The sequence below is a fragment of the Lupinus angustifolius genome, chromosome LG03 (genome assembly GCF_001865875.1).
Source record: "Lupinus angustifolius cultivar Tanjil chromosome LG03, LupAngTanjil_v1.0, whole genome shotgun sequence".
NCBI classification, from domain to species: Eukaryota; Viridiplantae; Streptophyta; class Magnoliopsida; order Fabales; family Fabaceae; genus Lupinus; species Lupinus angustifolius.
The window spans coordinates 28,221,931-28,294,019 of record NC_032011.1 but is presented as its reverse complement, the minus strand read 5'-3'; the positions used below and the strand labels follow the sequence as shown (position 1 = coordinate 28,294,019).

Genomic DNA, 72,089 nt, shown 5'->3' with positions numbered 1-72,089 from the left:
TAATTGCTAAAAAGTCATAAAAAAGTTTGTTAATTGTTAGTAATATTAAAATGATTTTTTATCTATTTTTTGTTGTTACTATTATCCATATAAAAAATAATTTTTATTTTATTTTATTTTATTTATGTCATTGAGTTTCTGAGATATATTTAAAAAGGTGTAAAAAATTATTTACTAAAGAATTATGGTTGAGTTGCATAAATTAATACAAATATAAACAAAAGAGAGAAAAATAACAAACCTATTAGGGTTGTGATCCTATGCGGATGAGGATTACCTATGTTGCACACATGTAGAGGCTAAAGTGGTTGACTTGGACGTTCGTTACTTGTCGGTCAATGGTTGGCTGGAGAGGATGGATGCATTGGTCTCACAGTGGATTTGACTATACTGGATCATTACAAAAGGAGTATTGATTCCGTGTGGTGGTGCGTATGAGCTGACGTTTGCACCCTCAGATGAATGGAGGAGATCTGCGGGTGTGCAGTCCTGACAATAAGCACGACCGCAATGGGAATAAATGCTTGGTAGAGGCCTCGCTTCAGTGTGCACACATCTATGCGTGCAAGTGTAGACCTGCACACGTGTCAAGTGCTGATTGGCTCTAGTTTCTAGTCAACAGAAGCAACATGATGAAGACCTGTCTAGTGGCTTGTGGAACGGGTGCACGGTTCTTCCAGTGGTTTCGCTTACACTGGATCAGAGCGAATTTCAATTCTCCCTCTCCCTCTTCTCTCTATGTGTGTGCAAAAAAAAATTATTTAAAAATTTCTACATTTTTTGGAAAAAGTCCTTTAATAACCCTTTCATAAACCCTCTATTTATATTGCTTTTTAACCATAACTTAACCCTAGTAAATTGCTAACAAACATAATCTCCACTAACCTACAATCCCATAATAGTAGGCACCCACCAAGTCAAATTTGACTTGGTGTTTTATTATTTTTTAATTCTTTCTCTTTTCACTTAATAAATGATATTAATAAAAGACATTTTAAATTGGTTTATGTATTTATTTATTTTTATATATCCAAATTAATTCACAAAAAATAAATAAAAATATTTTTGAATATGTCTAAATTATTTTAAAATTATATTTTCGAAAAACTAAAATACAAAATTATTTTATTGTTTATTTGAAATTTAAAAGGGACATTTAGTATATGTCACTTATCTTATTTATTTTATAAATTCGAATTTAATTATAAAATTTAATAAAAATCTTTTTAATTATCTTTTATTTATTTTATAATAAAATTCGAAAAAATAAAAAATAAAAAAAAATTATTTTGTTTGCTTTTATTCCCTCTTTCTTATAGAAAAAAGATATGGGCTCGGAAAAGGATGTGGGTTTCTAGGTCCTAGTTTTTTTTTGTTGTTATTTTTATTTTCTGAAAAATCATTTTTTGTGAATTATTTAATTTAGTTTTGCATTTTGGTTAACCTAATCACTTAGATTTATAAACTTCATTTGTTTATTACTATTTTGTTTTGTTATATTTTTTATTTTTTATTTTGAAAATGAAGCTCGTAAAAGGATATTCTTACTAACTTAAATTTAATTAATTTAATAATTTTAAAAATAATTATAAAAATTTCATAAAAATATTTTATTATTTTTATTCATTAAAAATTCTGAAAAATACCAAAATAAATAAAAATGAAGTTAATATATTATTTTAATTTAAAAAGTGTTTAGACTTTTTTTGGGCCGGACAAAAAATGGGTTCACAACATCAATCTTTTATGACCCAATACAAAGGACTTCCATTTAACTTTTTAGTTAAATGTCCTTCCACACATATTGTTTTTGCATGGATAAAAATCCATTTCCGAATTAAGTACTTAAGTTTAAGATATAAATGAAGAAAATTGGAAAATTTAGATTTTGAAATACACTTCTCAAATGATTGAAAAGTCTTATACTTTTATTCTCCTCTTCTGGAACTCAAATAACAAACCAACTCTAAACTCATCCGTATGTATATATTATGGTAGATAAGAGAACATCAATTTCATTCTTATTTGGGTCTCATACATTATTTTATAATTTATTATAATTCCCTATAAAATAAGAACAATATATATTTTTTTCTCACAACATTTATTTTTCGCCTACAACATCTACCTCTCTCTTACCTTCTTTTAGCTATGAACAACCAAGAATTGTTATGATTTAAGAACAAAGATTAGAAAATAAGGGCGGCATAGTAAAAAATAGAATAAGAATATTCTTATTCCGTTGAGAACAACATTAACCACACCACCTAACTATTACCCAAATCATCTATGAGCCGTTTTGTTTTCTTTCCAGTATTGTTATAGGTTTATCAGAAGAAAAAATTAATCAATTTCCTCTCATTCAGGAATTTTAATCAATTTCTTCACATTCACAAGAAAATCTAATCAATCTCCTCACATTCACAAGAAAAACTAATCAATTTCCTCTCATTCACAAGAAAATTTAATCAACTTCCTCTCATTCATATAATTAATTGCTATAATTAGACGTATATATAGTATACCATACATTCTGTCTTCCTAATGTACAGCTTGGAATCAATGTCATATTTGAAAGATAAAATAAAAAACACAAAAACTAAAAATAAACTTGTGTCCTACCTTTGATGGAATAAACTAAAAATGGAATTAATGTCATATTTAAAATAAACTTTCATGGGCAGTATCATGGATGTATTCATGTCCTACCTTATGTTCTAAGTCACCTTATCTTCTAAGTCAGTTAAAAAATTTCATTAAATTAAAATTAAAAATTAAACGAAACATAAAATTAATATTTTAATATTATTTCATGAAATTTAATTAACTCAAAATTATTCCACCCAGAATCCTTCATAGAGTATTATTAGAAAGAAAGAATTGAAATATAAACAGAAAGGAATGGAAACCTCATATTGGTTGGTATGTGGGACCCCCTTAACATGCGGGGTACCTTTAATTTGTACACCTGGCTCTGACTACGAAATCATGCATTATTTATCATTATAAAAAGAACCCATATGGCTCTTCATGTTCACCACCCTCATATCTTTCTCCTTCAAGTTTCAGTTTGTTATATAGATTTCTCTCTCCTTTCCTTTCTCTCTTAAATTTGGAAGAGAGAGAGAGAGGAGTGTGAGAGAGAGAAAGAAAAGAAAGAAAGGAAAATAGAGAGAAACATGGCTGTTTCTTGTGCTTCATTAAGGGTGGTTGCCTTCCTTGGCCTTATTTATGCAGCCCTTATGTCAGTGGCTTCATCACAATCTCCTGTTCCGGCCCCTTCACCCACAAGTGATGGTAATTCTTCTCTTCTTTCATTGCGAACCCACCATGTTCTTTATCTCATAGACTACCATCAATGTTGTTTTATTTGTTAGAGATAAAGATCGTTTTTAACTTCCATTCTGTATTGTAGACCAATTAGGATGAGGAATGAAACATCATTTAAATCTTTATTCATTTGTTAGGTTAATTAGGGGTTATGGACAACACCTCCTTCTTTTTTTATATGAAGACATTTTGTGTTATTTATGATGTTTAAAATGGGAATATATCTTATCTAATATGCATTGTCTTACTTGTTATGATTAATTAGTTAAATATTTAATTATAATTATTTTTTTAATCAATCACGATAAATAGTAAATAAAATAACACATTTTTGTACAAGATGAGATACGGATCTTGGACAAACATTAAAAATTCATAACCAACTTGTTATGCATCCATATTATGCCTTTCTATCAGTATTGTTCATTTATTGGAGGGTGGCAAGTGAATGTTTGGTAATAAATTTTACTTCACAATTTGCAGGTACAACACTTGACCAAGCGATTGCATGTGTTCTAATGCTGCTTGCTTTGGTGGTGACCTATATCATTCACTAAAACCACCATTATGGGACTCTCCTCATTCATTTGTAAATTGATTTTGAGGGCTATAGAGCCTTTTCAAGACAGGGAGAGGCATTCTTGTAACAAGTATTGAGGAGGATGTTTTAATTATTGTACAAAAAAATTCTTTTTTTAATTTTATTATTCTTTGTCCAATGATACACTCTCATTCTGGCTTTATTATCAGTTGCTCTTATTGATTGTGCTTTGTTTCTTTAATTCAGGCAGAAGAAAATAATGAATCATAACTCCATGTGACTCTTTCTTATTGTGAGATAGAGAATAATTTTGAAAATTCAAAGTAATCTATTAATCGAAGAAGAAGACTTCCTTAACAAATTAGATAATGAAAACCAATGCCCTTTCAATTCACACAACAATTAATTCTCTGCTGGTAAAAGAATATCTTTGCCAAAAACTGAAAAGAGCCAATGATAACCATTAACCACACTTGTTAAAATTAGTAGACTTTTGACAAAAAAAACAAGCTCATGTAAGAAAACGCCATTTTTCCACTTTTGATCTGGGTTTCGAGAAAATTCAAGTAGACTTAGGGTTCTTGCGAGTTGGTTTTAGATGGCAAAAAATGAAGGGAGGAATTTGGGAGTTATGAAATACATTTGTAAGATGAATTTCATGTTTTCTTCTTCCCCTCTAAACATCAACTCGCTAACGGTCCCTTAGATGATGTTTTTATGGTATTCTCTAATTTTTATCAAATCATACTCCCTTCTTTTGTTTGGTTTTAAAGCAAATGTTACAGGTCTTCTCCAACTAATACAAAAAAGAATTGAGGAGAAAATGTTTCTCTCAAAAGTTTTTCATCGAACAGAAAGACAAGAAATAGTTCGAGACATATCATTGGCCCAAAATAAGCCATACGACTAGTCAAATTCCTTAGGGGTAGATAATTAGGGATACAATCAACACAAGGTGTTAATGGTGTCATAGATAGATCCACAATATGGCCAAAAAATTAATGATTTTATTCTTGGAAATGACAATTGTTGAGAGGGTTAGATTAGTAACATAGGGCGGAAAAAATTAACTTCTTACTTATTGAGTGAGAAAATATTTTTAGTGGTACCAAAAATAAATATGATAAAATACATATCATAAATAACTAATTAGAAAAAAGGATTGAAAAACATAAAACCAAAAACATATTAATGAATAGCACGTCTATAATATTCAAATATTAGCAAAAACTAAACATAGAAGGACCAGCAACTCAAAAATCCTTAAGAACCAAATGTTTTGCTCACCTAAAATAGATCTTCAATGCTAAACTCAGATTACTGAAGTCTAAAGCGATTTCAACATACCAAGACTTCTAAACTCAGATTACTACTAGTTCATTGATTATGAATAAAATTCCGGATTTGCTAACAATTTTATTGATTATCAAAGAAGTGGGAGTTGTTTTCTTTTTTTAGTTTTCTAATTAGAAGTTGAGGTGCATATGTATAAAATTCCATCCCAAGTTTTATGTTTTCATTTGTGTGGAATCAAATATTTCATACCAACTTGGGCCTTGCTTTGTTGGGCCAGTACTAATATGAGAACTTTGACACATAGATTACTGCGCAAATGGTTGTAGGGCTGCTTTCCTTGCAGCCTAAAAGTATTAGACCTTTTATGCCAGTCCTACACAAATGGATCAATTGTGGGCCTCAATTACATTACCTGAGTGGTGAGCAGTCTAATTAAAGTCATTCAATTAACAAACTAGTGAAAACAATGATATACTTTGGTATAACCAATTGTATATCCTCAATCTATTGCTAAAGAATTAATCTCTTCCGGATATTTGACGCCCCCAACTAATAAATGTCGCTCACAGAAATTGAACCTTAATCTTTTAATCTATCTGAGATTCTAAGGATCTAGCAAGACCTTACACATCTAGATTAACGACATGTGTTAGTGATATAATTCAACTTTTTACTAATGAATATATTGAGTAAGTTATATATTATAATAAATTTATAATTATTTATTTGCAACATGTAAGTCAAATATTGTTATCCTACAATAGTTAACCATGTCACAAATAATTAAAAAGTTCAACGTACAAATCCTTGATGTGTTATCATAAAAATAAATATGGGAAAAAATTACATGCAATCTATTCTTGATGTAAGATACAGTTTGACTAGTTCTAACCAATATTTTTCTAATTTAAGAATTTAAGAATGAATGATTGCCCTTCTCTGATCCTTCCTATCCAACTTAAAAGTAGATAGCTAACGTGTTCCGCTTTTTTTTAACAGGGTGATCTCGTAGTTCCTATGGGGTGGAGACGACGAGGTCGGTCAATGGATTTTATTTCCTTTTGCCGCATTCACTAAATTTTCTATTAAACCAGTTAATACAAAATGATATGGATGAGTATGGTATTGAGGATATAGATGTTGGTCTCTCACCTCGATGACCGAAATTATAACAAAACACAGAAAAGGGCCTAGAACTTTCCACGAAATAGGGCAAGTCCATCGGTATAATGTACTAAATATCTCAAAAAAGCCTCATTGAACATAAAGTACTAGCTAAGATTTTTTTTCATTAATTCCTTTACGCCTAGCCCAAAAAATCTAAGCTACTCCACTGACAACTCTTTTATATACCTTTAGGGAAAATTGTAATGTTCTTACTACATATATTTTTGGGAGTTTAATATTTATATATGGTAATATAAAGATTTTTATATTATCAATGTATCAATGAATATTCATGTATTAACTATTAAATAAAAGTATTTCATATGAATGGACAAACTCTGTAAAAAAAATATTTCAGACTCTATATATAGCTAGTTGAAAAACTTTTCATGATGTTTTGGTACCTCTATCAATTTCAAAGTGTCGACCAAAAGTTGAAAACAGCTATGCTGATTGAGTCAAGTGGTGATTGGAGTACAATGTCTATATCAATCAGAAAGATATTACCTATATTAAAAGTTATTTACTTTCAATCCCAAACTAATTAGAATATTACTTTTTATATTTAAAATTTTTATTTTATTCATTTAGTAAAATATTATTAACTTAAGATAAGAAAAAACACGATTCGGGACATGTCATACATGTCCATGTCAACGACACAATAACTTGACGTGAGGAATGTCGAAAAGTTTTTAACTTTTCCTTTCCTATTACTGTTTGGAGCCTTTTGACTCCACCTTTATAGGTGTTTAGATTAAGATATAAAAAGCAAAACAACCACGTAATAAGAAATTGCAACATATAATTAGCCTCATCATATTGACCTATGTCTAAACGCTTCTTTTGATTTTTCATTGGATGCATGATTCAAACACACTTCAAAACTCGTGCTTGTATGATATTTTTTTTAAAAGAATTGTGTATTAGGATATGATAGACATTACCAGACAACAACAAAACAAGCCTCCTTTGTCCAACTTTTTCTTATCATTCTCTCATTTATTTTCTTCAGCTGCTTTTAATTTTCGGTAAACTTTATTTGTCATGTTCCTTTTATGATCTTGAAAGGGACATGAAGGATTTAGGAATGACCAAGGCATTTGGAGACAAATAAATTAAACTTTTGCTTAAATCATGCAACTTTTTTAATGAACACCGGGCACTAATATTTGTGTGGTGGTAGTGCCTTTTATTTATGTGTAGCCGATAAACAAATACCGGTTAAAGTTTATCATGGTGTAAACTTGCGAATGATGTTTATGCTAATGAAGTGTTGTAAATGGATAATCTTGGGGAAGGTCAACATGAAAAACTTAAAACGTATTTTAATAAATTTTCATTCTAGTTCTATTAACGGAAAGTAGTACATGATCTCATACATATTTCCCCTACAATGACACTTTCACCTTTTTCTAATTTGTTAAGGAAGAGGAAATATTTTTTTTTTTATTACTGGTGGCACAAATTGGTAGTAAATTGGACACCTATTTTTTTTTTGTAGTACTAAGGGTGTTTTTCAATCAATGGTTAGAAAGTAATACATTTTCACCAATGTAAATTTTGTTTTAATAAACAAAGTATTTTTCATACATTTGGTAGAGATTGAACTACTAACTTCAAACTTATTGACATATGTTGGACATTTTATTCATATGGATATAACTGTCAATAGTCATATATAAAACAAATAATGCATACCATAGAATTAGACAATAACAAGATTCAAAACAAATAATAGATAGTTAAGTTTATTAAGTATGATGAAAAATGTTCAAGTTTTATCATGTGTATATGAAAATTATTAATAGGAATAGATTAATTTATAGATACCTTGGTCTACACCAAATAAAATGATGTGGGACAACATGTGATGACTTTCACTGACATAGTCCGATTAGCTTGGCATATTTATGATTGTTTTATGTTGGTTTATATTGTAACAAAATTTTAATGGTTTAATTAATTGTATATTTCTATTGAGATTAAAGTATAAAACATACATTGTTCAACAATGTTTTCAATTTATTTATGACAATTTGTACATAAAATTTTGATTATTAATTGTTTAATTAGGTACTTATATGATGATAACATTTTAAATTTGAGATATAAAATTATTAAATAATAGTAAATAATATCATTAAGTGTTCTATTCAAGTCAACCGACCCAATTATAGTGACTTAATAGTTTGACTACTGATTTATCGACTGATTAACTGTATTGACTCCTTGATGAGTTCGAGTAATAATACTTATTTATTTAATTAAATATTTTTGAATCACTTACTCAAAAATAATAAATGAGTCGAATTTTCTTATTTTAGCTTTTCATTATGACGCTTTCTACTGCCTGTACCAAAAAGAGTGGGATAGTACCCCATTTACTGTGGAAAAACTCACTAATTTACTGATGAAGATTAAAAGTTTAAAAAAGAGAAAACAGTAAATGATATCACTTATATTCATTCGTGTGCCTCGCTTGTTGCTACGATGCTAAGCATTAACAAGCCCCACGCTATTTATCAATGCGTTGATACAATGCAAATATAGGAACCTGCAGGTGGCCATTTTCAGAGATTTCACATGCCAGCATTGACACTCAAAGCAAGCACATAAATGTATGTGTAAATTAAATATGAATAAAAGATTGTGCCTTTTACAAACCGGCAACCACCAAAGAAAATTGTCCAATTTCTCCAATCTTCATAAGCATGGGCATAAAATGGAGCCCACTTGGCAATTTCATGTCAAATAGTGCTAAAGACATTATATTGTATATATTTAATAGAGAAATTAAGGTGTGCTCGTAGCTTTAGTTGTTGAGAAGGAGTTAAGAAGAAAGAAAGAAGTGATAAAGATAATGAGGTGAAAGAAAGAATGAAAAAAAGGTGAAATTGTGGGTTATTTGGTACAAGAGAAAAAATAAAAAGATATAAAGACCAAGACTTTATCTTTCTACTACATAATAAACAATTATAGTCATAGTTATATTAATAATATTTTTCATTTTAAATTAAAATTGACTTTCACTTAAAATTTTAAGAAATATTAGTGTAACAGTAAATATATAACTCTATATCAAAAAATAAATATATTGATTCAATTAAATTGTCTAAAAATAATGTTAAACTAAAATTAAAATGTTTAATTAAAAAAATTGGTTAGTATTTTAACGTGAATTATCTTAATGATGATAAAAACATGAAGAAAAAAATTATGTTAGGGTGATTGGCAAGGTTGCATAGGTAGCTGTGTTTTATAGATAAATAATGAATATGATAATAGTTAGTTGGTGGTGAAAGAAAGAAGGGACAAATTTGTCAAGATAGAGAAATAACACAATTGATGCTCATTATCTTCCCACAATGAAGAAGATAAGTTTTTGTGTGAGACTCCAACATTTTACATCTCTCCTCCTTATTTATCTCTTGCACCAAATGAAAGATATGATCAAACTCTCTTCTCTTTCTCTTTTTCCTTTCTACATCATCTCTACCAAAGAAAGTCCTACGGGTTTTTTTTATTTTTAGTTTATATGTGCATTATTTATGATTAGTGTACTACATCTAAATAACTTTTAAGTAAATTAATGAGATATACATGGATTTTATTCGAACAACTTAATTTTATGCTGAAAGAAAGTAGAAAGAAAGAGAGTTGAAGGAAATAAAAATAGTAAAAAATAAGATAATAAATTTATTGTTTGATATGATTGAAAATAGGAATAAAAGTAAGAAGAAAGAAAATGCAGGTTTAAACATAATATATTTAAAATAACATAAGTGCACATATTATATAAGTAAATTTCGTAACTAAATAATTATTTAAAATGACAATACATAACTATGTAGTATTACTAATTTTTAAACATTATTTTAATGTTACAAATTATATAACTAAATAATTTATTTTTAATAATATTGATTAATATTTTTAATTAATTTTAATATAACAAATTTTTTATAAAATTTAATAAAATTTATTAATATCTTATATCTTATTTTCACTAATGTATCTAAATAAAGTATACCTCATCTTTCACAATCACTTTTATATTTCTAACAAAATTACTTCTACACATTTTCGTTTTGTCTTTCTAATTTATTTATTATTTGGTTACTTTTTTGTAATTTTAAGTTATTATGTTTATTTTTTTTCACTATATTTCTATTGACAACACACAATAACTATTTACTTATGACTTTAGAAGCAACGAAAATAAAATTAAGTTAATTAATTTCACGTAAAAATGAATATAAACATATAATTTCACTATATTGTATATATTTTCATATAGATTATGGGTTTTTCAATTCATTCATGGTGGAAGGACAAATTTGGAATTCTTGATGATTTTATCTCCTTTCTTCAATTTCTTCACAAACTGTGAATAAGAACTTTTTGTATGGGACTCTTACATACTTTTCATTTCCCTACTTTTTAATGTTGGATCAAATGCAGGAAATGATATTTTTTACCCATTTTCTTTTCTTGTCTTTTCCATAAAATCAAACATAGTGTATAATCATTTATATCAAACTTAAATGGGTACCATTAACTATATCCCACTTGCTAACTATATTTGGCTCATGTATAAATGTGACTCAATTTAATTTATTGTATTTATCCATTATACATATACACAATATACCACATGAACTAATATGAGGTCATTCTTCAATTAATTTACCATCTTCACTAACCAATGTTCAAACTTGAAGCAAAGGAAGGAGAATGGGCCTGTTGGCTCGACACCTGATGGATTTAACAAGGAACTACAAATCAATGTTGGATTGGAATTTGGTTGGGTAAAAAGCCTGCAATTATTCTCCACTTTTCATGTATTGGAAAGGGTATGTATCAAAGGAATTTAAGTATAATATATTGCTCATTTAAGTAATTTTTAACTAAAAAGTTTTATTTCGGATTTTTGAACAAATGTGTATTGATTTATGTGTAATAGCTAGCCATTTGGATAGTTAAGGGTGTATTTACTTTGCTTATTTTCTGTTTTTATTTTCAACGAAACAGAAAATGACGATGAAAACATGTTTACATTGCTTTTTCATTTCATATTTTCGAAAACATGAACTTCATTTCTAGAAATTTTGAAAATGAAAAATACCATTTCCAATATTTTTAATAATGAAGAAATGACATTTTATTGAAAATTTTAAAACTTTTTTGCTCTAATCAATTTAATATCTTTTGATGTTTTAATTTTTCCATTTTTTTGAAACCCAATGGGCATTTATATTTTAGTTTCCAATTATACCCTTATTTATTACTCATCTTTTCACTATATTTTTTTATTTCTTTTATAATCTACTTTTCAATGTGCATTAAATTTGATTGTTTAATTAAATTGTAACGAATTTTTATATTATTTAATAATTTCTTAAATTATGTGTATAACCTTAAATATCATAATATGCGGAATAAAGGGAGTAAATTTTCCGATTACTCTATCCACTAATCAACAAAACCTCAAAATCAATTGATGAGTACGTCCATCATCCATACCATCATACACATTCATAATACAATTTATTTCTTTATATCTCAACATAATAATTTTTTTACCTCTCATATGGAATTGGTGAAATAATTCACCACATACATGAATATTTGATTTTGGGATGAAGATTGACATCTCTTGAAGTTATTATAACCTTAATTAAATAATAAACACTTATATTTTAGTATTTTATTTTAACTTCAATTTTTTGGAGAATATACCTACAACTGCATAATGCTCAACCTTCCCCACGTTTTTTATAGCTAATGACCAACTCCAACAATTAAAGTTTTTCAATGTATTAATAACATAAAATTTGTTGAAATCATTAGCTTGACTAATTTAGCGATTAAAATTTAAAATTGAATTAATTGCAAGGGTGTCATGGATTGAGAATGTTAGAGTGAATAATTTTAAAAATGAAAATGATAATAACAAACATGTTTTGAGGAAATGAAAACATGAAACAGAAAATTATTTTTTGAAAATGAAAATAGAAAACTAAAATAGAAAATATTTCTTGAAACCAAACACACCCTTAGCCTTTGAGTTCAATTTTTGTATTGTAGTATTCCAAAGATTAGTATTTGAGATCCCATGAGGGGGACTTTTATTTATTTTATCAAATAACTATATAATATCATATTATTAAAATATTTTAATAACTATGTATTGTTAATCTATTTTTTTTTATATATTATTATACCATCCGCTATTTATCTGTATTAGTAATTTTACTTAAGATTCAATGATGGTTAGTATGGTAAATAATGTAGAAACGTCAATATATAAACTACTTTTTTCTTATTAAAATATTTTATTAGTATTAAAATACCTGAATTTCTTACTGATTGATTAATACTATAAAGCATTATATAACAATACTATATCTAAACTCTAAAGTGAAAGCATGGGTATGATAACAAATTTAGGAGAAAATAAATAGGCAGAAACTCCTGAGCATAAGGTGAAGGCTTGAAGCAAATAAAGTCAAGTAGCAAAGATAGGGCGCGTGAGAGTGAGACTAATCATATTGCCAATTCAATTATAGCATCCATAAATAGAACAATACAATTGGAATTGAAATTGTAATCTTGCTTCCTAGCTGCGACATAATCATTCATAGGAGCGTATCACTTATTCCCTTTTCCCACTGAGATTCTTATTCTTCAATCTCTATCCATGCTCCTATAAATATATACACACGTTGAGGAGTAATATTCAAGCAATTATAAGTACTTAGAGGCTTGGTCTCATGAGACATGGCCATTATTCTACCACGCATATCACTGTGGTCACGACATAGATACTACATTCCTGCGACGCACATAATTTAAATTTCATACTACGCAAATTGCATAAGGCATATATTGCCTGTAAGATAGAGAAAATGGATTCCTTGTGTTTTTTTGCTATCTCTTTCACAATGTTATTCTCTACATGCTAAACTAGAAACAAGTTGAGATTATAATTATGAATATATTACGACTTTTCCCCAAAGAAATCCCGCTTTAAAAGCATAAGAAGGTTGTGATAGAAATATATAACTTAAGAGAAAAAGATGTATATACCAATAGTGTAAGATATTTTTATATTATCACTGCATCAATTATCATTTATTTTTAATTATTATTGACTTTTAAGTAATACAAATGAATGATGGATGATCCACTGACTATGTATAAATTTTTACATTGTCTGTGTTAGATAGCCGTTTAATTTAGTGTTTATGGAGAATAAAACCGCTTGATGACCACTTTATTAACATTAAAAATATGGTCGGTTACGCTTTCTTTATAAGGCTATATATAAAGTCTCAGATGATCAATACAATACATGCAAGCTTTCTACCTTTTTACTATCTTTCATTTTTTGAGTTATAACAATTGGTATCAGAGCTCTGCAAGGAGCCTGATATAGAGTGATAGAGTGTGTGTAAGATGTGTGAGTTCAACACAAAGAGAGGTAAGATGTCAATCTCACATAAGCTTGTGCAGGAGAATTTCCTCAGGAGCAAGGAGATGTGGAGCCTAGTGGATGAAGGGATTTCTGCTGTGACATTTGGGTCAACACTAGCAAGTGAAACTCAAAGGAAGGTCGTGGAGAAGGCCAAACTCAAAGATCTGAAGGTCAATAACTTCTTATTCCAGGGAATTTATAGAGAAATCCTGGAAACAATTCTTGACAAATGGACGTCGAAGGCAATTTGAGATTCAATGAAACAAAAGTATCAAGGATCCACAAAGGTGAAAAGGGCATAACCTCAAGCCTTAAGAATGGAGTTTGAGTTGCTTTCCATGAAAGAATGAGAGAAGGTGGACAACTTTTTGTGACGAACCTTGACTTTGGTGAACAAGATGAAGTCAAATGGTGAGACAATGGAGCAAAGTACAGTGGTTAGTAAGATACTTAGATCATTGACGGCTAAGTTCAATTATGTTGTTTGCTCAATAGAGGATTCAAATGATCTAAGTACTTTGAGCATTGATGAGTTGCATGGTAGTCTGCTGGGGCACTTTCAATATGAGTGTCCTAATTGGGAAAGAAGGAAAATTATGCTGAGTAAGAAGAAGAATAAGAGATTTTGCTAATATCCTATGAAGAACCTTATCAAACAAAGAAAGAAGAGATATGATATCTTGACTCGGGCTGCATTAATCATATGACAAGGAATAAAGAATGATTTCTGAATTTGGAAGAAGATTTCAGTAAGGCAGTAAAGCTTGGGAATGATATGAGAATGGCAGTGATAGCAAAAGGAAGTATAAGGATGCAATTGAATGACATAACCCATGTAATATCTCATGTCTACTATGTTCCTCAGCTTAAAAACAATTTATTAAGCATATGACAACTTTAAGAGAAGAGGTTAGCCATTTTAATTTAGAGCGAGACTTGCAAAGTATTTCATCCGATGAGGGGGTTGATTATGCAAACTAACATGACTTAGAATAGAATGTTTCATGTGTTAGCTTCCATTCCACCGAAAAATTCATTGTGTCTGTAAGCTGAAGTTGAATCATATAAAGAGGCTCCCATGTGACATTGTCGCTTTGGGCACTTGAATCACAAGGGACTGAGAACACTTACCTACAAGAAAATTGTGATTGGCTTACCCTATCTAAAATCTCCGAAGGAAATATGCACCACATGATTAACCGACAAGCAGCATAGAAAGTATGTACCAAGGAAGAGCTTGTGGAGAGCATCAAAGCAACTTCAGCTAGTACACTCAGATATATGTGGTTCTATCAAGCCTGCTTATAGACTTTCTCTTATTTTCCTTTCTATATGAATCCAATTGAAGAGAAAATTAGTGAAACATGTCCAAACAATTTGAATAGCAGTCCGACAGAGGCACCTGCACCTTCAAATGAGCCAAACAAATATGGAGAATTGGCTGAAGGGAGGGGTGAACGAGAAAAAAGACCACCAGGTTGGATGATAGATTATGAAACAGAAAAAGAAGTATTTGAAGAAGAAAATATGAATGTAATGATGATGATGATGACTGTGGATGATCCAGTTTCGTTTGAAAAAGCAATGAAGAACAAGAATTGGAAAGAAGCAATGTCAACAGAAATTGAAGTCATAGAAAGGAATCAAACTTGGGAACATATTGTACTGCCTAAAAGAGTCAAACCTATTGGAATTAAATGGGTATTCAAAACTAAGCTCAATGAAGATGGGGATGTAGAGAAGCTCAAAGCAAGGATAGTGGCCAAAGGGTATGCAGTACGCCATGGAGTAGACTACACTGAAGTATTTGCCCTAGTGGCAAGACTTGATACCATTCTTGTGATACTCGTAGTTGCTGCACAATTTAGTTAGGAAGTTTTCAACTTGATGTGAAGAGTGATTTTCTTCATGGAGAGCTCAAGGAGGAAATGCTCGTGCAACAACCTGAGGGATTCATAAAGAAAGGAGAAGAAGAGAAAGTCTATAAGTTGAGAAAGGCATTATATGGACTTAAACAGGTGCCTCGAGCTTAGTACAACATAATTGAAGCTTACTTTGTGTGTGAAGGTTTCGAGAAGTGTCCCACTGAGCACACACTATTCACAAAGTCGCAAGGAGATAAGATATTAATAGTAAGTCTGTATGTTGATGACTTAATCTTTAATGGAAATGATAGAACCATGTGTAATGAATTTAAAAATTCAATGATGTTGGAATTTGATATGTCTGCCTTGGAAAGGATGAGACACTTTCTCGTAATAAAAGTTAAGCAAGAATCAGATGGAATTTGCATCTACTAAAGAAGGTATACACGAGAAGTATTAGCAAGGTTTGACATGGGAGGTTGTAATGTAGTAAAGAATCCAATAGTCCATGTACGAGCCTGTCCAAGGATGTAGGTGGAGTTAGAGTTGATGAAACTCTGTTAAAGCAGGTAGTTGGAAGTCTTATACATTTAACTGTCACTAGGCCTGACTTGATGTATCGTGTTAGTCTAATAAGCAGGTTCATGTCTAGACCCACTATGTCACATTGGCTTGCAGCAAAAAGAATTTTAAGGTACATGAAAGGTACAATTGATCTTGGGATTCTTTATAAGAAATGGGAAAACAACTTGAGATTCACAGCCTTTACAAACAGTGACTATGTCGACGACTTAGACGATCAGAAGAGTACTTCTGGATTTGTGTTTATGATTGGGTCTGCTGTGGTTTCTTGGTCCTCAAAGAAACAATTAGTGGTTGCTCTTTCCACTATGAAAGTAGAGTATATAACAACATCATTGTGTGCTTGTCAGTGTGTCTCACTTAGAAGGGTGTAAAAGAAACTTGAGGTTGAAGAAAAGACATGAACTATAATTATGTGTGATAATAGCTCTACTATATAGTTATCAAAAAATTTAGTGTTAAATGGGAAAAGCAAGCATATTGATGTAAGATTCCATTTCTTAGGAGACTTGGTGATTGATGGAGTTGTTGAGCTGAGCTACTAAAACTCTCAGGATCAAATTGTAGACATCATGACAAAAGAGAAAAAGAAAGAGACAACTGTTATTCTCTCCCGAGCTAGAGACTGTCGCTTGATAAGTGTGAAATTTTGCTACATTTGCATTATATTTAACTTGCATTTTAGGACATAATTAGGACTTTAGGATTCCTTTTAGCTTTTATTTCTCTTTGTTCGGGTTGAGCGGGTGTTTTTTTGCTATGTTGTGCAACGTGGATGGATTAAAGCCAAAAAGAGTAGAGATTGGGTGCAAGAATATGAAATTCAGTGTTAGGCTATGCGAAGACCAAATGAAGGGCCAAAAGAAGTCATAGATGTTATATTATATTTCTATTTTTTAGATTTGTTTTGTTGGGCTTAACCCAATATTTTGTAATTAGGATAAATAAGGGTTCTCCCTCAAGGATGAAAACACTTTACAACTTTACACTTTACATTATAATTCTCTATTTTAGAATTTGAGATTCTCTTCTACATCATGAGTGAGTAATTCTCTTTTCTCTAGGATTGGGACTATGCCCTTTTACATTCAATAAACACTTGTTCTTACTTCTATTTCATTGAGTGTTGTGATTTGAATCATTAAACTGAGTTTTATTCTCGTGAGTTGTGTGGCCAACAAATTACACCACTTAGATACATTGGGGAAGGACTGAGAGGTGAACCCAACTATCTGACCATTCAGTTATTCAAACTAGAATCCTAATTCACGAGAGTAGTATTATTATTCTCAGGGGTTTATGGAATTCACCTTGAGTTGCTACGTAGCGATTGGATAGAAAGATCAAAGTAAAGGATTTGATTGATAACCGTACCACGAGAGTAGGTGCAACTTCAATTGAGTACAAGTGTCAGAGCTCGAGAGATGATGACACATATCAAAGAGCATTTCACCCTCACAACTTAAAGTTCATGAAAAGGAGGAAAACAAGGATTTGTGAATGTAAAGGCAGTAACCCTTACCCTGGTAACTCTCCCGAAATTAGATTTCAATCCTTTTTAATACGTTCATCACTATTCTTGTTAATTTCTCAATCGTTCTAAATTCAATTTTAATTCTTTATTTGAGTTAAGTATAAATTAATTGTTATAATTAAAGGAGTTTTCCTATCCTCGTCGGATCAATATTTTATTACTTGATGACATAATCGTGCACTTGCGATTTACCCTATTAAGGTTTTGGCACTGCTGCCGGAGACTTGGCAAAATTTCGTGTAAAATTTATTTAATTCTGAATTTATTCATTATTTTAATGTAGTGTATTACGCATTTTCCTTTTTCTTGGTACCTCTGTAGGTTGCCTATTTGGTTTATGCAAAGTTCAAATTACTACTCAGAGCCAAAAATGACTTTCTGTAGAAGAAGAAGGCAACAAAGAGAAAGAGCGAGAGAAAGACGTGTGCGTGTACAAACAATAGCTGAACGAGATGAAAAACCACTTTGCGACTATGCAGCCCATAATGCTCGTAGTTCACGTCCTGGAATAATCTGTCCAACTATTGAGGCAGAGAACTTTTCTTTGCCATCTGCTCTTATCCAAATGGTGATGCAAAACCAATTTGGAGGAGGAGCTCATGAAGATCCAAATGCCCATATCGATCAATTCTTGGAATTCTGTGAGACTGTAAGGATCCATGGGGCTTTTGAAGATGCCATTCGTTTATGTATGTTTCCATATTCTCTTAGAGACACAGCTAAGACATGGCTAAGAAATCAAGATGCTGAAGTTCAGGCAACATGCCGAACTTTAGGGGAGGATTTTCTCAACACATATTTTACTCCTTCCAAAACTATGCACTATCGGCACCTCATCCAAAACTTTAGTCAAAAGGATGGGGAGTCAATTGCTTAATGCTGGGAAAGAATAAATGAGTTGACTGAAGTTGCCCTTATCATGGTATTCCACCATAGATGTTGGTTCATAACTTCTACAGTGGGCTAGACTTTCCACCACAATAATTGTTGGACTCTTCAACAGATAGTGCCTTTATATGCAAATGAATTGATGTTGCTTCAAAGATCATAGAGAATGTAGTTTCCAATCATCATCAATGGGCGAATAAGGGAAGACACCATCCAAGAAGAGACTCTGGTGCACAATATTCAAGCAACCAGATGGAGAAGGTAATTTCCATGCTGGATAACCTTTCTTAAAGGTTTGGAAAGCTAGAAAAGTATCATGCTAATGCTATTGGGTCTACTGCAACATTGGGGGTGTGGAATAAAATGGCATGAATGTAAACAATTCATTGAACCTGTACATGGAGCTTGGGCTAATGAACAATTTGAATGATGCAATTATTATGACTATAAGGAGAGGAGTATGCAGCAATTCAATCTACCATACAGGCCGAACAATCTCAATCTTTCATGGAGGAGTAACAACACTCTAAATCATCAACACCAGGATGAGCAAGGTAATAGGAAACCTCCAACACAGTTTCCACATATACAGTCTTCTCCTAACGATCCCACTCTTATAACAATAATGGAAAGTCAAGAAAAATTATTTGCTAACCTTAATAAATTTCAAGATGATCAAATCATGATTAATAAATTTTTTGAAAATATGTTAAATGATTTGAATTCTAAGATAGAAAACCTAACCATCCATGGAAAAATGTTAGAAACACAAATTGCCCAACAAGCTAACAACTTTAATAGATGACAAATAGGGATGTTTCCAGGACAGCCAGAGAAAAATCAAAATAATGAACATTGTAAGGTTATCCGATTAAGGAGTGGGAAGGAACCAAATGATGTTCCACGAACTGAGAATTATATACAAGTGAGAGAGAAACATACTGAGACACAACTCCCCAAAGAGAAATCAAATTCTAAAAATGTGTCTAAGTATGTAGCTCCACCACCACATGTACCACCAATTGCTTCCCCCAGAGAATTGCAAAGGCAAAGTTAGAATAGAAATATGGGAAATTCTTAGATATCCTTAAAAAATTATATATCAAATTTCCCTTCAGTGAGGCACTGCAAGAAATGCTTGCGTACATGAAATTTCTTAAGGATATTATATCTAAAAAGAGAAGACTAGAGGATTGTGAAATAATTACTTTAACTGAGGAGTGCACTACTTTAATTCAAAAAAAATTGCCTCCAAAACTAAAAGGTCCTGGTAGTTTCTCTATCCCTTGCTTAATTGGTAACACTAATTTTGACTATGCTTTATGTAACTTAGGGGCAAGTGTGAACCTCATGTCTCTATTCGTGTGTAAAAAATAGGACGTGGGTGAACTAAAACCCACTATTATATCACTTCAATTAGCGAATAGGTCAGTTAAATTCCCTATAGGTATCTTGGAGGATGTTCCTATCAAAGTTGGAAAGTTTTACATTCCAACAGATTTTGTAATACTAGAGATGGAAGAAGATGCACAAATTCCAATCATACTAGGTAGACCATTTTTGGCTACCTCTGGTGCTATAATTGATGTTAAAAGTGGAAAACTTTCTCTAAGCATGGGGGATGAAAAGGTTGAATTTGATATTGCTAAATCTATTAAACAATCTTCTCTTGAGGACTCATGTTACAAGGTTAATATATGGAACCAAGTAGTGAAAGAAGTGCCTCAAGTGAAACCTGAGGATCTCTTGGAGAAAAGTATGCTGGTAGGTGTCACTTTGCATTTTGATAAGGAAGTGGCTGAGAGTAGTGATTCTATAACTGCAAGTTCAACACTCCCCTACAACCTGCATGAGGAGAGCTTGAGGGTCATACATACATATGATAATTGGGAGAAAGGGAAAACATCTAAAATGAAAGTAAAAACACTCCAACCACCATTTGGTATGAGTTCATGGGATCTTGCGTGATGCGCAATGATCAACCGTCGAGCTAATGATATTAAACGAGCGCTTCGTGGGAGTCAACCTACGCTAGAGGTACAATTTTTTAATTCATTAATTTTATTGTTTTAGTATCGGCTTTAGTGCCTCCCTGAGTTTGGAGCCTTTGTAAGGGGATATATATAGTGTTGGCAAAAAAAATCATAAACTCAAAAAAATAAAAAATTAAAAAAATTACATGGAAAAGTGCTAACACGACAATGCCTATTGGTAGTCACATTCAAATAGGATATTTGCACCTAGTCCATCTGGGACATATGAGCCATTTGAGACATTTTTATCTTCTTTTGCAGGTACTTCCACTACACTCAATGAAGTCAACCACTTATAATTGGCACATGAGTTAAGGACACTTCCTACCTAACCCGTGAGTTTTCTTTTTTCTTTCTCGTATTGTTTAGATTTTTACATTGAGGATAATGTAAATTTCTAAGCTTGAGGAGATTTTTCATTTAGATAGTCCATTCTTGTCATGCATATCATATAAATTTTAATTTTTTAGGTTGAATATCATATTATCATGCATTTCACATATGTTTCATATCTCATCTATTCTCTGCTTTGTTCTATGTTTTGTCTATCTGCTCTTTAAATGAAAAATATGCATGAATAATAATTGTTGATCTGTGACCCTCATTGAAGAAAAAAAAATTATTGATATAATAATAACATGAAAGACATTAGATTTGACAATTGTGAATTAAGTTTGGTTAAATAAAGGTATTTGTTTCATAACTTTTACTAAATGTACCAAATGTGAGAAACTAAGGTGAAACACAATAAGGGTTCTGATTTGAATTGACAATTGCATAAAACCCTTTTTTTCTTTCATGAGTGCATAATTTTCTATGATTGTACATTCTAGAACTTGATTTGTGACCATTTCAAGATTGAAGTCTGTCTGTGTACATTAAAATGATAGAGGTAATTAGGACTTTTTCTTTTGATCTTCAACCGCTTGCTATAGACATTAAAAACTCATTAGTTGTCCACTTTTGAGCCTGAACTTTAATGATTTTTCATAGCTACTCAAATGAGGGTTTGGGGTAATTTATGATGCTTGGTTGAAACAATGAGAAAGATAAAAAGGTCATGTATGATGAAAGAATCCATAAACAGGTGAAGAAGAAAATAAATAAATTTCATCCATTCTCTTTTAGAAAATCTCAAAAAAGAAAAGAAAAAAGAAATACAAAGTATACAAAAAGAGAAGAGACTGGAAAAAAATATTGTAAGGAGAAAGGTTGATTGAGAAAAGATCATATGATAAAGTAAGGTCTATTATTCAGATGTTTAAAAAGTTTAAGTAATTTGGGAAACATTTGTAAGCCTTTTGAATTATCATTTGTTTGACTATCCCATCTTAAGTCATTTACCTTGGGCCCATTACAACCAATTAAAGACCTCTTGATTTTTGCATGCATTCAAATACAGGCAGTGACAATTTGGTCTATAATCAAGCATATAGTAATTTACTTTCATGAAAATTTCTGAGCGAAACACTATGACATTTAAACACATGAGAGTGATGAGAGAAGAGTGACCCTAATTCATGCAGTTGTTAAGATTCAAAGACTTAGCTTGAAATAAATTTGTTTATGATTGTCTTATCTTGATGTCTGGATTGTTTAAAAACTAACATATGATTGCTTGTTAGTTTGGGTCATAGTTTCTATATCATCATTCGTATATGATTGTAAAAGTTAGACATAATACTTGCTTGAGGATAAGCAAAAGATAAGCTTGAGGGGATTTGATGAGTGTGAAATTATGCTATATTTGCATTGCATATAACTTGCATTTTAGCATATAATTAGGACCTTAAGATTGCTTTTAGCCTTTGTTTCTCTTTGTTCGAGTTGAGCGGGCGTTTTTTGCTATGTTGTGCAGTTTGATGGATTAAAGACAAAAAGAGTACATAATGGGTGCAAGAGGGTGGAATTCAGTGTTAGGTTTTGCGAAGACCAAATGAAGGGTCAAAAGAAGTCATAAATGTTATATTATATTCCTATTTTTTTTAGATTTGTTTTGTTGGGCTTAGCCCACTATTTTGTAATTAGGATAAATAAGGGTTCTCCCTCAAGGATGAAAACACTTTACAAAATTACACTTTACAATACAATTCTCTAGTTTAGAATTTGGGATTCTCTTCTACATCATGAGTGAGTAATTCCCTTTGTTTCTAGGATTGGGGCTATGCCCTTTTACATTTAATAAAAACTTGTTCTTACTTATATTTCATTGAGTATTGTGATTTGAATAATTAAACTGAGTTTTATTCATGTGAGTTGTCTGACCAACAAATTACACCATTTAGATACATTAGGGAAGGACCGAGAGGTGAACCAAACTATTTGACCATTCGTGAGAGTAGTATTAGGATTCTCGGGGGTGTCTTGAATTCACCTTGGGTTGCTACGAAGTGATTGGATAGAAAGGTCCAAGTAAAGAAGTTGATTGATAACCGTACAACGAGAGTAGGTGCGACTTTAATTGAGTACACATGTCGGAGCTCGAGAGAGGATGAAACATATCAAAGAGCAATTCACCCTAACAACTTAAAGTTCATGAAAAGAAGCAAAACAAGGATTTGTAAGTGTAAAGGTGGTAACCCTTATCCTGGGAACTCACCCTAAATTAGATTTCAATCATTTTTAATACTTTCATCATCTTTCTTGTTAATTTTTCAATCGTTCTAAATTCAATTTTATTTCTTTATTTGAGTTAAGTATAAATGAATTGTTGTAATTAAAGTAGTTTTACAGTTCTCGTGGGATCAATATTTTATTACTTGACGACATAATCGTGCACTTGTGATTTGCCTTATCATCGCTCAAGCAACAATTCACAGTTTTTGAAGCCAAAATCAGTATGTTCTCTCGCTTAAGCGAGAGGGTGTCGCTCAAGCGACAATTTATCTCGCCTAAGCGAGGGGGGTCACTCAAACGACAACTTCCAGTTTTGGGAGTCAAATCTTTGTGGTTCTTTAGCTTAAGTGAGGCACACAGTCATCATGCTCGCTCAAGCGAGACTAAAACGCTGATGCATTAGTTTAAGGAAGGGATTGTTAGATAGCCGTTTAATTTAGTGTTTATAGAGATTAAAATCGCTTAATGTGGTTGGGTACACTTTCTTTTTTATTTGAATAAGGCTATATATAAAGTCTCAGTTGATCAATATAATACATGCAAGCTTTCTACCTTTCTATTCTCTTTCATTTTCTGAGTTATGATAGCCAGTGTATAAATATTACATACATAACTTAATATTCTTTACATCAATATAACTTCCAATTTAATTCCTAGGGTAAAGTATAAGGAAAATGAGATTGTTCTAATTTAATCAAATATCTAAAATTTAGAGTCTCTATCAGTATAGTTGTATAATATATTTGGTAAAAATAGTTATTGCTCGAATCGTGGCCCAATCCGAGACCAAAATAAAATTATACTCCTTATTTTAGGAAAAGCCGGTTCACTGCTAATTAAATTGAATCAATAAAAATAGAACAGAAGATACAATTTTAAAATTGACTAAACAATTTTATCTTAATTTTTCCCTTTTTCTTTTTTGTTTTTATAATTTTTTCTATATACAAAAACCTACATACTATATATCCCAACTATAACCTTAGTTGTGTCACAAAAAATATTATTTTTACCAGAACAAAAACATCATTACTTTATTCTCTTATGGAGAGAGTTTTTTTAAGTTAATGAGAGATACTCTTTATTTCCAAATATATGACATTTAAGTAATTGTACAATTATTAAGAAACATTTATTTTTTTGGTACGCACAATAATTAGAAAGTTAACAAATGGTGATAATATTTTTATCTTTTAAAATTACTAAATTTGAATGAAATATCTTTTATTAGAATAGTTAACTATTATCACTCTAACAAATGTTAATTCCAATTATTAAATTAAAATAAAAAAATTGTGACAAGTAAATTAAAAAACAAATAGCTATAAACTTCAAATAATTTCCCACGCTCTAAATAATGAAAGAAACATATTAATATGATATATTGTTTTACAATGTGTTTCGAAAAACCTTTTTTATGTTGACAAATTAACTCCAGTTAATAGTTTATATTTCTCCAAGAAGCTAGTATCTTTTTTACAAGTAACGTGTATTTATGGATCGGCTACTTGTTAAATCCAAACCACAAAGTATATATCTCTCTATATATATATATATATATATATATATATATATATAAATAAGGAATAATTTGTTTAGACTCAAGTTAAGTTATACTAGTTACACTCAATCTCAATCATTCATTCACTATGCCAAATATTGTAATAAACAGCGGTCATTCAACAGTGAGATTTTGAATGATGCTGTTGAAAATGAGGCGGAAGAATATCAACAACGCATAATAAAGCAGACGCTTCAATTTATGTAACTTCAACAACACATTCTTGACAAAGCGCTATTGAACATCAGTAATGTTAGCGCTGACTTGAATGTTAATATATGCAACAACACATACTTAAGGAAGCGCTATTGAAGCTGACATAGTAACCACAATTGCTTAATTATGTGTTGTTGATGTTTTACGACTTTTTAAGCGTCCGAGATATTAATAGTGGAGTAGTTATGCGTCTCTTTGTTTGTTGAAATATTAATGATTGAATGATTACGTGTCTCTTGGTTGTTGAAATATTAATGGTTGAGTAGTTATACGTATCTACGTTTGTTGAAATATTAATGATTACTCATCTATAAATATTATGGTACACTCAATATTCTATTTCATCAGTAAGAGTATGTGTTTCTATAGGAGTATGTTCAAAATGTTAAAAGGTCTAAAGTTGTGTTTCTGTTTCAGAATTATGTCAATGAGGTGTTTAACATCTTTTGATTTGGCAAATGGACTCAGATTTCAGAAGGAAAGTGACTGTGATACAAGATTTGCGTTAGATGAAGATTTAATTTCTAAATTATTTAGTTCATTGAGTTCTTTCAACCTTTTCAGTTCATATATTCCCCTCATTAGAATCTTTTGATTTTCAAAACGGGCACAGATTTCAGAAGGAAAGTGGTTGTTATACAAGATTTGCGTGAGATGAAAATTTGTGTAGATGAGTCGAGGAAAAAAATATTTCTTTCATTTAAATCATGTCAAGGAGGTCTTTAAAAACTTTTGATTTGACAAAAGGACCGAGATTTTGAAAGGATATAAAAGGAAAATAATCAATGAATTTTTTAAAATTATTTCCTCTTCTACAAAATCATTTAGTTCATTATATTCGCATGTACCAAATTATTTAGTTCATTATAATGTCTTTTGCCTCTCTGAATGAATAATAAAACAATTATTTTGGATGTTAATTTATATTTTTTGTTAATTATTTGGATGATTATTTTCTTTAATACTTTTGTTGTTCCTTATTAATAAACACAATAAACAAAATAACAAAATGCAATGTTCAATATTTTTCCAGTTTCCTATTAATAAACACAATTACATAGTAATCAACTTCACAACAACTTCATGTTAATTAACGTAAATTCATGTTGTATAAATATTTCCCAGTTATATCAAATGTTAACTTAACAGCGCATAACTACGAATACACTGTTAATTTGGAAAATGAGTTCAGTTTAACAACGCATAATTATGATTGTGCTATCAATAAGATTCTACTCAACAACATATAATTAAGATAACACTGTCAATTAGATTCTATTCAAAAGTGCTACATCCCGGTAGCGTCGTTGATGTGTTAATGAAGATAAGTAGTAAACAACTGGATATACAGCAACAATGTCATCCTTAATATGCATTGTTGAAGTTGTCAATACAACAATGCTACTTTCAATATGCGTTGTTGAAGATGTCTATTCAACAATGTTACCTTTAATATGCGCCGTTAAATTGGTAATACAGTTTAAATATCTAAAACATGAATCGTTTCCTCTACGCTCCCAAACTTAATAAAAAGAAATCTTTATACTCTCAGCAAACCCTATACTCTCATAAACCCTCATACCCTCATAAACCCATAATCTCATAAACTGAAAAAACTTCATCAATGACTTACAAAAGTGGCGATCATGGTTCTCACAATGGTGACGAACGTACACCGACTCCACAAGACAAGCAAATCGTTGCTAAAAAACGATCTCCACGTGGAATGACTTCCATGAATTATGTGATTCGATCAAGAAGTAAGGATGTAAAAATAGAAGTTCAATGGAAATCTAAAGGTCAACCATTTAACTCGAAGGGTGGCAACGCATTGGTAGGCTACATTGGTGTTGTTCTTAGGCAGAATATGAAGCTAACATTCAATAAATGGAGTGATGTAGGGAATACCGTCAATGAGCGTATTTGGAATGAAATAACATTAAGTTTATTTTTCAGTTTTTGTGTTTTCATACAATGTACGTATATGTGTTATGTTTTCATGCAATATATGTATATGCATGTGTTTTCATGCAATATATTATATCTTCCCCAGCGTTTCCTTAAGATTGCGTTGTGGAACATTTACCTTCTTTATATTTGAATAGGAAGTTCTTCCATAGCGTTTCCTTAATGTTGTGTTGTTGATTAGGTATCATTGATAGCGTCATCTTTACTATGTGTTGTTGAATTTGTATCATTGATAGAATCATCGTCATTATGCGATGTTGAAGATATTATGAGACCTTAAAAAATTAAAATATTCCCGCAATCTCACACATTCATCAGCAATCCCAACACTCATTTACTCAGCAGCGAAATGCATTTACTCTCAAAATCGACCTCGAAAATCATTCAACCTCATCATCATTCACTCATTCAAACCAAAAAGCATTCACTCATGCAACATGAAAATTATTCAACGCCGATTTCGAAAAACCTTCACTCGTTTAACCTCAAAATCACCATTCACACATTCAACACTGAATTGAAAGTGAGTTTTTCTTATAGTTATTTGCCTTTTTAATTACATTATATTTAGCTTGTATTGAGTGATTTCACTCATTTAGCTTGTATTGAGTTGAAGTTTCCGAGTTCCGACTCATTGAGCTTACATTATGAGTTAGGGTTCCCCCATTTTTAATTACGTAATAATGCATTTGCTCTGCTTGGTGAGCTTAACTCCAAACTTTAGAGATTTATGCATCTTCGAGTTCCGACTCATTTATATTTTTTGTTCATAGAAAATGGATTGAAAATGGATGAGTGTCAATCGATTGACGAATGAGTATGAAGGCATGAGTATGAAGAAGGAGTGAAATCATTTGTTAGGTTTGTTATTAAGAATGCTGATATGTCCTTGCTTAAGATGTTGTTACTCAAATCGAATTACTCCAAATGAGTTAAAAGTTCATTTTGTGTGTCACGATATTGATCAAAGTTACACATGTTGGACAAGATATGATGAGACGATAGACGTTATGGATTGTGATGATGAGATGCATATGAAAGACAACTACACATATGCATATGAAGACGATCGTGTCGAGGAAATGGCAAACGTTGTCGAAACGAATCTTCAGGATTGTCCTAAGATGTTTCAGCGGTTGATAAGTGATGCTGAGAAAATGATGGTTGTACTAAATTCACAAGATTGATAGTGGTGTCAAGGTTGTAAAAGTTGAAATATGTTAATGGATAGACTGATAAGAGTTTCACTGACTTGCTTGTACTTTTGAAGGATATGTTGCCGGAAGATAATGTACTCCCTTCTCGAACCTATGATGCAAAACAAATGTTATGCTTCATAGGCATGGACTATACTAGGATACATGCTTGTGAAAATGATTGCATCTTATTTTTTAATGAGTATGCTTCATTAAAGTTTTGTCCTAAATGTAATGCATCAAGATATAAGAAAGAAGACTCAATTCCTGAAAAGGTTGTATGGTATTTTCCCATTAAAGCAAGATTCAAATGTATGTTTAGCAATGCCAAAGATGCAAAAAATTTGACATGGCTTGATGAAGAAAAGATTAAAGATGGCAAGATTCGGCATCTTGTAGATTCTCCTCAATGGAGAAAAATTGATCACAACTATTCTAGTTTTGGTGAAGAATCAAAAAATCTACGCCTTGTATTATCAATAGATAGAATTAACCCACATAATGTTCAAATTTACTCCCAAAGTACATGACCAGTGATGTTGGTGATATACAATCTACCTCCTTCTCTATGAATGAAGCACAAATATGTGATGTTATCTATGTTAATTTCTGGATTGTCCTCGATGTTACACATATTGAAAAAAATGTGTTTGAAAGTCTCCTTGGTACCTTACTCAATGTCTCTGGTAAGACCAAAGATGACGTGAATGCAATGTTGGACTTGGTTAATATGGGAATAAGAAAGTAATTGGGGCCGATAATGAAGGGAAAATGTACATTTCTACCTCTAGCAACTTATACTTTGTCGAGGAAGGAGAAAATGAAATTTTTGTAAATTTAATCATGGTGTTAAAGTTCTATAAGGGTACTCTTCCAACATTCAGAACATCGTATCAATAAAATGCCTCAAGTTAAAAGGTCTTAAGTCTCATGATTGTCATGTACTTATAGAGCATTTCTTGCCTATTGGAATATAGTCAATTCTAACTAAAAAAGTTCGAGGAACCATAACTAGGTTATGCTTCTTCTTCAAGGTAATTTGTAGCAAAGTGATTGACCCTAAGAAATTACCTGCATTGCAAAGATAAATTATTTTGACTTTGTGTGAGCTTGAAATGTATTTCCCACCTTCTTTTTTTGACATAATGGTTCATCTAAGCATTCATTTTGTTCAAGAGACACAACTATGTGGCCCTTCCTGTATGAGATGGATGTACTCATTTGAGCGTTATATGAAGACATTAAAAGGGTATGGAAGAACCAATCAAGACCAGATGGTTGTATTGTCGAGCGATATGTTGTTGAAGAAGCTCTTGATTTTTGTATCGGATACCTTACCGATGGTGATTTCATGGGCATTCCAAAACCTCGATATACAAAAAAATATTTGGTGAAGGTATTAATGGGAATGAAGTATTGACTATAACAAGAACCGAATTGGAGCAAGTGCACTTATATGTTTTATATAATGCCGACGAAGTTGAGCCATATGTTGGAACACACAAGGAGATGCTAAGGAAGTGTTACCAAGTAAGAATTAAAATTGGATTTCCACAGAGCATAATCGGTGTTTCATAAAGTGGCTAAAAAATTACATTGATGAGGAGTTGAATATAAATGCACATTCGATTTCCGAAAGATTGAAATGGTTAGTCAATGGTCCAAGCCTTCATGTCTTATCCTACACTGGTTACTTAATTAATAGGTTCACATTTTATACGGAAAAACAAGATGATCAAAGTAAAATGCAAGATAGAAACCCAATATATGCGAACATGTCATACTTTGGAGAGATTGAACGCATATGGGAATTGGATTATACAATATTTTGGATGCCGGTTTTTTATTGTATGTGGGTTGATAACAACAATGGCTTCCGAGTTTATGAGTTAGGGTTCATGCAAGTGGATCTTAATAGGTCAGGATATACAGAGCCATTTATTCTAGCATCACAAGCTCAACAACTATTCTATGTTAGTGACTCAAGTGATATGAAATTGTTCATTGTTCTTTTAACTAACAAAATAATCGTCAATAATATTAATGACCAAGAATATGAAGATATTGATGAAGATAAACCTTTTTTGGGACATATCAGTCACGTGAGAGCGGATCAACTACGGAGGATGATTTCTATACAAGAGATGATCATGATGAAGGACATTGGGTAAATCAATATGCTCATCCAAACAGGGATGACCCTACAACACAAAAACAATCAAAGAAAATAAAAACGTAGATGCAAGTAGTCTTTGTATAGTTATAGCTTTATTTTCATTGTTTGTAATTTGTATAATATTGTTTCTTTGTAATTTGTGTAATTTTTTATTTGTAATTATGTACTCTGTCAAAAACATAATTGGCATGATATTCATTGTTTGTACTTTTTATTGTATTGATGTTTAATAAAACAAACTTGTGACCTGTATTAATGTGTTTGTGTTGTTCAGAATGTATAAATGTCTGTGTTGTTGAGAATGTTTGTTATGCTAATAAATGCATATGCAAGTATTAATTTATACAAATCAACAGTGAATTCTAGGGGAAACCCTGACATGCGCTATTGTAAATGATAAATACATAACACTTTCTATAGAAAGCGTTGTTGTACATTATTAATACAACAACGCTATGCGTGTGATACACTATTGTATTAAGGTGTTGTTTGAGAAAATTTATAAATAATACAACAACACTTTTATGTTATTACGTTGTTAAATATATGAACTTCAACAGCGCAACAATAAGCGCTATTAGTAAGACCTATAAAATGCGTTGTTTATGTAAGACCTATATGACATCGCTTTGTGAACGATGCACTGTTGTATTGATGCACTATATGACAACGCTTTTTGTGTTTTGCACTGTGGTATATAATCAATACAACAACGTTTGTGAAGTGCTATTAATGATGATCATATACTACTGCGGTCAAACAGAAAGCGCATGAAAGCGTAGTTATACATCTAAAATAAGCGTTGTTGAACGACAACTCTAGCATAGTGATTTTCTTAAATCCAAAAGACTAAATGAGTAAAACTTTATAGTTATTTAGAATAATTGAAATTAAGTGTAACTAGTGCAACTTAACTTAAGTGTAAACGGATTCCTCATATATATATATATATATATATATATATATATTAACATGGTTAGTATGCATGCACTAAAACATTCTTTTTGAGATTATGTTAACCAGTATGTTTAAAAGAAACTACTAACATCCTCCCACTTCATCATGCTCTTTGGAGCCAACATTCCTATGGATTGCAAATTAATAAGTACATTCATTGTATTATGTTTTTGCACAAGGAAATGATTGAAGTGGAATACTTCAACCATTGAAACCAAGAGTAGCGAGATACTAGGAATCTTAAATTGTGCACATATCAAACTTCCTTTTTGTTTGTGATATTACATGTCCACATTCATGTCTCACTTAGTGTGCTAAGTCAATGAGAAACTTCACCCATTTAATAAAAATTATATAAACATAAATTAATATTTTAATATTATTTCTTGAAATTTGATTGGTTTGAAACATAAGACATGAAAATTATGGGTTCTTGTTTCCCTGGACACAACCTGTACCCAAGTTAAAAAAAATTCGGGTCATATCATTCCGCCGATTCATCTTTTATTTTGTGTACAATTAATCAAATTTAAATCCAAAAAATTAAAGAGAAAAAATATAGAGGTACGAATAGTGAATGAGTTTTATACATTATTATCTGTCATTATATCATTTACCATTTATGTTTAATTATCATTATTAATTTTTCAAAAAAATAGATAATGAATGATGTAATAAATATATATAAATCATTATGCTGATCATACATTCACATTACACTCAAAATTAAATTATTAGAGTAAAGGTTCACTAAAATTCCACCTAAACTGTAAAATATATTAAGGTTATACGAATTGGTGATTGTAACTTTGAGATTATTTATGAAATGTTAAGAAAACTATTAAGTCAATATTAAAGAATTATGTTCGACACTCCCTAATATATTAAACAGATCATTGACTATGTTTAGCACAAGTAGACTATAAGCTAAGAGCTTATAAAATTGTTTATGAGACAAGAGAGGGAAAAACTCAGAACTTATAAGCTAGTTGATAATATAAAATTGTTTAATCGGACTATCTTATAAGCTAGTTACTTTCAAGTGACTTATTAGAGGTGGACTTATTAGTTTCTTAGTCAAACACTTCAATAACAAAGGAAGACAAAGGTGAATAAAAACATGTAACTTCTCCTTAATTTAATGTCGAGAAATTATTAAAACAATAAATCGAATCAATATTTAATGAATTAGAGGTTAAAATCTCTTGCACTAAAAAAATATCAATCATAATAAGAGAAATCAAATTCTCTCAATAATCTAACTTAAATATATTTATAATACTAAGTCAAGTAAGTATTGAAAGAAAAATAAGATATATTTATTGTCTCGGAAATATAAAAAAATGTTATTCTTTCTTTACTTGGCATTATAAATATATTTTGGATAAAATTTTATGATGATAACAATTACATTAAAAGAATTATTACTTAATATTACTTTTTTCTACTTAACTCTCATTCTGAATAATTTCCAGCTCTTTTTATATGTAATTAGCAGTATACCCATACAATTTTCACGGATCGATTTGGTTGACATTGAAAAATGTATTTAATATTTATATTTAAATGAAAAATCCAAGTTTTAAGTTAAATAGAGTCATGTAATAATTTAAAAATAGAATATAAATATTATATTTGTATGAGTTGAAACAAAAAATAGACATATCAAAATGATTACAATAAATTAAACTTTAGTTTATAATATGTTCAAAATATGTGTTTTTATTTTTACTACTATATATTTATTTTATAATTTTACTTATTTTCATTTTCTAGTTATTAACTATTTTTAATTAAATTTTGTTTTAATAAATTAACATTTTGTATCTTATTTTTAGATCATTATTTTAATTTTTTATACAATTGTTTTTATTTGAAAATTATGTGTAAACATTTGATAATTTTTCTAACTTTGAATTTCTTATAAGTTACATAATTATGAAATAGATATGAAGATATTATTATGATTCAGTTCTAATAGTCATTAGTTTTTAAATCCAAATATAATCATTTCAATATTTTAAAATTTGAATAGCATAAAAATAAATTATTAACGTTTATCCGATGCAAATTTAATTTTCATAATTGCAAATGTCATAACCGTGTAATCTATAATCAAACATCAAATTTATCGAACATTATTGAATTACCATGAATTATTGATATGTGTGTTTAAGTCTATTAATTACTCATGCATACCCTTACATTTGAATTAATATACATTATTTTGATATGTATAATTAGTTGAAATTGACTTTATTGAAATTTTATTATCTCATCATTACGGAAATTAAGATACACGTGTATTACTGAAATTGAATTTATCAAAAATTATTGTCTCATCATTATTAAAATTTAATTTAAAATTTAATTTATTGAAATTGTATTTTATTTTATTGAATTAAGAAATTCGTGTATTACTTCGTTATGCATCATTAAAACCTTAATCATAATTCTACATTCTCATTTTCAGATGTTTCTCTCTAGTAACCTTAGAATAATATAAATATAAAATGATATTAATAATGTAAATAAATTTTATAATGTCAATAAATCTTATGTTAATAATTACTACATAAGTCATATATAGAATGGTATATAATTATGTAACAGAGAGAGAAAATTATATTTATAATGCAAAAAAATTAAACTCATAAACTAAACTACATAAAAGAAAAGTAATGTCTTAAGTTATTCTTTATTTATATTTTATTTTTAGTATTACATTTATCTTAAAATCATTTTATTTTCATTTCCTAGTTATTTACTATTTTTAATTAAATTTTGTTTGAATAACTAACATTTTTTATCTTAATTTTATATCATTAGTTTTCAAACATTGGATTCATTATCTGTTACATAATTATGAAATAGATATGATTAAGTTTTAGTTTTAATAGTCATTTGATTTTTAAATTATCGTTTTGAAATTTGAATAGCATTGATGGTAAGAATATATTAGTAACATTTCTCCAATGTAAATTTAATATTTATAATTGCATATATGTAACTGTGTAATCTATAACCAAATATTAAATATATAATATATTGGAAACACAATTATTTCAATTCAATTCTTATCATCAAATTAAAACTAATTGTTAATAGAAGGTGTTAGGCGTCAACAATGATAAGATTCCAATTTTATAAATTGAAATAAACAAATAATCCAATCAAATAAAAATAAATATATTTAAAGATTTCTTTCTTAATTATATTTTAATGTCTTTCAATATATTGTTTAGGTAGACAAATGAAATGAAAATAAATTTCAGTTGAAACATATAAAGAGCAACAATCATAAATATTAGAGTAAATTACACTGACACCCCCTGAGTTTTAGTGAAATTATACAAACCACCTCCATTTTTCTACACCTACACAGACCCTATATGAGAAATAAGTGTAATTTTTTAAACAAAAAATGTGATAAATGCAATTAAGTTAAACAAAACATGGTATATTGTGGAGACAAATCCAAATAATATATGAGTCGGTTCCTCTTTATTATTTTTGGTTCGTTACGATATAGTATAAGAGTAATTTAAATGATATCTCTTTAGAATTGTTGATGCATTTTATAACCAAAAGTAATAAAGATACATTGATTTGTATATTATTTGGATTTTTCCTCACAATATACCATGTTTTGTTTAACTTAATTGCATTTATCATATTTTTTTGTTTAAAATATTACACTTATTTATCATGCGGGGGTGGTCAGTGTAATGAAAGTAAAAAAATTAGGGGAGTTTGTGTAGGTGTAGAAAAGTGAGGGATGGTTTGTGTAATTTCACTAAAACTCAGGGGTTAGTGTAATTAACTCTAAATATTAATAGGCCATCTTTATGATACTTAAGAATGATTCCAATGTGCAGTCTCTTTTCGTTGAAGTTACTAAGAATTTTGACTTAATGTATGTATATAAAACAAGAATTAATGAGTCAAGTTTCTTTACATGAAAAAATGAGATACCTTATTCATAAAGAAAATGACTTGCTCATAATACTATAAATCGTAATACCACAATGAATTTGTTCAAAGTATCTTCAATAACTATTTTTCTAGACAATAGTTGAAGAAATGTTTAAACGTATAATAGCACACATGCTTCTTTCCTTTCTTAGAAAAACTTAGCAGCTAAGTTCCTATACAAAATGGCACTTCAAAGTCCACGTTAAGAATAAAGCTCAAAGTGAGTACCTTTTCACTCCATATATTGAGTACATAAATTATCATTCATAAAACAATATATTGTAAGTAACATAACACAACAAAGAAAAAGCTTTTCACCATTTTTATTATATTTAGTTGTTCCGTAGGCAATTCATATATCTTGTTTAAGAAAATAATAATTTGTTTTAAAAGAAAAATCTATAAACAAAATAACATATGCACATAAAGGAAAAACTAACATGCGTATAATGCTTCAAGGGAGACAACTCACTCATGGAGTAAGGACGAATCTGGGAAATAAAAATATCAATGAAAAATTAGTAAGAACATATCAATAAAATAAAAATAGATCTACAAAATATGAACATATATACAAAATAAGAACATATCTATAAAATAAGAACAAAACCATAAAATAAACAAAGAAAAAAACAATGAAGAAGAAGATAGAGAAATTGTTGAAGAGAAGAGTGGAAGAGTGATAAAATGAATGAGTGAAAAGTAGAGAGAGAATGAGTGATGAAACGTGACAGAAAGATATGGAAGAGAAGAAGACCTGTTTCATTTTTTGAGTGTGAAAAAGTCATCATGATTTCAAATTTCTTCATTGAGAAAATAGTTATTCTTTTGAAATAAAAATATGTAAACAAAATAAGTGATGCACATAGAGAATAAACTAACCTGCATAATTGCTTCAAAGGAGACATCACACTCTTGGATTAAGGAACACATCTACAAAATAAATAAATAAATTATTGAAAAAATCAGTAAGAACATATCTAGAAATAAAAACAGATCTACAAAATATTAACATATCTACAAAATAAGAACATTTCTACACAATAAACAAAAAAACGATGAAGAAGAAGAGAAATAAATTGTTGAAGAGAATAAGAGTGAAAGAGTGAAAAATGAAGAAGAGAAAAGTAGAGAGAGGAAAACATTTGAATGTTATTAATGCATGTTTTTATCTTGTGTGTGAGGTTGTACATTAAGCAACTAAGGTATTTTAAGCGGAAATATTTTGCATGAGGTGATGACATGTGTCCATAGCTGATATGACAAGAGTTTTTTTTTTTTTTGTTATATAAGTAATAGATGTGAACCATCCTAGGTCAAGTTCTGAGTCAAGGGGCAATAAATGTCAAGAGGGTCCTACGACTATGGCCAAAGTCAAATTAAGACTACTCAAGATCACAAAGAACTCAATTGACCCCATAGATCATATGGAGGAAAGATATTTATGTCCTTAAGTGTTACATGGTAGTTTGATTTATTTTATTGCATTAGTAAATGAGAATAGTTCTCATGGGTAGTCTTAAGATTTATTTTAATTATTGCCTAAGTATTTTACTTAGTTTCATTAAAATCATGTAGCATGGGGTTGAGAATTTATTTTAATTCCTTGTACCATGGCCCAATAGTGGCCAAGTAGTTAAGTCATAGGAGGGAACGAATGGACCATGTGGAATCTATTGTGAATTCCTTATGATTGATATAATACAAATCCTAGGATCTTGAATCTCATGATTCTCACACACATATATGAAACAAATGGTGTAGTGTCATACCTGAATCCATGTTCCTGAATATGCTCCTATGATTTGCATTTCTGAGAGGGATTTTGGTATGATGGTCTTCCTCAACCAAATCCTTGATTCTTCTTAGGACTTGCGTTTTCACTCTGATGAGGAGAAGAGAAAACTGAATTTGATTTGGTATGTTGGGGATCAAAACATTCCTTATGTGTTAACTTATAGGGTTGTCATTATCCCATATGGGTTAACTTGATGGGTATCCGCCCATTAAGCTCATATCAGTTATCAGCTTTTAGAAATCTATGGGGTGCTAGTAATTAGATCACTTATAATGTAACCCCTAAATAAATAGTTGATATCATTATATCAAATATATGATGCCCACCATAATTAGAAATTATAAATTTCTAAAAATCTCTCACATGGGCTTCATATCTTCTTCATACAATTATATCACAGGTTCTTTAGGCGCGCATCCGTATGCTATTTAAATTTATACTTCTCCTTAATACAATCTGGTCCATCTCATAAATCAATTATGGAACCACCACGACTTTCATCACATGTAAGTGTGACTCGACCACGATGATCACCATATTAACATACTCAATGACAAATCAAATATGGATGAGTGACATGGAAATTTCATGCAATGTGATCTCAAATATGTTTATTTCCAACTGGTCCTCGTTTATTCTTTAGTGAGATCAATCCAAAGTCTTTAATTGCAACACAATAGTTATAATGCACAAATTTTTAAAAATGGAACAATAAACCATCAACTTTATTATGCGTAAAAAACTATATATAACATCCAAAGTAAATCATAAAACATATAGACTCCCACTGAACTAAGGTACCCTAAGGAGCAACACCTATATGAGCAACATGCTCATGAAAGACTTTAGATACCAAACCCTTAGTCAATGGATCGGCTAGCATAAACTTTTTTCCTATACGTTCTATGGAAAATTTTGCATTTTGAACACTTTCTTTAACAACCAGAAACTTTATGTCAATGAATTTTGACATTATGTCACAATAAATTCTCAATGGTCTTTTAATACCATAGACCACACGTAAGCCAGTGGCAAAATTTTGCAACCATATGCCATGGTCTGATGTTTCAAAACAAGCCATGAACTCTGCAGCCATAGTTGAAGGAGCTATAAGCGTCTATTTCGCAGACTTTCAAGAGATAACCCCTCCAGCTAATACAAACACATATCCAGAGTTGGAGTGTCTACTGTCTAGACATCCAGAAAAATCGAAGTCAGAGTACCCAATGATCTCTGACCTCTAATAAGTGAGCATGTACTCCTTTGTTCTCTTCAAGTAACGCATAATACATTTCACTAAATGATGCATTCCAGGATTACTCAAATATCTGCCCAAAACTCCCACAACAAATGCTATGTCGGGACGTGTGCAAACTTGAGCATACATTAGACTTTCTACTGCAGATGCATAAGGAATCTTTTGCATATCTTATCTTTCAAGGTCATTATTGGGGCACTGTTCGAGATTAAACTTATCTCCCTTAGCTATAGGGGTATCCCCTGGTTTACTGTCTTTCATGCCAAATATATCCAGGACTTTATCTATATAGCTTTCTTGTAATAACCTTAGGATATCTTGAGAGCGATCTCTCAGTATCTGAATACCTAATACAAAAGAAGATTCCCCAAGATCTTTCATTTCGAAATTCTTCGTTAGAAATCTCTTAGTCTTATGCAATAGTCTCATATCATTACTAGCAAGCAGTATATCATCGATATATAATACTAGGAATATAAATTTACTCACACTGGACTTATAGTATACTCAATCTTCAACTTTATTTGCCTAAAAACCATATGAGGTAATAACTTGATGAAATTTGTGATTCCATTTACGAGAAGCTTATTTAAGTGCGTACCATTGACTTTGAGCCAGCTGACACAAAGTTTTCTTGTTGCACCATATAGATCGCTTCCTTAAGGTTACCATTTAGAAACACAGTCTTAACATCCATCTGATGTAGCTCTAAATCAAAATGAGCTACTGGTGCCAATATTATTCTAAAAGAATCCTTCAAAGATATTGGAGAGAATGTTTCTTTATAATCAATGCCTTCTTTCTGAGTGAAGCCTTTAGCAACTAGATGAGCTTTATATCTATCAATATTACCCTCCAAATCCCTCTTGGTTTTAAATATCCATTTACAACCAATGGGTTTCTCACCTTCAGGTAATTCAACAAGATCCCAAACATCATTATCATGCAAAGACTTCATCTCATAATGTCATCCTCATGTTCTTGAAGAAATACATTATAATCATCAGGAATTGCATTTCTCCTATCTCTAGTGGATCTCCTTAATGGCACTTCTACTTCTTAAGATTGTTGAATTTGTTCTATAGGTACTTGAGGGAGAACCTCATTATTGTCTCATTCTGGAATACTGTTGGAATACTGTCAGGGACAATATTCTGAACTTTATCTTCTATTACCGAATTTATTCCATGAACGGTAATGGGCACAAGAACTTGTTCACTATCAGTGACAGGTTCTTCCTCAAATACAACATTACTTATGTTCTCTTCCCACCCAAAATCAACTTTGTTAAGAAATCTTGCATTTCCCGTCTCAAAAAAGAGTCTTGAAGTGAGATCATAAAAGTTATAGCTCCTAGAGCGTTCAACATAGCCAACAAAATAACAACTAACTATTCTTGAGTCCAGTTTTCTTTCATGCGGTCTATAAGGCCGCGCCTCAGGTGGACAACCCCAAATATGCAAGTGTTTCAAGCTTGGTCTTTTATTAGTCCAAAGCTCGTATGGGGTTTTGTTAACTTCTTTACTTGGCACCCTATTAAGGATGTAAGTTACAGTCTTTAAAGCTTCCTCCCAAAGAGACTCTGGTAAGGAAGAATGACTAATCATACTTCTCACTCTATCTTTAAGAATTCGGTTTCGTCAATCAACAACACCATTCATGCTAGGTTGGCCTAGCATAGTGTATTGCGAAACAATTTCACACTCTCTGAGGAAACGTGCAAATGGCCCTGGACATTGTTCTCCTAATCCATCATATCTGCCATAGTATTCATCGTCATGGTCAGATTTGACAGCCTTAATTTTCTTTCCAATTTGAAGTTCAACATTCCGCATTTGAGTTACTTAAAGTGATGTCCCGGAAAAGGAAGGTTTTAAAAAGGAAACAATTTTATACATCCCCATTTCAAAAAAAAAATGTACCCATTTTTCCGCAATGTTTTTGAGAAGTATTTTTCGGGGCGTAGGTAGCCGTACCTAGAGTAATCGTCTATGAACGTAATAAAATACTAGTGTCCATTCCAATAAGCCATAGGGAAAGGACCACATATATATGTATGTATTAGTTCTAAGACATCTTTAGCTCTTTCGACACCTAACTTTCTTTTGTTTGTTTGTTTTCCCTTTATGTACTCAACACAGACCTCAAAGTCTGATAAATCTAAAGGGTCAAGAATTTCATCCGACACAAGTCTTTGAATTATTTGTTTAGATATATGACCTAAATGCTTGGCCATAAGGTGGTTTTATTCTCTTTTAATTTTGGTTTTGTGCCACGTGAATTTGTTTGCACTATTTCATTAGTGGAACTGGAAACATCAAGCATATATAGATTATCAATAAAAGAAACAGAACCAACAAGATTTTAATTTTGATAGAGACTAACTTTATTATTTCCAAAAGAACAAGAAAAACCAAATTTGTCCAAGCTGGAAACACTAATTAAATTCTGCCTAAACGACGGTACAACAAATGTCACAAATAAATCTAAATGAAAACTAGTTCTTAAACATAATCTAAATATTCCAATAGCCTCAACTGTAACCCTTTTGTTATCGCCCACAAAGATGAATCTTTCATCATCACTTGGTTGTCGGCTCCACAGACAATCCTGCTTAATGATACTAATCTGAGTAGTAGCACCAGAATCTACCCACCAAGTATCATTGGGTACAAACTCAAATTAATTTCAGAACAAACAAGAGTGAGAAATTTACCCTTCTTTACATGCCATGAGGCAAATTTAGGACACTCTTTCTTCATGTGCCCTTGCTTCTTACAAAAGTAACAAGTAAATTCCTCATTATTCTTCAATTTCTTTAGCTGGGATGGCCCTTTCGCAACACCCTTATTGCTCTTTCTTTTTTTATTTTGAGGGGTCATAGCCAAGTGAATACTTTCAGTATTATCTCTCTGCAACCTCTCTTCCTCTTACACACAGTGAGATATAAGCTCATTAAGGGACCATTTATCCTTCTGAGTATTATAACTCACTTTGAATTGCCCAAAGTACAAAGGAAGAGAGACCAAAACCAAGTGCAGGAGCAAGTCATCACCAAGCTCTAACTTAAGTGACTTGAGTTTTAATGCGAGATTAGACATCTCCATAATATACTCCCTTTTATTCCATTTGCCTTTATACTTCATGGAGATGAGTTTAGCCAAAAGGGTACTCGTCTCCGCCTTTTCATTCTTGGCAAAGAATTATTCTATTTCTTCAAGGAACTTTCTTGTACTTTTACTCTAAGATATAGAGCCCCAAAACGCATCTAAAATAGAGCATTTCATGATCATTCATGCACATTCGGTTAGAGCATTCCCATTTCTCAATTTTAGCCTCATCGAGGTTTTCCGCAGTGGAAATGGATTTCTCGACATGAAGTTCTAGATCCAAATTCATACAGCCGAGAATAATTTCTATGGCTTCTTTCCAAACCTTAAAGTTTATCCCATTCAGCAATGAGATGCTACTGATTTGAGCAGAAAAATTTGCAGCATTGGTAAAAGACACTGAATCCATAGGACAAAGAATTAATAACATGTTCAATTCTAAACAAACAAGTCATATAATATATATAAACAAAAGACATGTTCACATAATAGACCCATCACAAGATACCTATCACAACAATAATTTCTAGTCTTTGGACAGAGAAATTAATTTATAAGTGGTACTCTCAACGTAATGATCAAATATTAACAATTAGTTCTGTCAAACAATAGTCTTTCTTTGGACCAACTTTTATTCACATGAAAAAGAAACTTTATAATTGTTACATATTTATCATCACAGGTATGTTATTATTTGGCCAAATTGTGTCTTCTTTTGGGCCGAACATAATTCGCATAAATAATCTCATACTCATCTGTGTAATTTCAATTAATTTTCACAATGGTTGTTACTTTGGCAACATATTGCATTAATTAATTCAAAATAATTATCAGACAAAAGAAAAACACAATATGAGTCCATTACAAAAAATATAATCTTGGAATTAAAACCTTCAGATTTGATATCTTTTATGATTACCAAATCTAATCCCACAAATTTCTTCCATATAATTCCAAATCAAAACAGTGCAAGCTATTTAAAGAAACGGTACAAAGAAATCATTTGGATAAAAAATACTTGCACAGATGCATAGCAATATAAGTCACTAAAAGTATGTACACTTTGATTATCATAGAACAAATATGATAATTTAAACACACAAAAAAATTTGCCGCACCAAAACAGTCATAGAACAATGCCTTAATCTAATTGCACAATTCAAAATTTTAGTCAATAACGCTTACAATGAGAATTCAACTTCAACAGAGAACAAAAGTATACATGATTCCAAATAAATATATTGACATATAATGAGAGTCAACAATCAGATTGCAAAAATTCCCAAATTAAACCCTAAATTGCCAATCTTTATGACATGATAGCAGAAGCATAAAATCTCTAAATTAAAATTAGGGTTCATACAAGATTTGAGAAAATGCCATTCATGGAGAATCATAAAAATTTAGAACTTATACTCTGATACCACTTGTTGTGAATTCCTTATGATTGGTGAAATATCAATCATATGATCTTGAATCTCATGATTCTCACACATATATGAAACAAAGGATATTGTGTCATACCTAAATCCATGTTCTTGGATATGCTCCTATGATCTGCGTTTCTGAGAGGGGTTTTGGTATGATGGTCTTCCTCAATCAAATCCATGATTCCTCTATGGACTTGCGTTTTCACTCTAATGGGGAGAAGAGAAAACTGAATATGATTTGGTGTGTTGGGAACCATAACTTTCCTTATGCGTTAACTTATAGGGTTCCTATTATCCCCTATGAGTTAACCTGATGGGTATCTACCCATTAAGCCCATATCTGTTATCAGCTTTTAGAAATCTATGGGGTGCTAGTAATTAGATCACTTATAATGTAACCCCCGAAATAAATAGTCGATACCATTGTATCAAATATTTGATGCCCACCTTAATTAAAAATTATAAATTTCTAACATAATCATCATAGTAATTAAGCAAGGAGATAGCATTGATAGGCCAGTTTCAAATTGGCGTGGAGAGAGTCTAATAATGCAAGTTTTCAATCCAATCAGCCTAGACATAAATTGAGAAGAATTTGAAAACAAATGGATGACCATTTCAAATTCAGTTCAAGCTTATTTAAAGAAAGGCAAGTAATAAAGTCTCATTCAAGACATTCAAGTTAAGGCTCATTCAAGAAATGCAAGTAATCAAGACTCATTCAAGGCTCTTCAACCAAGTTGGCGTGCGAATCCCCTTTAGCGATCTTCATCTTTTAAATTCAGATTTTCAAGGATAATATGCCAATCATCTCATTCAAGTTTAAATTCAAACTCGCAACCAAACCATGAAGATCAAACCAATTATGAACTTTCCTTTTCAAGGCTAATTCCTAGGAGAATCTATCCCTGTCAATTTAGCTGAGCAAGAGATAAGACACAACCAATTTGTCAAAATCAAGTAAGCACATGACTGATTAGTTCAAGGGAATTCGGCCAACACACGAGGGCAAATCAAATCAACTATTGAACTCCAACTAAAACTATTAAATTATTTGCTTTAATTAGGATTTCAAATTTCAGAATTTCCCAATTTATGTATGATTTTGATCATGAATGAATGAATGAATCAAGTTTATTTTGGATTAAAATCTGAGTTGTTTAGTTGAGAGGATTCTCCTAAAAACCCAAGGTTGGTCATGGCCACCATTGTAGTTCGTATCAAGCTTCCTAGCTTGTAGCAGACATCACTCAACTTATCAAGTATTCCATACTTGTGGTGTCTCACCTTTCATTTTTTTCCACATTCAAAGTGACTCATGCACACATCATTCTTACTCCCACAAATACCATCAAAATTGTGCCCATCTTCCATCCATTTCATCATCATAATCATACCAATCATCCTCCATCTCCTATAAACATTCCTATCAAGGTCATCCTTTAACCACTATACTCAGTCGTAGCCTTCAAGCCTATAAAACGTACCCAACCATGGTCATCCAACCCTACACACATACCTTTCGTCCAAACAGCCACAAATCTCTACCCTACACATTACAAGCCAAGACCTTTTCCAATAAGTTCATCAACCCTAACCTATATCACCAAACCGTGGTCATATACCCTCAATTCCTCATAACCCTAACTCATTTACTATACACATATCAACCCAAAAATTGACCTAAAATCTTTATTAACAATAAAATCGAATTCTAAATTCTAGACTCATAATTTCAAGTTAAAAACGATCCTAAAATATAGGCAACGGTTGCCATCAATATGTCACGTATAAAAGTTCAATGATAATGGAGTAGTATTTGAAAGATATTTCTCAACTAAAAGTTTAGGAATAAAACAATTAAAATACTACTATGCGGTTCCCTATTTTAATGTAAACACTAACGTTTTATTATAGACTTGACTTTGCTTTGAGGTATAGTACTTGGGCACAAAGCCGCGACTATTTTTATGTTCACCCGCGTGCACGAATAAAACGTTCTAAACATTCAAAAGGAAAAAATGAAATGAAATTTAAAAACTGCTAAGGAATGGTCGTAAATTCACATACACATATTTTCTTTTAGAGTAAGAGATCTCTTCAGTAGTTGAAGACTAAAGTATTATAGAAAACAATATAAAAATATATATTATGACATTTTTATCATTTTATTATCACATTTTTACACAGTAGTACAAACAATAATTCACATGTCTAATACAGGAGATGATCCTTCTTCTTTTTACACCCACATCTCTGAACTCAATCAACCCGAGCAGCAAACACCACAAAAAGCGCATGCTAGACTTGCCGCTTTATTAGCAATAAAATCTAATCATTCATACTCATTCATTAATTAACATTTTCTCATATTCATACTATTCCTAAAATATTAAAAAGCAGATTTGGTTAGGGTTATTTGGAGAAAATCCACTTGTCTTCCCAAACCAGAAAATAAAATAGGAAAACATTCAATAGGGGACAAAACTCTAGAGACCACAAGGAAGAAAACGATAGACAACACCTCATATATTGTCATCAATCATAGGGACCATAAAGAAGGAAATGAAACCCTAAATCCCAAAGAACCAATTTCTTCGAAACATACTCAAAGACAGTGATATGGTAGGTTGCTCCTCCTCCCCAATATTGTGGGTCGCTATAGACATAGTTGTCTATGTTTCTTCAAAGTTGAACAATTTTTGTTGATTCTACAACATCAATTCTCATTCTTCAGACCTTAATTTGGAGGCCGAATTTCGTTTTGACTTTTGAGAAAATGGCGGACTCTTGTATTGACCACCATATTCACATGCAACACATGATGTAGGAGTCCTAATTCTTTCTTTTACTTTTATAAATATTTTATTAATTTTATATTTATAAATAATTAATTAAACAGTAATTCGATGGCCCATGATATGATGACACTAATCTCGTCAAATCATCCAATTAGCTGGATCAATAATGCATATTTTGTATAATGAATAATATCTTTCGCCTTATCCATAAAGAACCATACATTTCATCATTGACATAGTAAAATATATAGGATATAGTAAGGTCTTATACTATTGGATAAACGAATTGATAATTAATAATGCATTTAAGTCTGAGTATTAATGTATTGATTTATAATTGAAATTTTCTAAGTAGTTACTCTAGATGCATCTTATATTGATTAAGGATATAAAGTTAATAAAAAGAGATACAATTTTAAAATTGGCTAAACGTTTTTTCCTCATTGTCTTTTCTTTTTTATATACAAAAAGAGTACATACTATATATCCCCATTATAACCTGAATGTTATTACTAAAAATATCATCTTTACAGTAAAACATCATTATATGATCTAAAGGAAAAACTAATATTAAACGCTCTAAGTTTCTGAGTTAATGAGAGACACTTTATTTCCCAATATTTCTAGAAATATATTTTTGTATTTTGGGTTAATATTTATATTGAGCAAATAATTAGTTTAAATTCACTTATCTTACATAACAAACAACCATTGTAAATTTAATTTTCATGATTAAAACATAAAAATAAATTAGTTAATTATTTACGAGTTAAGTCCATCGTATTTGATGTATAATATGTTGGTTAATTTCTTTATAATCATTCAATTGAATCCATTCAATCTAGGAATGGCAACGAGACGGATAGGGGTCGGGTTTGTACATACCCAAACCCGAAATTCAAAACCTGAACCCGAACTCAACGGAATTGAAAATAAAGATAACATTCCCGAACCCGTTGGGTTTCGGATAACCTGAACCTGAAAAAAAAACGCGAAAATTATAAATGTATTAAGGAAATTATGATACCATTTTTGTTTCATTTTTATCTAGCATTTCTATTTTCTCTTAGTATTTCTAAACAATAAGACTTGTGATCAGTCTAGCTAGCTACAATGGATGAGAGATCCATCAAATTGATGTGAAGTCAGCATTTCTTAATGGACCTATTGATAAGGAAGTATTTGTGACTCGACCACCAGGGTTTGAAACTAAAGGCAAAGAGGAAATAGTGTACAAGTTGTATAAGGGTCTTAATGGGCTGAAGTAAGCTCTCAGTGCATGGATCAGAAGAATAGATGTTTTCTTGCCACAACTAGGATTCACAAAATGCACAAATGAGCATGGTGTGTATGTGAAGGGAAATAATACAACAAACCTTCTCATACTATGCCTATATGTTGATGATCTTCTCATTACTAGTGGAGAGCTCAATAATATTCAAGCATTTAAGCATGAGATGCAGACTGAATTTGAGATGACAAATTTAGGAGAATTGTCTTATTTCCTAGGCATAAAATTCAAAAGAACTATGCAAGGAATCTTCATGCACCAAAGGAAGTATACTTTTGATGTATGGCATAGGTTTCAAATGATGAACTACAATCTAGTAGCAATATCTGTTGAGGCTGGAATTGTGTTATGCCAAGGAGAAATAGACCAAGAAGTGGGTAAGACACTGTATAGGCAAATGATATGCTCATTGAGGTATGTGTGCAATTCAAAGCCTGACATCACATATGGAGTTGGATTAGTTAGCAGGTTTATAGAGTCCCCTAAACAAAGTTACTTAGGTGCAGTGAAGAGATTGTGGAGGTACTTAAAAGGAACTATTGGTTATGGGATTTTGTATCCTGCAAGTTCAAACAGAAGCAACAACATGTTGATTGGTTATTCTGATGTAGATTGATGTGGTGACAAATTAGATAGGAAGAGGACAATTGGCTACTTATTCCATCTAGGTAATGCTCCTGTGAGTTGGTGTTTCAAGAAGCAGGATGTAGTTGCCTTATCCTCATGTGAAGCTAAGTACATTGTAGCCATCATGAGTGCTTGCCAAACTGTGTGGTTAGATGCTTTAATGGAAGAACTAAAACTGAAGGCATAAGAAAGAGTGCACATGATGGTGGACAGCGAATTTGCCATTAACCTAGCTATGAATCTTGTGGCTTATGGAAGAAGCAAACACATAGAGACCACATTTCACTATATTAGATATCAAGTAACCAAAGGGAAGATAAAGTTGGAATTATGCACTTCAAAAAACCAATTGGTTGATGTTTTTACCAAGTTGTTAAAGAAGGAAAAGTGTGAAGAACTTAGACACGATATTGAAGTCATTAGTCTAGATAGTATGAATTAAGGGAGAGTGTTGAAAATAGTATAATTCATCTAGATAGTTTCGCTAATCGATTAAATTGATTGTTATTTCTGTTATAAATGACACTGTAGCTGAAATAAAAAGGGCGTGAAGTATTATTCCATTTTTCTCTATATACACATCTCTCTCGATAATCGATTACCCCATCTTTTAATCGACTAATTTCGATCTTTCTTTCTTTTCTTCCAACAGATAGTTGTTCAAGTAGTTCAAGGGAAGAAGTATCAGAAGAAGAAAGTATAGTCATTCAAATGAATGCTTACACTTCTGAGTTGAACAACTAGGTTTTAAGCCAAAATCAAAGAATCATTATTCATCTTCTTGCTCTCTTTCTTTATCATTCTTTTTCACATTCTTCTCTTGTTATTCTTGAGCAAAATTGCTCATATTTCATCATATTCTTCTATTGTTATTCTTGAGTAAAAAATTCTCATATTTCATCATCTTTTTGGGCCAAGAAACCAAGATTGTATTCTTCAGCATTGTTATTCTTGAACAAGTATTGTTCATATTTTATTGTATTCTAAAATTTTCTCATTCTTTGGCCAAGAAACTAAGATGATATTCTTGAGCATTGTTAGTCTTGAATAAGTATTGCTCATATTTCATCAAATTCTAGATTTCTCTCATTCTTTGGTCAAGAAAACAATATAATATTCTTGAGCAATAATATTATTTGATCTTCTTTCTATTATGTTCGTTCTTAATGAAAAACATCATTACTTTCATTGTCAATTCATTTTTTCCTAAGAAATTAATTCTCTTAGCACAACCTTGTTAGTTTCATGTGCTATATTTTGAAGAATTTGTCTATCTCTTTAAATTTATTCTATTAAATAGTCTTCTTTGGCTATCATTCTATGCAATTGGTGAACATAGACTTCAACGCGGCATATGCAAACTTGACAGAGAGACAAATCCAAAGACATGCAGACCTTCATTCAAAGGTTTTGGAATTGTCAACATCTACTCTCCAGATTGATGGGGAGTTAAAATATATTTTGTTAGTTTGAGTTAATATTATATTGTACTAGTAATTAGTTTAAGTTCACTTACCTTGCATAATAAACACTTGTTATAAACTTTATTTTCATAATTAAAATATGTGTAAAATAAATTTGTTAATTAGTTAGGAGTTGGGTAAAGTTAAATACATTGTATTTTCTATATAATATGTTCGTTAATTTCTTTGTAATCATTTCATTCAATCCATTTAATTTTATTCATTTAATGAAATTGACATTTTTTTTACTCTTTGATTTTTAATATATCTAACAAACAATAATTGAGAAAGTTTTCATTTTTTGATACATCATACTTAAGAAATTTCCTAATGGACATGATAGTTTTTAAAATATAACTACATTTGAATGAAATATCTTTTATTAGAATAGTGAAAATAGTATAATTCTAATAAAATGTTAACTCCAAGTTAGTTAGAACTTAGAAGAGATACAACAAACAAGTAAATTAAAAACCCAAAAAATTGACAAATAAAATTAAAAAAAATAGTTACTATAATGTCCCACTCTACAAATAATGACACAACTACATTAATATGATATATTTTTTTACAATGTGAATGAAAAACGTTTTTATATTGGCAACTTTTTTAATGATTTCTATCTATTTATAGGAATTCGTATCTCTTTATGTGAGAACGCTCTAAATGTACATAAAATATATTTAATAAGATTAACATGCATGTACTTGAACCTTTTCTCAGAAATATTGACTTATGCTGACTATTATGTTTAAAAGAAACTACTAACATCCTCCAACTCCATCATGGAACCAACATTCCTATGGATTAAAAATTAATTTAAATGGTCATCGAATATATCCTTAAAAAATCAGGCCTTTACTAAAATAAATAAATCAATACTTTCATAGTATTATGTTTTTGTACTAGGAATTGAATGCAAGAGAACATTTCAACCATTGAAAACAACAGTGGCGAGATACTAGGAATCTTTAATTGTGTCAATATCAACCTTCCTTTTTTGTCTCGTACAAAACTGTACCCTAGTTATAAAAAATTTGCCCTATGGAAATAGTATTTCCCTTTATATTTTAAAGAGTAATTACACTGACACCCCCTGAGTTTTAGTAAAATTATATAAATCATCCTTCATTTTTTATACCTACGCAAAGTTTTTATACTTTTATTACACTTATACTGACCACCCTGCATAAGAAATAAGTGTAATTTTTTAAACAAAAAATATGATAAATACAATTAAGTTAAACAAAATATGATATATTGTGTAGACAAGTCCAAATAATATACAAATCAATATATCTTTATTATTTTTTGTTACAAAATGCATCAACAATTCTAAAGAAATATTGTTTAAATCGCTCTTATAATATAATGTAATGAACCAAAAATAATAAAGAGATATTGACTCATATATTATTATTTGGACTTGTCTCCACGATATATCATGTTTTGTTTAACTTAATTGCATTTATCATATTTTTTGTTTAAAAGATTACACTTACTTTCTTATACATGGGTGATATGTGTAATAAAAGTATAGAAATTAAGGGAGGTTTGTGAAATTGTAAAAAAGTTAGGGATGTTTGTATAATTTTATTAAAATTCAAGAGATGTCAATGTAATTTATGTTATAATAGGGAAATATATTTTTTGTAGACAAAATTGTAGCATTGCTAGATTTAGACAGCTATTGTCTATTATTTGTGTCGTGTCATTCGGATTCATCTTCTATTTTCTGTTCAATCAATCAAAAATAAATCCAAAAAAAGATGAAATGTATAGAGATTTAGACTCTCTAATATATTTTATTTATTCATGTTTTAACCAGGAGCATATATTTGAAGTGGGAACTGGAGTTTAGGTTGTATTGATGTTGTTTGATTGAACTTGGTTTGTACTGACATATCCGACATAGATTGAACACCTAATCAGTTGTATTAGTTCATTGGTTCTCTCGAATTAGAATTAGAATTGGTATGAGCTAGTTTAACTGGCAAAAAAATCTACAGTTCAGTCAAAGCAGTTAAATCAATCAATTTTAAAAAAAGTTAAAACAATGTCACCTGAAGAAAAAAATCTTTTATTTTCCTAGTTATATTCATCATTATTGAAATTTTTATTATATTTTGATTGTTTAATTTATTTTTAACCATTTTAAATGTGATGAAACAAAAAAAACTTACATTTGATGATATTTCATATTAATTATGATATTTTGTAATAGTAAAATATATTTTTTTATTGATTATTTAATTAGATAACTTAATGATAATAATATATTTTGAACTTTGAGTATATTATTATTAAATAATATTGATTACCGTTATAAAGTTTTTACAACTTTTTAATATAAATTAATTTAATTTATGTGGTCCAAGTGTAAACCATTAATCTGACCGAGATGATGAATTATTAAGTTTAATAATAGTGATTAAAATGTATTAGAAAAAGATTGGTAAAATTTTATATGACGAAATAGTACATAAAAATATTAATCATAAGGGTAATGTATATTTTTTTTTCCAGAAGGTGGATGTGCAGACGTTGTTATAGGTGTGGCTCCATCACTAATTCTAACTAATTGAAGAAATATTAATTTTCATAAAAAATATTATATTATGTTCAAAAAAACAACTAATCTAAATCCAAAATATAGGATCCATTCTATCATTCTTTGGCCAGTTTGTTACTTTTTAACCCATCTTTACCTATTTTAGGTGTTGACCTCCATAAAATCCCGTAAAAGATTGGAAAAGGAAATAGTTATATTCAAAGTTGAAAGGGTCACTTAATTTGGATTAAAAACTGTTTAGCAACGTGATCAGTAAAACAACCACATTTAACATATATCAAAACTGAAATTATTTTTAAATCTTTTAAATGTATAATTAAATTCATATTAAGTTAGTTGTATAAATGCCCATTAAAATTCCACAGAAATGGCAAAATATATTAAGGTTATATGAATAGATGATTTTAACTTTGTGTTGAGTTAAGATGTGCTATAAAAACTATTAACTCGATATTAAAGAAATAGGTTAGGTTCAACGCTTCTTAGTAGGTTAAATACATTATTTCATAGATAATTTTTCTCTCTCTTTCCAACAAGTGTCTTAACTTTCCCTGTATTAATATCAAAATTCAAAATCATACTGACTATGTTTCACAGATGTAACTTATATGCTATTTGGGAGTTCATACTAGAGCTTATAAACCATAAATTGTTTGATAAAACTATCTTTTAAGCTTCATACTCTATACTTCAGTAACAAAGGAAGACAAATTCCAATAACATGTAACTTCTCCTTATTTAATTTGGAGCTATTATTAGAACAATAAAGTGAATCAATAGCTAATGAATTAGTGCTTAACAATTTCTTCGTGCACTAAAAAAGAACAATCCTAACATTTTAATCTGAAATTGTTAAATTATGTATTACATTCTTTACTTGGTATTATAAATATATTTGGACTAAAATTTTACGATAATAACAATTACATTAAACTAATCCTTACTCAGTAATCACTAATCAGTACTACTTCAATACCTATTTTAAAGTAATGTTATTTTGATTATTATTTTTCATGTTTAAATTTCTCAGTATTAAACTAATCCTTACTAAGTATTAAACTAATCCTTACTAAGTATTAAACTAATCCTTACTAAGTATTAAACTAATCCTTACTAAGTATTACATTCTTTAAAAATTTAATGTTGTTTTAATTATTATTTTTCATGTTTAAATTTCTGTAATATTTTATCAATTTACGTAAATAATAAGAAAGTAATGGCCACATAGAAAAAGTGTACATTAGGAAAAAAACTGCAACAAATATTACTTCATTAAAAAGTATTATAAAATATGTTTTTGAAAAAAAAAATCAGGAAGATAACAATTAAAACACTACCCTTTGCTTCAAATTTTTAATGTAAACACTATGGTTTCTCTTTATGGACTTGACTGATGTGGGGTAAGGTACTTGGACCAAAAACCACGACCATTTTTATGTTCACCCCGCGTGCAACTTGTAACGTTCTAAACGTTCACAAATAAAAAGCACAAAAAAAAAATCTATATAATTATACATATGATTTTTATACAACTAAATTATTTATTATTTATATTTAATGATGATCAATTTTTGAAAAAATAATCTAAATGAATAGATGATGAATTAATAATTGTATATAAATTTTTATATTTATAATACATAAATATTATTAGAAAAAATCAAAAGAAAATAAAAAACTCCTAAATATTGAAAAGGTCTCGAATTCACACACAAAACCCTTTCTTTTACACCCACCGCTCTGGACCCAACCGACCCGACCGGCAAACACCGCAATAAGCGCATGCTAGAATTGCCCCTTTATTGGTAATAATAAAACTGAACCATTCACATTCACTCATTAATTAATATTTTCTCATATGCATAAGAAATCAGATCCCAGATTTGTTTATAGCTATTTGGAGAAAATACAGTTCCCTTCCAAAACAGGAAATAAGAATCGGAAATTATTAAATAGTCGATAAACACGGATTAACATTTTCACAATAACACATAATAACATATATTACATTTCTTAATCTTAGCCACTCTAGTTATTCTCACTTTCTCAGTCTGAACAAAACTACTACACCCAACTCTACCCCGCTAGCTACTTATAACGGAGTACATAGAACTTAAACAAATATAATAAATAATTATGCTAATAAAATAATAATATCTGAGACCCCATCTTTTAGAACTTCATTATTTCTACCGGAACCAAAAACTCGCCGTGGAATGACGGCGGCGATATAACGACGGCAACAGGCAAAATCTATTTTTTTTCGCCACTACTCATAGAACAACGAGTTGATCTGAGGATGATAAAATGTCTTCAAAATAATCTTCCACTTGGCACAAACTTGATGGTTGAGAACATGCTTTGTCAAAATCAAAAAGCTCGTCAACAAGGTTAAAGTTGTCAAAAACATCATCTTCCGACAAAACCGGTGTCGTTTCATCCATCATCAGTGGCTGTTGTTGTTGTTCTTCGAATAGAACCACATCATCAAGATATTGTGGTGTTTCATGATCAAAAACTTGGTCCCAAAGAGGCATTTGACGTTGAAAAAATTCACCAGTTTCATCAAATAAACTTATCTCATCAAAAAAACTTGTTTCACCTTCACACTCTCTGAAAACATCTTCCACTAACATTTCTTGATTTTCTTCTGTTTGAATAGGCTTTTGAGATTCCATTACCTCTTCATTGCTTCTGAATTGCAGAACAGAAGTAGGAGAAGAAAGATTCACACATTGATCATCGCCGGAATCATAACTAGAATCGGAAGCTTCACCATTAACAACAACCTTTCTCACCGGTTTCACGGCGGCGACAACCGCAGTAGCTTCCTTTGACGGTGGTGTGAGGAAATTCGTCAAAGCATCAGGGCCACGAAACTTAATAGCAGCATTATCATACACCATAGCAGCTTCTTCAGCAGTTTCATATGTACCTAACCAGATCCTCACTCTTCTCAAAGGGTCTCGAATTTCTGCAGCCCATTTTCCCCAAGGTCGTTGCCTCACACCACGGAACTTTCTCCCACCGTTGACACCGGAAAAGGTCTTCGCCGGTTGACGGCGAACGGTGGTGCGGCCAGAAGCGGGTTTCTTTACGACGGAAACCGGTTTTTTCGACACAGTTTCAATATCAATATGGTTGACATAGCGCTTCATTCTTTTCCTATTTTGGGACACACCTTCTTCGTCGCTGGAAGAATCAGTAGCATCTGGATCAGTGACTGATATACGAACCACTCTAGGAACTATGGGTTCTGTGTTATTGCTACTAGAAGCTTTTCTCGGCTTTGCCAGCTTCTTGGTAACGCTGTGATGGATAGTGTATTTGCTTAGGATACTCTGTTCCATGACGATGATGTTCTTATTTTTGTTGTATAAAGGATAATTTGAAAAACTCGGAATATATTAGAACTGTGAAGTAGAAGGTTGAAGGGTTTATAATTAAAAGGTGAGTATGAAAGGGGAAAGAAAGAAAAGAATCACGGAAGAGGGTAGATAAGAGAGAGTGATGATAGGAATAAAGGGAAAAGAGTAAGCTTTTTTAAGGTTATGAAGGTTAAGAGTGAGTAAGAAATGAGATTAACAATTCTTATAGTAGAAAGATATGTGATGCTAGTATATAGTGATATTTGTTGAAACCTTTGGTGGCTGAAAGGGTTAGGTTAACAAATTCTTACGGATTCAAATAAGAGAAGACTAGAAGGCAAAAAAAACTGGAGATTATAATGGTGATTGATTGAATGAGCAAAGAGTAACAACTAACAAAATACTGTTAAGTTGCTTGGAGACTGAAACAACGAGATCGCTCTTTTATAGGATCAAAAATAGGAAAATATCAAAATATCACAAATTCTATTAAATTAATTCATAAATACCTTCCAAATATTTGTAGTATTTATTTCGAATTAAAATTTGTTTCCATATGAAGAAAAAAATAAAAAATGATGAAATAGGAGTGAATCCCCAACCCGCCGCATTATTGTGATTTAAAAGTTGTTTTCTTTTCAAAAATAAGAAAAATTATGAAATAAGGGTCAAACTCCAATGAGACTAAATTTAATGCCTTACAATATGCATCAATCATATTTCAAACAAATAAAAAGATATTATAACAATTAAAAATTTTAAATATTTATTATTTTTTATATGTTTTCCTAATTTTTATTAGTTTGATACATAATTTAGAATAACATATCCTTGTCGACTCGAACTTGATGTGTTCTTGTGATTTTGACACGTAGTAATCAATAAATATCAATGGTCATAGTTGTGATGAGTAATCATATATAGAACACAATCTCGAATTTTGTGTGTCACGTGAGGCCCAAGATACCCGGTCCTTTTACATTAATTCGTCATATTGTTTTGACTAATCGAGATGATATTTTCTCTAATTTACCTTTTCTTCTACTATTATGCCAAATCAGTGAACGTGATAAAAGGGTAAATGTCAGAGGGTAAATTGGACAATGTAGACTTTCATCACTGGAACACTTCATTTTGTACTGGCAAGTAGTAGTAGTGGGTGGGTCAATAACTCTTTTTAGTCGTGAAAAAATGTTTTTTTCTTTTGGGTAAAAGTTAATTTATTTAACATTTAATTTAACTTTTCACAGAGAGTAGAACAGAACGTGGCGAGCAACCTAGAATTCGCCGCCATTTACAATTCCTTTATGTACGTCTCTGGGTTTTTTCTACTCACTGTGTTACTTGAAAATATGCCAAATCTACGAGCTAATAAACTCCTTCTACACATTTTTTTGTATTACCAAGTATTGTCTCATATTATAAGTAGAGAATTAATTCATTTCATCATATTATAAGTAGAGAATTAATTCCGAAATAAATACTTGATTTTCCTAATAAATATTGCTTATAATAATCAAAGATTCACTTTAATTCTTAGAGATTTAGTAATATTTTATACTATTACACTAACTCGGTGGATCTAGACAAACGGTTTGATTGAGTTAAGAGTTTTAATGTATCTATTAACAATATAATAAAAAAACTCTTTCATATTACATGTCACATCTTCCTCACATGTTTTTCCTTCATGCTACATGTCATATTCTTCTCACATTTTCCCATCTTAAAATTGTCACATGTCACATCCCCTCACATGTTTTCCCTTCGTGCCACATGTCATATTCTCCTCACATTTTTCCATCTTAAAATTTCTAAGTTATTAAAAAATTAAAATAAAAAAAAAACTCATTCATGTCAAATGTTATTACTATGTACCTTCCCACACTATTCTTACTTTTTATATATTTTATATGTTAATAATTTAATACTAATTAGCGATTGGTCTATGTCGCTACCCCACCAAAATTGAGTGTTTACAATACCTATGTTTTGTTATATTAAAATGTAATAGACGTTGAGCATTAGATGAGATTGAAATCATTTTTCACATCCAAACTATTTATTTACACTAATCTATGTATATTATTTAACGTTTACTATTCATCTAAGAATAATTGCATTTTTACACCTCATCAAAGTTTTGTAACACTTTTCCAATTGAATTTTAATATTTTAGATTCTTTAAATTTTAATTTTTCTCTATTATAATTGAAAAATCAAATTCCAAATTGAAGTTTTATATAACTTTTAAATATATTTTTAATAAAAAACTCATTTAGTATAATGATTTGATTTCCATTTTCATTAAAAAAATCGTATTTAAAATTGAAAAAAGCATTTCATTTTCTATAAATTTTAAAATATTTATTTTATTAAAAATAATATGGTATCATGTTTCAGACTTTCACTTTGTTATTTCTATTAGATAATTCAAACTAAAAATTGCCATTTATTTTTCTTATATAATTGAATATGCAAATACACAGGTAATACGTGTATTCTTAATAATATGAATGTATAAGTAACATGTGTATTAACTATGTGAATGCATGAGTAACATTGTTTTCTTAGTAATGTGAATGTACAAGTAACATGTGTGTTTTTAGTCATGCGAATGTACGGGTCACATGTGTTTCTTAACAATACGAATGCACGAGTAACATATGGTTCTTAACCATATAAATGTACATGTAATATGTGTTATTAATCTTGCAGCAAAGAAATATTGTCTCGTGCATCACTGATGCACGGGTATCTTGCTAGTTACCAATTAGAAAATAACCCTTCTAAAATGATTTAAAATACGTTAAACCGTTGGTGGTCTAGACACACTGTTTGATTGAGTTAAGAATATTAATGTATTATTACTAATTAGAAAATAACCCTTCTAAAATGATTTAAAATATGTTAAAAATAATTTAATTATAATTTAAGAATTAATATATCATTATCTTCTCACTTTACATAGTTTTCGTCTTTTAGAAAAAGCTTTATCAAAATTATCAATAACATAAATATCATATATAATAGGATGCTGATTGTAATGTTTAAACATTTACTATGTCTGATTGGGTAGAGCTTTATCTCATGTGATGTGAAAAGTTTGAATGTCTCTTGTACTTGTTAATAATAATTCACTTTATTATGAAGAAAAAACAAAATAAAATCAAGCCTCTAATGTTATAGTTAAGGAACTCAAATATTTATACATTATATCAAACATAATTAGTTAATAGCGATATATTTAAATTAATAACTTATTTTCAATATGTATGTTTAGTTTTAATAAGAGATTCATATGCGAGAAGAAACAAGTTTAAAGTTTAAACACTTAATCATATTTCCAAAGGAATTAGTGTTTCAATTATTAAGTAAAGAATTTGAAAAGAGAGGGAAAGACTAAATATAGCAAAACACTTGCGTAGATATTTAAATTGGGACAATTTTTAAAATTCAGTTCCTACTCTAATGGGAATTGATAATGGCCGGGTCAAAATCATGCTAATTTATCCACATGCATGAGTGTTGGCGTAGTGGTATATAGAGGTAGATTACAATCATTAGGGATAACTACAATTTTATCCTTGGAAAAATTACTAGTAGGGGGACAATTTTGATTACGTCTTATGTATTAGTCTTGTACCCTAATAATGGAATAGCTAGCAATTGAAATAAAAAACAATTGTGCAAGTGTGCGAATTTAAAAAAATACAAATATGAATTACTATGCATTTTAGACATTATATGGGTGATTTTAAATTTGGAATAAATTATACAATTGAATTTATTTATTTATTTATTTTGTCCAAAGAAGACTCGTAAGGGGGTTTTAAGAGGAGGGAGAGTTGAGAAATTTTAGAAATGTACTTTGAAGAGTTTGAATGCAAAAAACACATTTTCTGTTTATAGAGTCAACATTTTGAGTATAAAAAGCAATGGATGCAAAATAAAATAGCCAAATGACACTCATATTCATGATAACCACAACCTACATTAACAAGCTATGTGAAACTTGATTAATGTAAACGGCTTATAAGAGGAGTCAGAGTTGAGAAATTGGCCTAATGCACTTTCAAAAGTTTTAATCCAGAAATTCATATTTTATATCTCATTGAGTCATCATTGTAAGGAGATTTTTACCCTAACCACCAAAATGACTCAAGAGCTAATCTAAAAACTATGTTGTGGGAATATCCGATTTATTTTTATTCTATAAAGTAGTGTTTGTGTAAACTTCTCTCAAATAAGTCTGTGTTCTAAAGGCTACGAACCCGAGACTATACGAGTTATTTTAATTTTATAAACTAGTGTTTGTATAAAGTTCTTCCAACTGAGCCTATGTTCAAAAATCTACTATCTCAAGACTATTAGTAAACTAGTACAACAACTTGTATCAATTAATCTGCATGGTTTGTGGTTGAAAATTGATGATATTGGAAATGCATTATTAAGTAGAAGAAATAATGATCGGAGAACTGCCCTTTATATAAAGCATGCACACGCACATGTACTTGGAATTCAACATGTAATGCTAATACTATATGGCACGTATAATGGAGTGCTAACTTAATTGAAATAGATCAATTTCTAAGCGGGGGATTTGATCACAAACTGTGAAATTAATTGAAATTTGTGAGAAAGCTCCAAAAACTTGGGAACTAAATGAGCAAGGTTAACACAACAATTCAAACTAGAGATTGCATATACATGTGACTAAGATTGGAAATGAGCCGAACCGAGTTGAAAAAATTGATAAAGATTAATTCGGCTCGAAACTCGACTCGAGTTCGATACGAGTTACTTTTTTAGCTCGAGTTTGGCTCGGTTAAAGTTCGTGAACTGTTCGACTCAGTTCGAATTTGTTCATTTAGACATATTAAATAGTTAATTAATGTTTAAAATTAATGCAAAAGATTTTATATATATAAATATAACATTGTTTATATATATAATAACAATAAATATAAAAAATAATAATGCATGAATCATAATAATTATAAAATTTAGTTTATAACTATCGAGCTAGCTTATGAACCTAACGAGTCGAACTATATCCAATTCAAGTTCAACTCATTTATCTAACTAGCTTAATTTCTAGCTCAAGTTCGGCTCATTTGATTCATGAACCAAGTTTATCGAGCTAAATAACGAATCGAGTTTCGAACAAATATCGAGTTGCTTCGGTTCATTGTCAGCCCTATATTTGACCATGTTTATACATGAAAGTTCGTGCTAGAAAGATACAAAGTTAGCTTTATTCATATGTATTTTGCTGCTTGGTAAAATAAGGCAAGAATAGCTAAGTTTTGACCATAATTTTGTCAAATTTATAAATAAAAAATCTTTAAAGTAATAAGGTTATAAATGTAAGTTCATGAGTCAATCGGACAAGGATCCTCTGTCCCAAAAAAATCATGCCCTCATGTCCCTAATCAATAACTTTTCTCAAAATAATATAAAATATTAATGTATGTTTTTTATATTTTCTTTTCTCAATTAATTGACACATTTTAATTGACTTGGTACACCATTGGGGACCAATGAGTACAGGAGATCTCCATCCGGGTCAATCCGACCTTGAGGATCAAGGAAAACACCCAATCACCCAAATAATACTTGTAAAGCTAAAACATGCATGAAACAAAGAGTCCGATTGTTTGGTTTTATTTCACTAAATAGAAAAACCGATAAAGACATAAGAATAATGATAGTAATTCTATAGTTTGTAAAGGATAGTCTTATGAATGCTTGTGACCTAGTTCTCCAGCTAAGAAATACATCTTTATGTATGAACTAAAGATTGGTGGTTATGCATTCTCAACAAGAGTTGGAAAAAATAAAAAATAAAAAATTGTAGATCTATTTAATTTAATTTAATTCTACTATAATGGAGAGACTGTTTTTGCCATTTTGGAATTGACAGGCAATTTTAGTTTATATAACATTGTTTGTGGTTAAATACATGTGGTATTGAAAAGAGAATCATATACTAATATGGTTGTTGTTATCATAATATGTGGTTTTCCTCTAGGGTGTAAAAGAGTATATGTTTTATGTAGCAACACATATGCACACATTACTCATGGAAATTGGTTTAATTAATATATGATTAATTAGTTTCCTTATAATCTATTTGTGGGTTGAATTTTTGAGGATAAGGAATAACTTCAGATATATATCACAAGTATATTCTATAACTTTAAGTCTTTTCATTCTCATTTCCTTCCAAAATTTAATTTGTAAACATACTATAACTCATATATGTGTGGGATGTTCTGTATATGCATCATGTGTATGGTTCTTAGAATTACTCATATTTATGATACTAACACATTATGTCTATTGTGTGGTACGGATGTTTTGTGCATAAGTTCATTTCATGTGATACAATTATCTACTATCCCAAATCGGATATTAAATTATATCCCTACCAATAATAATGGAACAAAAATAAAAAATAAAAAATATTTAATTTTTTTAATTAACATAATATGTTTTATTAATCTAAGATATGATTTATGACATCAACTAAGATAGTAGATCATTGTCCCTCTTAGTCTTATCATTTGGCTAAGATGGATAGAGTTAATTAATGAATGATTCATTGGTCCATACTCCATACACTATATTTAGACCTCCTTTCTTTATTTGTACTTATTGGCTCAGATGTGAATATTTCTGATTATAGTCACAAAGCTACCAAATACTAATTAAAGGGCAATGTTGTCTTGACATTTTTTCAGAAGTAAAAGAACTCTTTTTCAGTGATTGTTTTGTATGATACTATAATAACAAAGCATTAATTAAATGTTTTCTATGATTAGTCCTTTCTTTTCCCATTATTCCTCCCATACAAAAAAAATTAAATAAATGCTTGAAAGTGGAAACTGCGTATTAACCAATTTGATGATAAGGGTCTCTCTCTTTATATATAGCATTCCCTATTCTGTTCTAAAAACTCTAGTTCTGGAATTGAGAGTTCACAAATTATTGCATCTACAACAGACAAAATGATACAAGAATACAAAAAGATTTTGAGTAGTGTAAGTCAAAGGAAGCTATATGTATATAATATATATATACTTATAATTATATAACTATAAATGCATGGCATGTAAGAAAAATAATAAAGAACAATGATCCTCTCCATTGGCAAGTAATTATTTTTACTTGTAATTTTAATGGCAAAAATGTTATTCCATTATACATAGAAAGGATAAAAATGTAAGACGTACCACATGCAACTTGTATGGGACAAGTGGACTCATTTGATACTATTTTCCGAAATATACTCCAACAAAATGAGGCATGTTAATGGAAATTCAGTGTTGTCACTTTTTTGGTTCTATTATGTATTGTTAATAAATTCGCAACCGTAAATGACTCGGAGAGTATTGAGTCAATGAATCACTGGTTTAATGAGTGAGTTAATGGTTCGATCAATTAACTCAGTTTGTATTAAAAATTCTAAAAAATTCATAATATTACGTAATAATATTTAATAATGATATACGCAAAATTTAAAAACATTAGCATGTCTAATTAAATAACAAAAAAACATTTGACTACAATAAAATGAGACAAGTAAGTTGATAACATCATCAAACAACATATGAACTATGTTTTAACTGCAACAAAAACATACAATAAGTATAAAATTTAATTAAATAATAAAGATTTTGTTATAATATAAACTAACAAATGATAAACAAAACTAAAAATAAGTTAAAAGTACTTGTTTTTTCACCGGAAAACAACATCAATTTGGTTGTTTTTTAAAAAATATATTTTTTAATTGACTTGGTCCGTTCAACCGGTCTGACCACCCGAGTCACTAGTTTTAGGCTTAAACTGACCGAGTCAACCCAATTTAATGCAAAACTAGTTAGATGAGAGGTACGGATCGGTTAGATATCCGGCTCACGGTTGAACCGGTCGAACTGACCGAATTTAGCCGAGTTTTATCACACTGCTATCATGGCTTCTATTTCATTAATTTTTGTAGACAAGCTTTTATATATTTCTTTGTACATGATTTTTGATTTATTTTCACCTGATGATTCATATTAATATACTTAAAAATCTCCATAAATATTTAAAATGTTCAATAAAATATATGTAAAAATAAATACAAAATTGTGACAACAAACATTCCTTGCAAATTTATGGTATTGCACATTTCGTATCATGTGAGGCTCTTTCTAGTTTCAACAATATGTGGTAACGGTACTTTTAATCTTTTAACTCATTGGATAGAAACAAAAATACAAGAACAAAACATTTAACCTTGATTATACAATAGAAAAATTAATTTTAAAGTTGATCTTCCCTTTAGCACATTTTGAGGACGAACTTTTTAATTACATTCACATATAACTAGGTCTAAACTTCAAACCATATTGTATTCATGTGTTTTCGAAAGATCCCAATGTATAAGAGAGCTAATTAGCCACCCACCAACACAACTATATATGGATCATCAAAGAAAATAAATAAATTTTGATGGAACTCATTGGAAAATGGTCCTAACTAGTCTCTCTTCCTTTGACATTATTGAGCCAAGTGAAGAAAACCTTTAGACCAAGACAAACACACATCAAAGGACACCGAATTCGATAAATAACTCACTTGGTTATTTCCAACTTGCTCATTTATATTAAGATTCACAAAATGTCGTGTTCTCTATAATCTTCTCTATAAGTTATTAACCTCATCAAGGCATCTCTGGTTCAAGCATGCGTTGATTTAAGGGAAGAAGTTCTTCTTGTTTTTTGGTTTTGAAATTCTTGTTTAGAAAAAACAAAATACCATTATTCAAAGAGTAAAGGTGGTGCTCGAATTTGTGTACACTTTGGTTGTTTGGCAAAATAATCAAAAAGTTAATTGAATGTTTAAAAGTTAACATATATAGAAAAATTAATCAGGGCTAAAACTCATGTTGTATAAAGTGAACACCCCACTCTTCACCACGACCATTAATCTATTCTCCTAGAGGGAGCCTCTCGCCGTCGAACCCTAACCTCAAAAGCATATAGTTAAAGTTCTATTAAATCGCAAATAATGAGCTAAATCAAAAAAATTACGTGCTGGTTAAAAATTAGTTCATCAACTTGTTGTTTAGTGTAAACAACTTATAAGTAACTAGCTTTTATAAAAAAAGCAAATAGAATCCTGCATTAATCTTTCACTAATCTATTTGAAGAACTCTAAAGGAAGAAAAAACCTTTGTAATATTTTTTAGCCTCTAATACATATATCTATAATGATTAAAGTAATTAATAGTTCTCATATAAAAATCGTAAAAACAATAAATATAAGTCTGCAATCAATCATGAATGATTATGATCAAATAATTCATATTAATAATATGAGTGAGTCACTTCCTATATATATAATATATATATATATATATATATATATATATATATAGAACTCAATAACTATCATGTCCAAGATCCTCAATTGTTCATTGTTTTTAAACATAATCGGTTAATCAATGCAAATCAATCTTCGATGATTTAAGTATTTCTTTCTGTGACATACTAGACGAGATGCCCTTGATTTGAGTGTGACCGGCTTATTATGCTCTTTTGGGTTCAATTCCACGCAGACTCATTTGGCGCAAATTGCATTGCGCCCACCACCTTGCATCTACTTGCATCTTTTACATTATTTTGGGTTTTTTTCACTGTTTTTCCTTGTCAACGTTCCCTTGTTTTTCCATATTTTCCATTATATTATGAGTTTTCCTTGGACACTGGGGAACTCTTCTAGATCCCACTGTCTAAAACTCTATACTTCTAAACTAGTTGGAATCCCACTTATCCTCCAATCATGATTAGTATATTAATTTGCATACAAATATAGCTATATTGTAAATGTTTTAGGTTCAACCAAGATTATCTCCCATAACAGATATTTGTGGTAGAATAACATAAAAATTTAAATTTGCTAATTTTAGACAAATTTATTAATATACATCATCGATGAACCACGAGTATAGGGATGGCAAAAAAACTCATACCCGCGGGTAAAACCCGTACGGGCACGGGTCACAAACGGGTATCCGCGGGTATTATAAATGGGTTTTTAAAAATACCGTAGTACATACCGGCGGGTACGGGTATTATGGTACCCGTACCCGCGGGTACCCGTTATTTATATGATTAATATATTATATTTAATTAAAATAAAAATATATTATTCTAACATTTATTACACTATGTATATTTTTCCTTTTACGTTGTTTATATATTTTATTGAGTTTGGTGGTGAAACACCCTACAAATATTATTACATGTGTAAAAACACACATGTTTTATAAAGAAAATATATATATTTTGTTAAAAAAATGAGATAAAAAAAATCACACAAATAGAAACCACCAATAAATGTAGTATTTTTGCCAAATATTCAATCAAAATGTACACATATAATTAAATTTCATCTTAAAATAGAAACCACCAATAAATGTAGTATTTTTGCCAAATATTCAATCAAAATGTACACATATAATTAAGTTTCATCTTATTTAAAACACAATTTAAGTAAAAATTTAAAAAATTATTTATAATAGAGAAACCCGCGGGTACCCAGAAATACCGGCAAATACCCGCTCACGGGTACCCGTACGGGTACGGGCGGATATGAGTATTACTCTTCTATTTTAAAACGGGTAGCGGGTAGCTACTACCCGTGCCCGCCCGTGCCCGTTGCCATCCCTACACGAGTATGCGAATTAGTGAATAATGAGGCGATATATCTTAATAAGTTGTTAAGAGCTTGAATTCTAGGTATGTAGTTATATTAAATATTAAACCAACAAAGTGTTGTCTAATAGTATAAGGTCCTACTGGATTTTTGAGGTTGAGGGTTCGATCTCTATAATCGTTGATGATAGGATTCGAACTCACAATTTTTTGCACTCCATTCCCTACGACCACCCTCTTCACCATCATACCATTATGACTCTAGTATAAAAGAAAACTTGTTATTTAATTGACTGGTTTGTATTATTACGTAAAAGAGCTAAGGAGTAGTTTTCAATTCTATGAATACATGTAACTTGAGAAAGTTAATTTATGATATATATATATATATATAATTATTAAATAAGATATAATTGAAGGAATATATTAAGATATATAAAATTAGGGTATAAACAATATAAAGGAGTATATGAAATCCGAGCTGGACATTGAATTGGAAGAGGTCTCATATCATATTTAACCAGTATAAATTGTTAAAACGACCGGTCGGACCACGTGATTTTATATATAAGTAATTTTATTTATAAATATATAATATATAAATGCAAAATTTTAAATAATTAATAAATATATATAGTTATATTGAAGTAACATTTTTTCATCTTTTTTAGACCGAAGTAAAATAAAATATTAGGTTTGTGTTCCATGTTTTTAATCTTAATTGAACCATCTGGTTCACTTTCCAGATTATTCTGGTTTAACCAGGATTAACATAATCGGACTAAAATTTCTCCAATTCAAAGTAATTTAACCCCTCATTTTAAAACTGTAAATCAAAAATATTTTCAAGTTTGGTCAACAATGTAGCTCATATTTCCAAGAAAGAAAAATTTAAAGAAGGGTGGCAATCCTTCTCGGCCATAAGGTTTAATAAGAAAAATAATACTAGGGATTGAGACATATAGTGATAAATTAAATTTTCATCCTTGACTAACAAACACATCCATAAGCTTCTCTTCGAAGCAAGAGATGTTGGTCTTGTGTGTGTCATAATTTTGAACTGCAAATTTAAAAGATAGTAAAAAGAAATGATGACGTCAAATTCCCCAATAATAATCATACAGACAAACAGCTAGCACTGAATGTGAGAAATTGATCAGAACAATCACATTAATTGCTAGGATTAGTTTTTGTTCCTTAGCAAGTCAGCAACTTAACTCTATCACGTGACTCTTAAATAGTTTAATTGGGGGTAAACAAATCGCACAATTTTTTATCATAAAAAATAAAACAGAATTTTTTTTCTAAGTAAAATGTCACTTATAAGATTAAAAACCTTTCTCTTTATATAAAAGAGTTTTTCTCCCATGCAAACATAGATTCTACCAGTGTGACATAAAGCAATGAAGTTTTTCCCAAAAGGGAAACCGAAGAAAAGAAGAAAATTAAAAAGTAAAAGCTAGATTATGCAGTTTTTCCCCATGAAGAATAGCATTGCCAAAGTCTTTTTATGGGGTCAAGGGGTTAGGTTAACTTTCGTTTGCTTTTCTATTTAAAGTGACTACAAGCTTTTATCCTTGGTGAGTACGAGTCTATCCTATTTGCCTCAGGCCTTCTTTTGAGACGGAAATTACAAGTCCCATATGGTATCTCATTTCCTATTTTTGGCCAATTAAAATGTTACCATTTTTAAGGTTTTTTTTATTCATGTCATAATATATGATTGGTTCAGGACAAAATATAAGACACCGTTTGAATATTTTTGTCCTTCTTTTCTGCCAAATGTTTAATGATCACGGCATCTAGCGGCCAACACGCCCACCACGACATTTTAACATGTCACTGCCTACAAAATCAGCCACGGCCTAGAAACCTGCCACTGCCTTATAAGGTCAACTTATAAAGGAAAATTCCATGAGAAAGGCTTAAATAGGTTTGCCAAGATTCATCCATTTATGGGATAAGAAAATGATTTAATATGTTTACACTGCCAGTGAATCATTAGTCATTCATTTATTAATTATCATTGACTCTCAATTAAATATAATATAAATCAATGGTGGATGATCTACTGACAGTGTAAAAAACTCACAGATTTTAAATTCATAAGAAAATACCACCAACCATGACATTATTCGACATTCTTCTAGACTAAAGTAAGCTAATCACATTCAGCAAAAATAAAATGGACAATTCCAAGGGACTAAATTTGGTCATTGATCTCAACTATGACTTCTGTCTGTATTTTATTTCTTATATTGCCTTTATTAATACTAATTTGAGTGTGTAAATCCCTTTTCAAGTATCTGCAATAGACTATTCTTAGGAATGCACACATTTTAATAAAATTAATTTCTTATTCAAAAAATAAATGAATACTGTATCAAAAAATATTATGTCGTAAAAACATTTATTATTTGTCTCATGTAATAAACGGCTAAACATAAATTAGAGAAACTATAAGTTCTATTCTAAAAGGAAGTGCCATTTGCCGCATACTTAGAAGCTTTAATTAGTACTTCCACCAGTTCTTATCTTATTGTTTTAAGTTTTCTGATTCGAAGGTTTTGTCTAGGACTGGAAATGGGTTGAACTGAGGTAAACTAGAGTTCATTTCAATAAGAATTTGTTCATTTTAAAACTCGACTCAAGTTCAATATATGATATTTTTTTAGTTCGATTTGATTCGATTAAAATTTGCGATATGTTCGATTTAGTTTGAATTGGCTCATTTCAATAATTGAAATAATTAATTCATTTTTAAAAATATAACAAAAAGTTATATATAGAAATATAACCTTGTTTACATATATAATAATAATAAACATAAAAAAATGCATGAATCATAGTATAATAACAATGTATATAAAAAATTAGTTTATATATATATTGAGTAAGCCCATGAACCTAACGAATCGAACTGTATTCAACTCAAGTTTGACTCGTTTATTTACGAGCTCAGTTTACAACTCAAGTTCACCTCATTTAGTTCATGAACCAATTTTATCGAGTTAAATAACAATTCAAATTTTGAACGAATACCAAATTGATTCGGTTAATTATTAGCCCTAGTTTTATAAAACTTTTTGCAATTACATTATTAGAAATAAAAGAGCAAGAAAGGATTGTGAATTTCATTCTTAAATGAATTGAGTGAATAGTAAAATTACAACGAATGACTTATATAGAAATAAGGAAAACCAATAGCTAATTAACTAACTCTAAGTATAAAATTTAACATATTAATACAAATATCAAAATATATTTCAAATATATTTGGAGATACATTTTATTCCATTATTACACCCATCGTTAATAACTACATTTTTTCTCATTTATCTTAGGAACTAAATATGAGTATTTTAGTCCAAATACTATACTCTTTCACGATGTTTTTAATCCACCTGATCTTAAGCCATAAAATATATAAGATGGATGGAGTACTATTATATGGGTCTTATTATATGTCCATGTTGGTTAAGATCAAACAACCTAGCTCGCATTTCCAGGAAGAAAATTTAAAGAAGATGGCAAGCCTTTAGGGCCGTGAGGTTTAATAAATTAAATTTTTATCCTTGACTAAGAAACACTTCCATAAGCTTCTTTTTGAAGCAAGACATTTTTGTCTTGTAAGTGTCATTATTTTGGAACGCAAGTTTAAAAGATAAAGAAGAACTAAAAATGATTATGTCAATCCCTCAATAATAGAATATAGATTATATGTCCCAAATTTTGTTGCTAAAAATATATCATATTAATTAATTTTTTAATTATTTATTACTTTTTATGTTTTTTAATGTTAATACTGCAATACAAGATTTATGATGAATAATGATTCTTTTTATTAATGGAGGATAAATATTTGATTTTACTTATGTTTTCAATGAAAAAATATTATTGTATTATATATATAAAAACGTTTTTTATTTTATTATTTCCTTTATTTTTTATAATATTTATCTTTCTATTAATAGAGAATCCATACTCATTTATGAGATCGTTTGAGACATAAAATATGTTTTTTTTCCAATAATAACCAAACAGACAAACAGCTTGCACTGAACATGAGAAATTGATTAGAGCAATTACATTAAATGCTAAGATTATTTTTCGTCCCTCAGCAAGTTAACTTCTATCACGTGACTCTTGAATAGTTTAATTAGGAAGGTAACCAAATGGCATAATTTTTCAACAAAGATGATAAATCCCAAAAAATGAATGTACCATGTACCAAGTCAATTATATTCTATCAGGTGATAAAAATAAATTTTTTTCTATTTCATAATTTTTTTTCTGAATTAGTTTGTATTTTTTTATTGGATTGAGATACAATGGAATATCAAATCTCGAGAATGATGATTTCATTCTAATTTTTTAGTATCATGAAAAGGTAACGAAATTTTTGGCACATGAAGTATCACTTACAAAATTAAAAACCCTTTCCCTTTATATGAAAGAATTTTTCTCCCCTGGAACAAAGATGCTGCCCGTGTGACAAAAGCAACGAATTTATTTCCCAAAAGGGAAACCAAAGAAAAAGAAGAAAATTAATGAAAAGAGCTAGATTATGCAGTTTTTTTTCATAAAGAATCCATTGCCAAACTATTTTTATGGGGGGTTAAAGGGGTTTGGTTAGATTCTCTTTTCTTTTTTATTTAAAGTTACTACAAGCTTTTATCCCATATGAGCATGAGTCCATGTTATTAGGTTAAAGTCATCTTCTGTTCCTTTTTCTCCACTGAAATGCTAACTTATATTGTTAAGAAAAGTTTATTATTCAAGGATAAATCTAGCTTACGATGGTCGATGTACTTTTGATTATTCCTTTTATCCATTCAAAGACTTAGTGTTACCATCTTCTGAACTTATATGTAATATTTAATTTTAAAACCTTCTGATAAATCCTAGAGAGGCAACTCAATTGGGTTCAAATTAGACAACTACTCAAATTTTGTCTCTTCCCTGTCCATAAAAAACTTTACCTATTCAATGAAAAATGCTATCATTCCTAATTATATATATAATACCACATTTACTTGAATAAAGATATTGTTCTACCCTGGATATATCCGCGCTGATTTTGGTCAGCCCCGAGCATTTAGTTCATCACTCGCCATCCATGCTCGCCCCCCTCAGATGGGCACACTCATGTGATGGCCAATCGCCAACACCACATTAACAATTCCCAAACTCTATAAATAGAGGAGACCACACATAAAGTATAATTAATTATCATCTCCTCATTTATTGTTATTGCTCTAACTTCTCTCTTATTTACTTTCTTTCTCTCTCTAAAACACTTTACTAATTTGATCATCGGAGAACCTTTTCAGGTACCTCCCCCAGTAGGTCTAGACCATATTCTGACCAAGACTCCTGATCTCCTCCATTCTACTGGACATCTTATACAGAACATCCCTTTGAATACTAAAGAACATTGGCGCTGTCTGTGGCTTACCTACAACATGGCGGCCAACCATAACCAAACTCAACCACTTAGTCAAGCAGAACCACTCAACAACATTCCCCCAAACTACAACACCTCTTCCATTGACCCTCTAGCACTAGTACAACCATCTCAATAAGCCATTCAAAGTCACCCCAACCCAAATGATCCAAACTCAAGGCCAAATCATCCAACAACAAGCCCAACTCTTAGTTGAGCTTCGTCAACACCGACTTGAGCCTAGTAACTGACTGTCGCGGCCAGTTGTTGATGAGCACTCCGCATAGTCCACCGAATCTTTCAAGCTCGTAGCCCCCCAAACACAAAAACCACCCAGATAACTCGTCTCTCTGCCAATAGCTCCTCACGAGCAAGACACCCTTTCATTGAAACAATCATGTCTTTGCCACTCCCTAAACATCTAACCCGCCCCAATAACATCGACCAGTAGGATGGAACCACTAACGCACAAGATCACTTAGCGCCTTTGAGGTCTCTATGCTTTTCCACGGGGTGTTTGACCCTATCATGTGCAGAGCCTTTCCTCTTACTTTGAAACGCGCTGCCTTTAGTGATTTACACGGCTGACACCGAATAATATTGATCAATGGACCACTCTCGTTAATAGATTCATCATCCGGTTCACATCAAGCGAAGAACAACTCGTTCTTCATACACCTTGTCCGATATACGACAAGAACCACATGAACCTCTCCGAGCTTACCTAGATAGGTTAAACATGGATGCCATGATAGTATGCACCTTGAGCCAAGAGGTGGCGCTACATATCCTGGTGACAAGATTGTTGGATGGCTTCTTCAGGCAAGAATAG

The 72,089-nt window shown here is 30.5% G+C and overlaps 2 protein-coding genes and 2 long non-coding RNA genes across 4 annotated transcripts in view; 3 read left to right on the top strand and 1 right to left on the bottom strand.

Annotated features, from left to right (window-relative positions):
- Positions 1-5,351, top strand: part of LOC109344347 — a 15,205-nt gene extending 9,854 nt beyond the window's left edge. The window contains exon 3 of the long non-coding RNA XR_002107316.1: positions 5,342-5,351. This is a non-coding gene — a long non-coding RNA (uncharacterized LOC109344347). The remainder of the gene's footprint in view (positions 1-5,341) is intronic.
- On the top strand, positions 3,024-4,071 carry LOC109344346. The gene is made up of 2 exons (XR_002107315.1): positions 3,024-3,297; positions 3,814-4,071. It is a non-coding gene; the product is annotated as an uncharacterized LOC109344346 (long non-coding RNA).
- On the top strand, positions 20,658-47,685 carry LOC109342484 (uncharacterized mitochondrial protein AtMg00810-like). Its single transcript, XM_019580462.1, has 3 exons — positions 20,658-20,720; positions 46,954-47,042; positions 47,199-47,685. The coding sequence occupies exons 1-3, from the start codon at positions 20,658-20,660 to the stop codon at positions 47,683-47,685; spliced, it is 639 nt and encodes a 212-aa protein (XP_019436007.1).
- Positions 53,677-55,301, bottom strand: LOC109344345 (pathogenesis-related genes transcriptional activator PTI6-like). Its single transcript, XM_019583096.1, has one exon. The coding sequence runs from the start codon at positions 55,079-55,081 to the stop codon at positions 54,005-54,007; it is 1,077 nt and encodes a 358-aa protein (XP_019438641.1). The 5' UTR covers positions 55,082-55,301; the 3' UTR covers positions 53,677-54,004.

Excerpts from the sequence above, each read along its gene's own strand:
- LOC109342484 (XM_019580462.1), top strand. The coding sequence starts at position 20,658 with ATGATCAACCGTCGAGCTAATGATATTAAACGAGCGCTTCGTGGGAGT. Across the intron at positions 20,721-46,953 it reads GGAGTCAACCTACGCTAGAG|GAAGTATTTGTGACTCGACC; the intron begins GTACAATTTTTT and ends CCTATTGATAAG. Across the intron at positions 47,043-47,198 it reads AAGGGTCTTAATGGGCTGAA|TGGAGAGCTCAATAATATTC; the intron begins GTAAGCTCTCAG and ends TCTCATTACTAG.
- LOC109344345 (XM_019583096.1), bottom strand. The coding sequence starts at position 55,081 with ATGGAACAGAGTATCCTAAGCAAATACACTATCCATCACAGCGTTACC.